General features: G+C 47.5%; 3 protein-coding genes and 1 non-coding gene across 10 annotated transcripts in view; all 4 read right to left on the bottom strand.

Moving 5' to 3' along the window:
• Positions 1-2,061: 2,061 nt before the first annotated feature.
• On the bottom strand, positions 2,062-2,168 carry LOC113831195. Its single transcript, XR_003481772.1, has one exon. It is a non-coding gene; the product is annotated as a U6 spliceosomal RNA (small nuclear RNA).
• An 8,133-nt stretch (positions 2,169-10,301) lies between these two features.
• Eif4e2 (eukaryotic translation initiation factor 4E family member 2) lies at positions 10,302-39,438 on the bottom strand. 4 transcript variants are annotated; one of them, XM_027397465.2, is made up of 8 exons: positions 39,302-39,438; positions 33,291-33,405; positions 31,096-31,230; positions 26,670-26,774; positions 24,791-24,943; positions 24,557-24,693; positions 18,277-18,355; positions 10,302-12,750 (listed from the first exon to the last, which is right to left on the bottom strand). In XM_027397465.2, exons 1-7 carry the CDS (start codon positions 39,319-39,321, stop codon positions 18,310-18,312), a joined length of 711 nt encoding a protein of 236 aa, XP_027253266.1. In that variant the 5' UTR covers positions 39,322-39,438; the 3' UTR covers positions 10,302-12,750; positions 18,277-18,309. The 4 variants fall into 4 exon arrangements, with proteins under 4 accessions (XP_027253266.1, XP_027253267.1, XP_027253264.1 ...); XM_027397466.2 differs by lacking the exon at positions 18,277-18,355; XM_027397463.2 differs by lacking the exons at positions 10,302-12,750; positions 18,277-18,355 and adding an exon at positions 22,723-22,985.
• A 2,033-nt stretch (positions 39,439-41,471) lies between these two features.
• Chrng (cholinergic receptor nicotinic gamma subunit) lies at positions 41,472-47,425 on the bottom strand. The gene is made up of 12 exons (XM_027396082.2): positions 47,371-47,425; positions 47,033-47,172; positions 46,901-46,945; positions 46,625-46,734; positions 45,872-46,027; positions 45,054-45,151; positions 44,081-44,281; positions 43,777-43,891; positions 43,425-43,539; positions 42,393-42,609; positions 42,091-42,224; positions 41,472-41,822 (listed from the first exon to the last, which is right to left on the bottom strand). Exons 1-12 carry the CDS (start codon positions 47,423-47,425, stop codon positions 41,649-41,651), a joined length of 1,560 nt encoding a protein of 519 aa, XP_027251883.1. The 3' UTR covers positions 41,472-41,648.
• A 6,954-nt stretch (positions 47,426-54,379) lies between these two features.
• Chrnd (cholinergic receptor nicotinic delta subunit) overlaps positions 54,380-60,948 on the bottom strand; it is a 7,366-nt gene continuing 797 nt past the window's right edge. For 2 of the 4 annotated variants that reach the window (XM_027396078.2, XM_027396079.2), the window contains exons 3-12: positions 60,927-60,948; positions 60,213-60,322; positions 59,889-60,044; positions 59,564-59,673; positions 57,667-57,867; positions 57,066-57,177; positions 56,869-56,983; positions 55,459-55,663; positions 55,253-55,371; positions 54,380-54,562 (exon numbers count right to left, since the gene is read on the bottom strand). The exon at positions 60,927-60,948 is cut by the window's right edge and continues 23 nt beyond it. In XM_027396078.2, coding sequence (XP_027251879.1) covers positions 54,380-54,562; positions 55,253-55,371; positions 55,459-55,663; positions 56,869-56,983; positions 57,066-57,177; positions 57,667-57,867; positions 59,564-59,673; positions 59,889-60,044; positions 60,213-60,322; positions 60,927-60,948 — 1,333 coding nt within the window. Of the gene's footprint in view, positions 54,563-55,252; positions 55,372-55,458; positions 55,664-56,868; positions 56,984-57,065; positions 57,178-57,666; positions 57,868-59,563; positions 59,674-59,888; positions 60,045-60,212; positions 60,323-60,926 lie in introns of those variants that run through there. The other 2 variants (XM_027396080.2, XM_027396081.2) reach the window with 2 other exon arrangements.

Raw genomic sequence — 60,948 nt, 5'->3', positions numbered from 1 at the left:
TCTAAACCATCTGATGCACCAGCCATTGTGGCTCAGGCCTATAACCCCTGCACTTGGGAGTCAGAAACCAGAGGATCAGGAGTTCGATTATTGTGGGATACTAGCATGTTTGAAGCTGGCCTGGGTTCAAAAGAAGTACTTTAGAAACCAGCAATTCCTTGCCTCTTTCCCAGCCCCTGGCAACAGATTTTCCATACTGTCTCTAGGAATTTGGCTCATCTAAGTTCCTCAAACGGGTCGACTCCAGTGGCAGCATCTGTCCTTTGAGTGTCTGGCTGGTTTCTCTGAGCTGAGGTCATCATGATTCTCTCTGCTGTAGCCTGAGTCAGGACTCCTTTTTTCCCTAAGGTTGGTAATAATGCCACCATGCATGCAGACCATGTTTTGTTGGTCCAGGCATCTATCTGCCCACAGAGTTTCTTCCTCCTGTTGGCTGCTGAGAAGGTGTTTTGCCACAGAGCGCTCTCTGTCTCTGCCCCTGTCCCTGTCTCTGTCTCTCTCTCTGTCTCTCTGTCTCTCTCTCTCTCTCTCTCTCTCTCTCTGTGTGTATGTGTGTGTGTGTGTGTGTGTGTGTGTGTGTACACACGCTCATGAGTTAAGCCACAACAATTGCCTGGAACAATGATGTGTCTCAGTAGAAGTTTATTAAGAGAAAATGACTATGCTATTAAAAGAAATTGTGTCATTCAGTAAAGCGTTGATTCAAAGCCTTGGGACAAACAGTCTATCAGAGAATGCAGCCCCCTCCCCCCACCCCCAGCCTCTTCTCAGAGGAAAATAAAATCTGTTTTCTGCCTCACAGCACCACCCAGGGCCAAATCTAGACAAACAGGACTGGGCATGGACAGACAGGCACAGGCAAGCTGCAGCAGGAACCGCCCGCCATCTGTTTAAATGAAAAGCCTAAGCCTGTAGTGGCCCATGGCTTTGGCTACGGGAGACTATCTCAAACACACATAAACTAAGAACCAGCCACAAGGACTACAGCAGAAGATGTACTGTGGTGAATACATGTGATACTAGCCTTGGTGTGGCTGTGCGTCTGTTCAAAGCTGCACACGGCATCTACTGTATAGGTAAGAATACCACCGCACACAGTATACCTCTGCCTATAGGTAAAGGGGTGGAGCGAAGACTGGGCCCTTGGGGTAGGGGTGAGCGCTTCCTTTAGAGAGCAGGAAGCCAATCAGCTGTGTCTCTTACTGAACCACATGAAGTTAATTGCTTATTTCGAATAATTAAGACAACAAAGAAGGGAATGGAGATGGCTTAGCAGTTAAGAGTGCTTTTGCAGAGGCCATGAGTTTGGTTCCCATCACCCACGTTAGGCAGCTCACAACTGCCTGTAATTCCAGCTCTGTGGGAATCCAATGTCTCTAGCGGCTGTGCTCTGTGTGTGTGTGTGTGTGTGTGTGTGTGTGTGTGTGTGTGTGTGTGTCAGAGAGAGAGAGAGAGAGAGAGAGAGAGAGAGAGAGAATGAGAACTCTGCTGAGCCACAGGGCAGGGCTTCCATGAGGGAAGCCAGGAAAAACACTGCATACATACCAAGGGGACCTGAGAGGACATAGAGACCCTTGAGCTGACAGGCTGACAAGAGTGAGCCTCCCACCCTTCTGTATAAGTAGAGCCACAACAGACAGACACACTTCTCTCTGCCTCTGGCTGTGCATGTCCAACTTGGTTCCTTCCTATCCCTGAGCAGCAGCTTCCCCTAGGTGGACATATTACAGCTGGTTCATTGCTTATTGCTCATGGTGAGCATGGGAGCCATTTTTAGTTTGGTCTTCGACTAGTGAGCTGCTGTGAGAATTGGTGTTTGTGACTTTGTGTGGACACATGCTTTGTTGTTAGTTACTGCCAGTAGGACAGCAAATGCTTTAAATATTATGCTTCAGTTTTAAGACGGCCCCACTTGCCCATGTATGACACTTTCAAAGAGAAGGTGTCCGAGCTGTCTGGGTTTGTGGCCTCATTGTGCTAGTCTATCGGTGTTGGGGATCAAACCCAGGGCTCTAATATGAGGTAAGAGATCTGAGCCCCACCCCTAGCCATTTTTTTTTTTTTAATACAGACTGTTCCACAGACGTTTGTGTTATCCTTGCACAGGAGCCATGCGAATCTTCTCTGTGTTGTTCTGATTTTAGTATATGTGCTGCCAAAGAAAGCGCCGCTTTTTCTGAGAGTAGCTTGCTATGTAACCAAAGCTGGCCTCAAATTCTCCTACACTAACGTGGGATTTCTCCTTGGCTCTCTGTCTGTCTGTCTATGATAAAGTCTCCAGAACACAGGATAGCCTTGAATTCACTATAGCTGAGGATGACCTTGAATTTCTGATACTCCTGCCTCTGCCTCCCGAGAGCTAGGGTTATAGGTGTGTCGTCCATGGCCAGTTTATGTGACGCTGGGGAATCAAAGCCAGGCCTTTGTTCATAGCAGGCAAGTACTCTACCAACTGAGCCACACCCCCAGCTTCATTGTGGTTTTAAATAGCTTTTCTCCAGTGGCCGACGATGCTGGTTGGTGCTTCATGGCTCAGTTAACCCTCCATTTATCTTCTGTGGTACCATGTTTGTCTGAGTTTGGGGCCCAGTTCTGGTTGCATGGTTTCCTACTGAGCTGTTAAAGTTCCTTATATATTCTGGGCACAAATCCTTTGGCAGACAAGTCTTGAGGGCATTTGCTCTTAGCCTGTAGCTTCCCTTTAGATTTATTCTTAGTAACTTCTGAGGCTTGTGTTTGTTTTCATGTCAATAAAAAACTCACGGAGGGTGAATCTAGGTTCACAGTTGTCACGAGCCCAGCTGACTGTGGGTTTCTCAGAATCTCCAATAGAACAAAGCTGAGATGATGTAGATGGTATGTTGTCACTACCAGCTGGTGTCACTGTGCCCCCATACTGATAGGGCCAGGCAGGTAAAGAGATGGAAAACTTACCAGCAGGCTGGTATCAGGCCAGACTGGCTCTCTTCTGGAAGGGATGCTGGATTGGGGAGCCAGCACTAACCTGGGAGAATATAGCACCCAGGAGGTCTCAGACAGGCCGTCCATGCTGGCTGCTGTGCAGAACCAGGACTCCATAGGCCATGCAGACTCTCCCCTGCCCCGGCTCTTGAATGTGAGCAAAGGCTTCCTGTTGGCAGTGCTTCAGTGGCTAGAACAGTCTTTGCCTAAGGGGATGTCAGCCTTAGCCCCGAGGTTGGGAGGAAACTGCTCCACCTGAGGGAGAGATGCTGAGGGGGCTGTGTCCACTGGTGAGTAGTCCACCCTTCACCAAGTTCTCTGCCTGCCTTCAGGGCCCACACCTTGGACTGGGCTTCAATCATTACTCCTTGTTCTCTAGGCAGCTGGAGCCCTCTTGCTATGAAGGGCTTATTACAAAGGTAGCTTGGGTAAGGCGTGGGGTGCACTGCCCCCTCTCAAGATCCAGGAGGACCAAAGGGTTGAGCTGTGGACTTCCTCAGGATTAGAAAAAACTTATAAGACTAGAAGATGGTGGATGTCAGATCCTCTAGAACTGCAGTTATGGATGTATGTAAGCTGCCATATGGGTGCTGGGAACTACACCTATGTCTGCTATAAGAACGTCAAATGCCATCTCTCCAGCCTTGACACTGTCCTTTTTTTTGGGGGGGGGTGTTCAAAGACAGGGCTTCTCTGTGTAGCCCTGGTTGTCCTGGAACTCACTCTGTAGACTAAGCTGGCCTTTATCTCCCAAGTGTTGGGATTAAAGGCATGGACCACCATCAGCCAGCTTGACATTGTTCTTTCCTGAGGTCCCTGAACACCTAACTGGCAGGAGCAGGTCCCCCAGATGGCTGGTGCCATCTCAGCTCCCCCATTTTCCTCCCATTGGAGCTGGAGCATCTCTGCTCACTGTGTCTGGCTGAGACTTAACAGTGGGACCCTGCAAGCAGCCGGTGACTCCTCAGGAACAAGACAGCAGCATAGGGGACTTGGCCCACCTTCTCCCTGGCCCCTTGGTGGCCTCTGGTTGCACACACAGACTCTTTCTAGAATTGGCATGTATGAAAAATAATTTAATTTAAAAACAGAAAACTATGCAGGAGTATAAAGAAAACCAATTATATCTAGATACAAAAATCACTACATGTAGTGCTGTCCCTAGTCTACCACTGTACATCGTCCAGTCCTGGAGGGAGGTGAAGAAGAAAAAGAAGAAGCCAAGTAGACTAGGCTGTCCAGGACCTCACTCTGTAGCCCAGGGTGTGCTGGGATTAAAGGCGTGAGTCACTATGCCCAGATGTATACATAATGCATATGAGTATGATGAAGATATAGCTCACTGGTAGGCTGCCTAGCACATAAGAGGCCCTAACACTGCAAGCTAAATGTGATGGTGCCTGTAATGCTAACATTAGGGGAGTAGAAGAAGTCTTCAAAATTCAAGATCGTCTTTGGCCACATAGTGAGTTTGGGGCTAGCCTAGGTTACATGAGATCCTGTTTCAAAAATAAAACAAAACTCTGCAAGTGGTGCCCCCATCCATTTAAGTCCCAATTCTGAGACTCTGAGAACTCCCCTGTATTCAACCTCTCCTGGCAAATGGTGGGTGGTTCTCCCTCTACCTTGTCAGCTCTGTGAGGGTTGAGAGGGGTAGTCAGTGTTTTGGGTCCTAGTCTCTTATTCCACAGAGAGTTGGGGGGATGGCATGTGTGCCATCACAATGACCATGGTGAGTACCAAAGATATATGTCTTCTGTTCTGCATGAATTCCTTTCTTTGAGAAGCAAACCTGGGCACTTCTCCCACCACCCACCTGAAGAGGAATCTTCAGATGTTTCAAGGCCACGTGAGCCATGTCACCACTGAAGAACTGCAGGAAGATACCTAAGGACCAGCCTTTGCTGTGTGTTATGTTGGGGCCCTGTTGAAAATGACTGTGGATCTCAGTCCCACCCACAGCTGAGAGTGTTTTCATCTTGGGAGTAGAAGCAGGTTTTGTATCAAGGGAAATGCATGGGCTAGAGATGGAGGGGGAGTGGAAAGTGGGAGGAGAAAGAGGCCCAAGTCTTCCTCTGGTTCTGAGTGTCTCATCTGTCCCTCATACTGGGGAAAAGTCGAAGGTGGCCTTAATCAATCCAACCTGGATCCCTGATCCCCATACAGTGCCCAGCACACTTGGGTACTGGAAAAAAATAACAAAGGAGAGCAGTCAAGAATAGTTGAAGTGAAAATCTGTGCTGGGTGGTCCTATAATTCCAGCACTTCAGAAACTGAGGCAAGGATTTTAAGTTTGAGACCAGCCTGAATTACCCAGTCTCAAAAAAGTGTATTTCACTTAATCTTAGCTCCCTTCATCACATATGTTTACAGAGGCTGATGGTATAGCTTAGTGGGTTCAATGCCAAATAAAAAACAAAGCAGAATGTATTTGCCAGAATGGACACTTATAACTTAAAAATAAGTGGGAGGTGGTGGTGATGGAGAGATGGCGGGTTAAGTGCTTTTCTAGAGAACCCACATCAGGCTCCTCACAACTGCCTGTGATCTCAGCTCTAGGGGATTCAATGCTCTCCCTGGCTTTCTCAGGTAGCTGAACACAGAAAGACACACAAGTAAAAAGAAATTTTTAAAAAATAGATAATCTCACTGGGCAGTGGTGGCACACACCTTTTGTCCCACTGCTTGGGAGATAGAGGCAGGCAGATCTCTGTGAGTTAGAGGACAGCTAGGGCTGTTATACAGGGAAACCCTGCCTTGAAAAACAAAAACAAACAAAGAGCTTCATGTATGAAAAGTCCAAGCAAAGCACTGCCCTACTCTCTTGCTAGTACTGTGATAATGAGATGTGTGAATGCATGCGTCATTGTGTGTCCTGCGTTTTTCCTAGGTACCCTGCAGTTCCAAATAAACAATATAAAACAAACAAAAAGTCCAGGGTGCTGGAGGGTCGTTTGTAATAAGTCATTTGCCTGGCATGAATAAAGCTCTGGGTTTGCCTCCTAGCACCTCAAAAAATGATTAAACTAATACCCTTTTTAAATTAATAAAGTCAAACTAATACCTTTCTAGAGTGGTGTCACACACCTGTCATCTCAACACTTGGAAGGTGGAAGCAGAATGGGAGTTCAAGGTCATCTTCTACCAGTTAGTGAGTTAGATGCGAGCAAGACCCATTCCCAAAAGAAAGGAGACCTGGAAAGGAAGGACCGAGGAAGAGGGGAATGGAAGGCCGAGGGAAGAGAAAATTTCCGAAAGGGCCTGCCTCTGTGAAAATGGAGCCATCTGGGCTCCCCTGCTTTGAAGTCCGAGGTCGTCAGCTCGGATGCAGGCTCATACGTTGCCCAGCGCTGTACCAGCCCTGTCTCTGGCCTTGATCGCAGAGGGTTAAGGTAAGGAATCCGCCTCATTCCTGGACAGCTAAGATCCATTGCAGATTTCACTACGCCTGGAGGGTCGCAGGAGGCTGCGCGAATCTTTCAGGCTTTCTGTTCAGATTTTCTCTAGAAGACCGGCCTGAGCAGACACAGATTTTTAAGATTGAAGATCCGCAGTCCTGAGGGAATTGGGATCCTGGAGCGCCCCCTAGTGGAGACAGTTGGGCTTGACCGCGGACCCGGTGGGGACGGGACCAAAACCAACCTGGACCGAGGAGGGTAGAGCAGACTTGTAACAAAGGGCTTCAAAGAGCACCAGCTGCACTTTGCTTTTTATGCCCCAGGAACGACTCACGTCGAAGGCGACGCCCTCCGCGCCACAGTTCCTGACCTGAAGAGAAACCGCGGAGAGCAGCTACTGAGCGATCTGTTCCCAGTGTGCTTCTCGCAGGCGGTGCAGGTGCACCTTATCTAAGACTTAACCAGGCGCTGTTTCTTTCCTGCGATTCAAGAACACACCAGGCCTCAGTTTACATCCTCAGGGGGAGATGATTTTATACTCACACAAAGTCATCAAGCACTGCGATAAATGGCTCGTATGAAGGAAATGGGCATCAAGAACACATCACAGGAGGACAGGGAGGGCTTTCTGGAGGAGGCGACGTTGGAATCGGCAAGGAGGCCTGGTGTGGTAAGTTTGGTAACAAGGTTACACTGCAGCGCTGGTCCATTGGCGGGGGTCACTAGCCACAGCTCACTGCATGTGTTTGTGAGTGAGTGCAAGAGAGTGGATGCAAGTGTAAGAGGTCAGGACAACTTTTGGTGGGAAGCGACGATGACAAGAGGGATTCTAGTTCCAATTTTTCACTAAGGAATGTTGAGTTGGAGATTCATTTAGAATGGAAATTTGGAAAATTCTAGCATCTTTGCCCTTGTTAAACCTATTTATAGCGTCTGTTCTTTAGACTAAAGGTCATTCTTCATGTCTTCCCTCCTCCTTTGTCAAGGAATTTTTATTGCATACCAAACATTGTGAAATTGATGGTTTTGGCTGGCGGACTATGCTGTGTGCCTTAAAGAGCGTCGGGGCTTTTATGGCAAGCAGACCCTTTACCTGGAAATTGTTCTGGTCTTTTGAAGACTGGTTTTCAAGCCTTTTCTTCCTGGCTAATGCCACCTCACTTTCAAGGTGTGGCCCCAGGAGCTGTCCTCCATCCCTGTGCACTGGAGACAAGTCAGACTTGGCCACCTGGAACTTGGGCACTTCCCTACTCTTGTGAACATCCACAGTGGAAACAGAGAACTAAACCCAAAAGTTGTCCTGACCTCTACACTGGCATACAGTCTCTTGTACTCGCAAACACATGCACAATAGATAAGACATTAAAATGTAACATTTAACCATTAGGAAAAAACAACAATTTCTCTGAGTAAGCAAAGAACATGGACTATTAAAAAAGGGGCACTTCAGCCGGGTGTTGGTGGCGCAAGCCTTCAATCCCAGTACTCGGGAGGCAGAGGCAGGTGGATCTCTGTGAGTTCGAGGCCAGCCTGGTCTACAGGGCGAGTTCCAGGATAGGCCCCAAAGCTACACAGATAAACCCTCCCTGTCTCGAACCCCCCCCCCCCAAAAAAAAGGGGTGGGGTTCAAGGTTTACAGAAATACTGAGTGAAATGTAGTTCTCAGAGTTGACATCATGGAGTTGTAATGGCATTCGAGGGGCCATGTTTTTTATGGTTAGTACTTTTCTCTTTATTGACAAGTATCTCATTATGTGGATCTATCAGTTTGTCTAATTTGGGAATTTTGTTTTGTTTTGCTTCAGGACAGTTTCACTATGTGATCAAAGTTATCCTTTCATTTGTGATCGTTCTGCCTCTGTCTTCTGAGTCCTGGGATTACAGGCATGTGCCACTATGACCAGTTTATTTTAAATAAGAAATAAAGACCTGCAGGTGGGAATGGTGGCTCATGCCTGGAATCATAGCCCTTGGGAGGCTGAAAAAGAAAGAGTCAAGGCCAGCCTGGGTTACATAGCAAGACCCTGTCTCAAATAAAAAACAAAGTCTGGGATGCTGTTTAGAGAGGGGAGACAAACCTTGTCGGGGAAAAGAGTGGAGTGCTGGTTCTGGGCCAGTCTGGTGAGCAGGGAAGCCAAGATAAGGGCAGTCCTGTGGGCAGCCAGAGTAGGCAAGGAATGTGAGCCCAAAGTCTAGGCTGTCTGGGAGAGATGATGGCGATGTCACAGGTGCTGGTGCTCCTGAGATCTGAGGCTGCTTCCTGTTGTCCTGTGCCTTTGAGACCTCCTGCTGGGCTTATAGGAGTCACACATCACTCCTTTCTACCTATTCCTGACAGAGGCAGTTAGGAAAAGCTGGCCACAGAGCTATCCTTTTATAAACACATGGCACAACTTTACCTGGAAACCAAGAACTGGAAACTTAGTATATTCTTAGCTAAACTGGCAGGCTGATTGGTTGTTGGGACTCAATTTACCAGCTGACACCATCTGTTTGATACCACTAGACTTCCAAGATGGCAAGTCTATCCTTTTTGTTTTTAAGATTTATTTACATATAGTGTTCTGCCTGGAATTGTGCGGATGCAGGCCAGAAGAGGGCACTAGATCTCATTGCTGATGGTTGTAAGCCACCATGTGGTTGCTGGGAATTGAACTCAGGACCTCTGGAAGAGCATGCGGTGCTCTTAACCTCTAAGCCATCTCTCCAGGCCCTGGCAAGTCCATTCTATAACCCTCAAATATAATAGCTGGGCGAGGCTTCAAAAGATATCTGGTCAGCGGGGCAGTGGTGGCACATACCTTTAATCCCAGCACTCGGGAGGCAGAGGCAGGCAGAACTCTTGAGTTCAAGGCCAGCCTGGTCTACAGAGTGAGTTCCAGGCCAGCTAGGGCTATACAGAGAAACCCTGCTTTCAATTCCCCTACCCCCAAAAGCCATCTGATCTACCCTTAAAATTGCTACTCAGGACCTTGGCAAATCCCCAATAGGTGATCTGTCCTCTGCTGTTGCTCCCAGGCCCAGCCAGCCTCTTCATTGACAGCTCAAAAGCTCAGGAAGGTTTATTGAGACCTAAAGCCCTCCTTCCTGTAAGGTGCTGCTTTCCTACAACACTGTATTTATAAGCCTTGCTCTGGTCCCTCCTCCAGGCCAAGTGCAGAGGCCTCAGGAGCACTTAGACCTTTTGGAGCAGTGAACAGCCCTGTGTTCAGCTGAAATGCTGCCCTACAGAAAATTCGTCCAAGTTTCCCTGCTTCCACTTATGAACAACCCCATTTCTATGGGATTCTATCATCTTCCAGGTTCTTTGAATTTCCTCTGTCTTCACTCCAATATTCCATATCCTCAGCTGAGGATAACTAAGAGCATTCTTTGGATGTTAAATATGTAAATTGAGGCTGGACACACCTTTAATCCCAGCACTAAAGAACCAGAGGCATGAGGTTTATGGTAAATTCAGGGTCAGCCTGTTCAATAAGGTGAGATCCTGCCCAATAAAACAGTAACAAAAATGTAAAAATGAATTATGTCAATCTGACATGGCTCAGTTGGGAGAATACTTGACTAGCATGCATAAAGCCCTGGGTTCAATCCCCAGCATTTTCCCCAGGAAATGATGGCACACGCCTGGAACTCCCAGCATTTGGAAGACAGAGACAGGGGACTCAGAAGTTCAAAGTCAACCTCTACTATACTGAGTTTGAGGACAGCTTAGGCTACATGGAACTGTCTCTCAAACAAAACAAAAAACCAAAAAGCAACCCAGACTATTTTCATACTAAATCTGTGTCAGTGTTGTCTGCATCCCACAGGCAAGTCCATCCCGCAGAGTTCTGGAATTCTGCAGTGCATTGCAAGTGGAGACCAGGGTAGAGCTTTTACCACCCACCCACCCACCAGCAGCATCCCCACTTCCCTCGTATGAACAAGTCCACAGCCTGCTCTTGCTGATCCTTTCCATTTATTACTGCAGTAGACAATCCTCTCCTCTCAAAGTGCAACACTACATCACTCTGTCACAGCCCCTGCTCCTTCCCCTCCAGCAAATACTTGGAAATTCATTCTTGTAGCACTGACAAGCCTTTCTCTGGATGAAAAAGTATTGCCACTGCCAGTGTCACAGGGAAATACATACACATAAACAGAAGGACAAAGAGAAATGCTCTCTTTTGGGAGGAGTGGGGCCATGAAGGCGGAAGGGAGAATAGCCAGAGCATGACTCTCCCTCCCCTAGCAGCAACCTACCATGCTGGGTCACGCTGGCTCCGGAGACCTCTACCTGTTTAGAGAACCGATGATACCCTAACCATAACCACGTGGTATCTCAGCATACCAGAGGCCCATGCAGTCAAAATAAGTGGAGAGACTTCTCCAGCTAGTTTGCAAAGAATGGGTGGCGTGGGTAAACCGATCATTCAGTTTCCCCTTCTAGCTGTTAGGCAGAGCACCTGAAGAATACTGGGGTGGAGATGCTGCCTGACGGTGAGAACCCCTCACTCTAGTGGGAGCAGGGCTGGCATACTTTGGATGGGAGGGAAAAAACCCAACTGTCAAATACTATAATGACCAAGAGTATAGGAAAAGATGAGCAGCTCTAGAAAACATAGGAGATTCAAATATTTGAACAAATGAGATTTAAAAACAAAGGCAAAACAGAATATCTAACCACTAGGCCTGACACAGGCCTCACTCATAAACACACTACACATGTATATGCGAACACACACACACACACACACACACACACACACACACACACACACACACGCGTGAACCAGAAAGATGCCCAAAGGAAGGCAAGTCCAAATGTCTGCTCTTTGGGATTTTTGAGGTGACCTGAGCACAGGCAAATGTGAAGGCCCCCTGCTTTAGCCAAGCCTCCAGAGGCAGCCTTTGCCTTCTTGGCAGTCAATGATGCTCTGGTCTTGCCTGAGCCCTTCACAACTACCCCAGAAGGCATTCTTCAGATTCCTGGCATTTCAATCGCAGCTGGACATCCTTCTCAGATGGCTTCACCCACAGCAGAAAGGCCTCCCCTCTTGGGCCATGCACTCTGCTCATTCAGGAAAAGGCGTCCCAAGACATCAGTGACAGCTTAGGAGCTGGAGAGCTGGAAGAGAGCAAGATGGATACAAGGAGATGCTGTTACATTCCGAATTCCCGAGACCCATGGCTGAGGACCGGGAGGCTTCGGGGATATGCTTTAAAGAGAGGCCTTAATTTAAGGTACTGCTGTCTCGGCTCACAAGAGCCCAGTACACAGAGCTACTTGAAGCTGCTGTAGCTGCCCGTTTCTTCCTTGATCTTGGGTGCTCTTTTGAACTCTGGCTTCAGGCTCCCAGAGTCAGATCACCCAGCTTCTCTGATGAGGACATGCCTGCAGGAGCCTTCTGGGCATCAGGGATCTGGACAATTTGTTTACATCCAGGCAATGAGGACCAAAAGTCTTTTCCAACCACAGCAGACAGACATAGCCATCAAATGAAACCATCCATTTCTTCAGATGCCTGTTTCAGCACTGTAGGATCTCCACAGAGTGTTAATGAAGCACTAACCAGCTGTCACTTCCTCCTCCACGAGGGACATGCAAGTCCCACAGACCATGCTCAGCACACAAGTCCCGCACCTATGGGAGGCTGGTTTCAGTCACTGCCCTCAACTCCAACCCCACATGTGGGATCTGCATTATAACCTAGTTTCTGATTGAACTGCATTCTTCTCCAGCTTCTCTTTACAGGATAGATACCTTAGGTTTTACCAGCAAAACCAGTGCTGCCTGGAATTTTAAGTGCCACAGTGCCTAGGAAGGAGAGTCCCACTGGAGGTGTAAGGCGCAAAGGACACAGAATCCTAGGCTGTCATCACATCCTAACACATGTTCAGGGTGGTGGGCTTGGGGGAGAAGAACACACAATAACTTAACAGCTGAGCTGCAAGAGGCATCCGGTTCTCTTCAACTCTAAGCAGAGGCTTCTCCTGGATGTGCAAGCATTCATAATACTGATAACGCTCAGCTCGGACCCAGCACAGGGCACATACATGTGGTCGGCAATCAAGTCCTTTGCACAGCAGGATGCCAAGTGGCATGTGGATAGCACACAGCAAGAAAACAGCTGAACTCCGTTAAAAAGTGTTTGTCTATTACAAAGTCACATCCCCATTTTTCTTCGTTATAAAGTCAGCAGTGCTGGAAGGTGTCTAGCAGAGTCCATCTTCCAGGAACAAGTGCAGAAGGAGAGCGCATGGCTCAGGTACACCCCTTCAGTGAGCAGACAGAAGGACTGCCTGAGCCTTGCATCCATGTCAGACAAACACACAAACAGAAAAGGATTATTGCCAGCTTGTGCACTTTCACAATGTGATTTTTGTATTTCGAAAGCTTGAATTGTCCCTGCAAGAGAAAATGAGAGAAAATAAAGGTATTCAATATATGGGCCATCTAGATATAAGCGCGCGCACGCACACACACACACACACACACACACACACACACACACACACACACACACACACACACACACACACACACACACGGGGGAGGGGGGGAGGACTTGACCAGCTCGCCACACCCAGCCCTTCTCTGCCAGTCTAAACTCAAACGGCAGCCTAAGCCTTCCAAGTCCCCCACAAAAACTTCAAGCCTGTTGCTTGGAAAAGCAAAAGGTTAGTAACTCCCCCAATGCTGGTGAAATATTAATGCATGCACATTCTCACAATGGGATACTGCACTTTAAAGAGAAAAGGGGAGAAGTGTTCTGCTACTATGGAAACATCTCCAAGATCAACTGACAATCTCTGGTACACAGCAGCTACCCTCGGTGGAGGTGGGAGAGAAGAAAGGCTGCATACATATTCACTTGCCTGGATATAATACTTTTAGAAACTCTGAAACACACAAAGTCACCTAAGGTAGGTCAACAGGGACCCAATGGCAAGTGGGCAGGTGAAACAGGGAGGAGAAAAACACAACCAGACCATGCAATAAACAAATCCAACCCCACCCACTGCAGCCCAGTTTAAAACAGAATTGCACCTCCACAAGGTGTACCCTGCTACCAGCAGAAAAGCTTTTCCTGAAAGAGGAACATGGGATGTGGACCCAGGATGTCTTATGTGCCTTCTACTAGGTGCAAGCAGCCTTGACCATTGTTCTCGTCTCACACTAGAAACCCAGCCATAGCTCAGCAGCTCCTATCACCTGAATCTCAAAATTCCATGGGTTTCCCTGACAGGGACTTTAAGGTCCAGTCAGCTGCTGCCCTAACCCAGGGCTTTGGATTTAAATGCACCAGAAACTCTGAAACAAACTCATTACTCAGGCTTCTCAAGTCAATTCCTCTTCCATTTTAAAGGGTCACTGTAGCACTGTGGCCTTAACTGATCTTTCTTAACAGTGCTCCATTTAGCTGGGCTATGACAACTGGTCCAGAGTGAGTGAACAAGAGGGAGTATGCTCAGGCAGCCACATAGCAGTTGCAAGCTGACAGTGACCAAGAGCCCCATAACCAAATATCAACTGTTCTGTACGCCAATAGATAGTTGAGCTGCTCTAGGGAACTGGGAAGAACTGACATGATTTCCAAAGTCCTCTGGCCTTTCTCTGACACATATGACCCTGTGGCTCATTTGTCAACTGTTTTCATCTAAGGAGTTGAACACAAGGCTAACTGACAACCGTCTTTGTAAATGGTATATAAACAGTTCAAAATGATAGATTCCTCTGAGTTGTCACACGAGACCAGCAAAAGATACTAAGGAATCTTAATGGTACCACAAAGGAAAGTAGAAGGAAGTGACACTCAAGGGTTCCTTCTGAACTCTTAGCTGGTGTGCTATGTCACTAAGCCTGCATTTCAGATGCCACCTCTTCAGATGCCATCTGCTGAAGTGACTCCACTTCTGTCTCAGTGCCACCTCTGTGCCCAGAGAAGGCTGGAAAGAAACGAGTCTGCTCTTGTGAGAAGGATGAAGAGAAAAGCAGTAGGAGGTGACCGGACTTTTCAACTTAGGAAGAGTAGCAGAAGTCTGTCTCCTGGATAAGGAGGTGGGCAGCCGAGACTCTGGATCCAGCGCAGCCATGGGTGCAGGAAGAGGGACTCAGGTAATACTCATCAGAGATGGCCTTCACTCTGTGCAGGCCACTGCAGAGCTCTGCTCCGCTCTCCTTCAACAGTCAGGTATTACTCTACTTACTTCCCATCAGGGGCCTCTTTCTAGTAAGAAAATCTAAGCAGCCCTACCACTGCAAAAGGTCCATCTGCAAGATGGAAAAGAAGATTAGAAGAGCCAGAGCCCAGAAGCCTCCTCCAGGATTAGCAGGAATACAAAGAGCAACCAAGGCAGGTGAGGCTCTGCCAAGACCGGCTGAAGCAGGTGGATGTGGCAAGGATCTATGGCTGGAGACCAGTGTTTTGTTTTTTTGTGAGAAGTTTTATTAAAAAGTAGAAAAGGAAGATTGGGGGGGGGGTGCAGAGAAAAGAGGTAAAGAGACACAGAAACAGAGAGAGGACAGAAGAGGGAGACAGGAAAAGTCCTGTCTGCCCCAGGAGAACAGCGGGAAAGAGAGGAGAAACCAGTTTTTCTAAAAGCAGTATGTTTAGAACATTTAGTGCCAAATTTAGTCTGAGGCGTGTTTTTCCCTAGACTAAGAATTACATTTAGCCAGGTCCTAGCTTATAGACCACAAAGTTAGGTGATGGGAATGAAGACAGGAGACAGGAAGTGGCCAAGGCTGTCAATGGTTTCTCCTGCTCTTGTCCTTTCCTTTATCTTTGTTTGCTGTGGGTACAGGGTCTCTCTATGCGATCCTTGCTGAACTGAACTTGCTATATAGACCTGGCTGGCCTTAAACTTGTGATCCTCCTGCCTCAGTCCTTGAATGCCATCATTCCTCTGTGTTTCTGTTCTTTTAAAATAACAAACCACCACAAAACAAAATCCCCCCAAAACCCAAACAAATCAAACCAACCAATCTCCCAAACAACGAAACACTAGTAATTAGCCCCCTAGCCATGTTGTGGTGGTGCATGGGTTTTGCTTAGGGGTACACCTGAGCATATAGGACATAGCCCTAGAGGAAACTGGTAGAATCCTTCTGAACTGTATGCTATGTTATCTCGATGAGATCTCAGAAACACCACAGATCCCCATCCAAACTGGTTCCTACCATATTCCTATTGTCAATACACTCAAATGACTTTCTAATTTCTTTGCTTCAAAACAGTCACTTTTTAACTCAAGTTCTAACTTTGGGAGCAATGGGCTAAGGCAGGGGTCAACTCCTCTGGACAAGGGGCACAGCAATGCCTCAGAAGCACGCCTTCCTCTGCAAGTGCCTGTATCTGCACCTGTGCCCAGGGGTAGCATCAAAGTGACTTTGGGTCCTCAGGAGGATGCTAGGCCCACCCAAGTCTCTGCTCTGCCAAGTGGCTTGGAAGAGGTACTAGCCTCATCACTGGCTATCTGCAGGCCACCCTGGTGGGTGGTTTTGCCTTCTCTCCCTGTCGATTCAGCACCACTGTAAAATCTTTCAAGGTTCAATGGGAGTGAAATTTAATCTCGTGTCTTACTAAACAGCTGCCCTGACCAACAATACACTCTTGTTCTGTCCATGCTAGTCCATCATCAGGTAACCAGGGTCCTCTCATCAACTCAGTGTACTTTTATTAAAAGCCATGGCTCCATAATGAAACTTAGAGAAAGTAGTCTTAGGATGTGTAATCACATAAAACAGCAAGTAATTTGTGAAAAAAAATATTAGAAATATAAGATGTATGCATATATGATTTCATCTTTGTTTTGAGCCAGGATTTCACATGGCACAGGTTGGCCTTTGCTTCGACCTTGCAAGTGTGATGGGTGTATGTATGAGTCACCATCTTCATGATTTTGGAGTGGGGGCAAGAATTATACTATGTGGCTCACCCTGGCCCTTTCAGTAATCTTTCTGCCATATTGGGACTGTAGGTGTGTACACATCATGATTCATTTATATAACATAGGGAAACAGCAAGCAAGAAAGGTACAGGACGCTAAGATGTCATGCGGCAGGTGTCTACATCTTAGAATACCACTCTCAGTAAAAGCAAGACCCAATCAGTAGAGGTGGAATATGAGTTCTTTTCAAGCTTGTTAAGGTATTGCAGTGGGCTTTTTGGATTTAAATTGGAATGTTCTTCACAGACTCCTAACTTCAAGGACACCCAAACCAACAAGTGCATAAAAAAGACCAGGGGCTACAAAGAGAGAATAGACAGTGCCAACTATACAAGGGTGTGACTTCTCCAAACTAGTCAAAGGCATTTTACTTGGAAGAATTTAAGTGTCTGCTAAGGAAGAAGTCATTTAAAGTTTCTAGTTTAAAGTCCCCATCCCCCCCCCCCCCACCAGGCTGGAGGCAAGGGAGGACACACAAGATTGCAACATAACCCAGGTAGGCCTAGAACTCACCATGTAGGTCTCAAACTCCTAGCAATCCTCCTGTCTTAGCTTTCTCATTGCTGACAGTATAGGTGTGAATCACTATGCTTGGCCAAAACTTAATTTATAACAAAATCAAATTATTAAGCTGAGGTAGGGAAAGGGAGCTCAGTGTGGTGGCTCAAACCTATAATCCAACCCCTCAGAAAGTGGAGGCAGGAAGATCAGGGATTCAGGTTATCTCAACTACACAGTGAGTTCAAGGCCAACCTGGGGTTGCATGAACCATCTCAAAACAAAAATAAAAACAAGAGCGGTGGGGAGAGAGCTTAGTGGGCAAAATGCTTGCTGTACAAACATAAGAACTCGAGTCTGAATTCCCAGAACCTATAAAAAGCCAGGCAGGATGGTACATGTCTGTAATCTCCATGCTCCTATAATGAAGGCAGAGTCAGGGCAAGCTCTTGTACCAGCTAGCTTGGGGTATGCAGTAGTAAATAACAAAGAGACCCTGCCTCAAGCAAGGTGGAAGTTAAGGCAGACAGCCAAGGTGTTGTGTACACACACACACACACACACACACACACACACACACACACACACACCCTACCCACCTCCTACTTAAAAAACAAAAAGGGAGGTGGGACGACCATCCATTTTCAGGGATCCTGTAACTGGTCATCCTAGGTCACAGTGGTCCCAGACTGCTTCTATTTCCTCAGTCACCTCTTCTAGCTCATCTGAGGGTGGCAGGTCTCCATTTCTGGAAAACCTTCCTGGGACAAGGGCTCCTGAAGCAACTACCACAGAGGCTCATAGTGCCTGATGTCTAGGAGGCTCTCATTGAGGAAAATACTCCTCTCCTTCAGCTAAACTTACCCAGTTCCCTCTGCTAGAGACAGACAAGGACTAGACACGCTCTTGGTGAACTGCAAATACTCAGGCAGGTGGATGCTAGAGTTGGCCCAGCCTTCCCTACTCTGGGGCCACCTGTCATGTCACCATGACCCATGACCTCCTACAGTCCTGAAATTCACCTGTCTGTTGAATTTCATCATGGAAACTAAATTTACAATGTAGTTTCCTCAAAACTGGCAAGCAATAGCAGCAAATGAGAGACATACCTCTCACCTACCCATAGGGGAACTGTCCTTTGGCCACAGAACATTTGCAGATGGCTTTAAAATGGCTACATCTGCACAAACAGGAAGATATGGTGCATATTTACTCTCATGGAATGTTAGCATCTGAAGTGATCTCAGATCTGTTGGTGCACAGAGCCAAATGGGAGAAGTGTGAGGTCTGGTCACCTATACAGGGTTCACCCTGAGACACAGGATCTAGGGAGGAAGAGTTTGGAACTCCATGTTTCCCTGAGGTGCAATGCTGGCAGAGGCAAGGCTGGAGGCAAATGGGAAGAGGGCATCCCCTTGGGGAGAGGGCTCCTATGGCTGAGAGGTATGTCATGGGGTTACAGAGAAGGTAGACAAGGCCCTACCCTGAGTGTGAGAGACAGAGGGGGAGCGTCCGATCAGCGGCCGCTGCTGTTCACCAGGCCATGAAACTCCTCCCAGGCCCTGGTAAACCAGAGACAAAAAAACAACAGCACATTCAGATCAAACGCTTTGAACAGAGAGTAGACACCATCACCCCACCTCCCATTTCGATGCCCTCCATGCTGACTGGAGACACAGGGAGCTGGGTAAAGAGTGGTGAGGCTCCCAGCAGGCTTTCTTCTCAGACGGGCAGGCAGCTGGCATTTTCAGCTTGCTTTACTTAGGAAGTCTAGCCTTCACTATTCCCTTGAGGACTTGCCAATGTTCCTTCAACAGGGGTAAAGGGAGGGCACTGAGGTCAGAGTTGAAGCTCAGCCATGCCCACAAACACTTGCATCTTGCAAAGGGCAACAGTTCTTGCCTTTGCTGCACTGGGTCCTGGGAACACGTAGTGGAAATCACCTTTCTTCATTGGGCCTGACCCCAAGGGTAAAGCCAAGGATCCACCAGCATTCTGGTGAAAGATGCAACCCAGTTATATGTCGTGGTCCCTGCTTTCACCTTCTAACCTTCCTCAACTTGAGATGCTGAATATATCAGATTCTATCTGCTTCTGAAAACACCCATGTAGGTCCTATCTTTAGATTTAAGATGTGTGGGTCATGGCAGAGTATCATTTCCAGTTAACAGAGTTCACTACAACTTCATGCCGATTAACACAACGTTGGACATGATCTAGAAATGTGGTTAGGAAGGAATTACAAGTGTGAGTGGAGGGAATGCACACACAGCTCACAGACAGTCGTCAGTGGCTGCTGCATGTGAGGAGGAGAAAATCTGATCCCCAGTGTTTTGGAATCTTACACCACCTTAACTTCTCTAGAATTTTTGTCCTGCCCACTTTTCAGTTGAAAGCAGTGATTATCCTAGGCACTATATATCAAACTTAACACCAGCCTAGAATTTGCTAGCCTCAAACTCAAGACATCTGTCTCTTTTGCCTTCCTAATGCTGGGATTAAAGGCTTGTACCATCAGGCCAGGCAATTAGTCTTCTCTTGGTTTAAGGTAGTAAAGTAACAGCACTGAGTGACAATACATCATGACTCTCACTACACATTTAGTATTTTAAGTACTAAAATATATTTCATTATTAGTCACTATAGGCAGTTTTTTATTTTATTTTATTTTATTTTATTTTTTAAAGGAATAGGCGACTGGGCAAGGAGGGACACAACTTTAATTTTAGTGCTTGGGAAACAGAGGAAGGTGGATCTCTTGTGAGTTTGAGGCCAGCCTGGTCTACATAGTAAATTCCAGGATGGCCAGGGCTATATTGTAACACCATGTCTCAAAAATAAGTAAAATTATTAATTAAGGATTAGGTAATGTCTGTCCCAGTTTCATCAACATTTTCCCTCTGCAAAATAGCAGAATTTATGTTTCTCCCCCCAGAATATTATCAAAGCTACTAGTTTATGACAACTGACTCAAAGAAAAACCTAAGACTGTTTAAGAAGTATGACAGAATTTGTCAGCTCCCAAGCTTTCTGGAGAGACAGTGATGAGTTGCACTCTAAATTCCTAAGTGATGTTGGAGACAGCTTCACTCTTCACTCTCAATGAGGACAAGTGAAAATTCAACACTTGAACAATGACCTGGGAATTTCTCTAACACCAAGATTTAAGTACTCTAAGTAACTTAGAGTTCAACAAGGAATCATATAGCAGGGTTGAAGTTCATCTCGTTTATCCTTTTGATTCAGAAGGGGCCTACTGCTACTACACCTCCTAACAATAGATCATGGGTGAAGATCTGGAAAAAACATGGACTCCAGAGAATAAACTGAACTCCTGTTCCCTAAGCTTAGACATGAAGACTGGGGAAATACAGCACTGGCCACAGACTTTGGTGTACTCGCTCTTATTCTCAAAGGCCAACCCAGTGTGAATTCCTAGTTACTTTCCCTCCCCTTGGCATCCCAAGTACATTAGGTAACATCAAACCTTCCTCCTTTAAAGAGGAAGTTATCCTAGAAATTGCCATGCTTCAAGCATCTAAAGACAGACAAACCAGAGATTAATAAAGCCCACTGAGAATTCTGAGCAGATCCCAGTGACAGCAGCAAAGAACCCTGTAAGGTCAACTGATCCCATCTCACTTACCAGAAAGCAAATTGTCAGAACAAGGGGACCTCATTTATGCTTCCCTATCCCTGCCCAAAGACTATAGGAATCAGTGCCTTGTTCTCAGCCAGTCCTCAACACCCAGAAAGGGGTTCAGCCACCTGCTAATCTGGGTACAGTGCACAGTGCAAGGTTAGGCAGCTATTAAGCTAAAGCAACCCAGTGTCACCAGGTTATGACTGAACTAGGATAGAGTGAGTGGGCTGGCCCTCTTCTGCACATGTTCAATGCTGAAACACAATGGCCAGGTGAAGTAAGTCTCTCTCCTCCCTTACTCTGCAGAGAAACCCTGCCAGTCTTCCCCAGCACTGCACTCCACTATAGGAAGAGGGCCCTTCTGCTATTCCAGACCACATGCAAAAGGAATCAGTGAGGCGACTCCAATAAGCCATGTTCTCACAAGACAGTACTGTGTTAACAACCTTTGTGACAGCAGTACCCTGGTGGCCCCAGAATTCTGGCTGTGTTATGAGTTTTCTCAAGTAGAGGATGCAGTGAGCCATTTGATGTAAGGACCCAAACCTATGAAAACTCAAAACTGCTTCACTAAGAGGAATCACAAGCTGGGCATGAGCTGGGCATGGTGGCACTAGTTCCAGCACTCTTATGTGAATTTGGGGGCCAGTGTGGACTACATGGCAAGTTCCAGAGCTGTGACCTGATACAAACATAAGTGAGTAAGCTCCATCCTTCTTAGTCAGCAGCACAAGGACCAAGCAAAGTAGCCTGTCTGTGGGGTGATGAATACTTCCTGGTTCACCCAGGGATGCTGCAGGAAACAGGCAGGGCAGGGTGACCAGGGGAGGCTGGAAAGACAAACAGACAATGGACAGTAGAAATTGGCTCAAACACAGCAAGCTGGAGGAATGCTTGAGTGAAGAAGCTGAGCAACTCCTAAAAGCATGCCCCTCACTCTCTTAGCAGACCTCATCTCCAGAGTACTTGGGAGACAACCATCACTGCTGGCCTTCTCAGTCTCAGCAGATGCTGTTCACTGGCTCAAGCAAAATCCACAATGACCAGACCAAGGCAGGAGCAGTGCTGGCATCTCACATGTGGCCAGGATCGGATGGGGTCTCAGCTCAGCCTTCTGCTAAGACTCTTAACTCTGGAAAGTGGCATCAAGTTTATTCACTGGTGCAGCTACAATGCACACACACCTCACAGTGAAAGATAAGGCAGAAGGCCCAAGAAAGCCAATGTTTGACAAGACATTGTTCAACAGACAACAGTCTTTCTGTACTCCAGCACATCTCTTTTACTAGATATTTCAGCCAATCTGGAGAATGTGGTAAAGCAACACTGGCATGAACATTCCCAGAACATGGAGTCTAAGGTCTCACAATTTGTGGACTCCTGGGCCATACGAAGACTAGAGTGAAGTCAGCCAGCTGGTATTACAGAGTGTGCTGCTGCCAGATTGGACAAGGCACTCTGGAAAACACAACCTTGTAGTTACCTCCCACTCAAGCAACCCAGAGTTCACAAAAATGCTTTTTAATTTTCAGTTTTGGGGGTAGCTAACAAAGCTTGCTGAAAGTCTCCATGCAGGTTAAGGGCCTGAAAGCCAAGCTGCACACACACATAAGCAAAGCCATAGTACTCACAAGGACAGTGTACATTCAGATGACAGAGGCGATGTCCCCCAAGATGAAGGCACCTCTCACCTTAGACCTGGCACAGTAACCCTGGGCTGGGAGAATGGAAGGGCTCTCATCAAGCAAGACTACTAAAGAGGAAGACAATCTACTCTGCAAGGAAAGGGAGGAGGCTGCCAAGCAGCTTTGGCACCAGAGAGAACACCCCATTAGCACAAAGCAAAAAAGTATTTATGTACAGCCACAGACAGACAGAAGCAGGGCTTTAGCTCCAAGCAAGAGATTTCTATGAACTAAAGGCAAATGGAAGTTAGCAAAGAAAAGTCAAGAATACCCCCTTTTCAACCTCAAGAGACTTTCAGGCTGGACCTGAACTCAGCCACCACTCTGGGCCAGCCATCAGTCTAACTGGATGGGAACTAGTACACTTGAGCACCAGGCAGTAGGGGCTTACTTTGAGAGCTAGATGTCACCTCATTATGTCAGACCGCAAGAGTCCAGGAATAAAGTACCATATAACTACACAATAGGCTTGTGGATATGAAGCTGCATTCCCTGAATGGCCCTGCATGGAGAAGTCTGTGTGCCATCCCTCGATAATGGTGACAGTCAATCCAAAGGCCACATCTTGATGCACCATAAAGAGCAAGAGCATGAGACAAGCTGGTTTAGCACCATTTATTTGTGATCTCAGCTGTTGTTGTAGCTGCTGCTGTCAGCCTGTTCTCAAAGCATAACATGCTCTTCCGTTCCTCTTGTCCAGGACAGAAGGGTCTTCCAGGTGGCACGCCAACAGAACAAGAGACTCCGATGACGCCAGCTTCAATGATGGTGCCATCCAGAGAGGGAGAGGGTCATGGCACATTCAATCGCGGCTTCCAGAGGTTTTGAAAAAGGAGCCTTTGGGGGCCCAGCCTGCCTGGCATTCTAGTGGAAGTGCAAAAGGTAGCTCATTGGGAGAGGAAAGAGAGTGGGGAGCAAGGGAAAGTGGCATCTGGGTCTTGAGGAGGGCGTTACAGCTGCAGGGCAGGAGTCCCGAGGCTCCTAGGTCCTGGAAGGACTTGCTCATGGGACTTTACAAGTCAAGATGAACTGCCTCCAGGTATCAGAGAGGGAGAACACTGGGGAGTGAATGAAAACTACCCCTTTCCTTTCCTAACCAGGGTAAACGGGAACCTAGCTAACAAGAATCCTAGGGAAAGATGTAGACCTTTAGAGCTTGGACTAAACCTAGCAGGAGGGCAGACACTACCTCTATCCTGAAGCAGAGAGTAAGACCGATCTACTCTAAGAAAAATAATGTTGATACAGGATTGCTGAGACAAGCAACCAGGGTCATAGATGGCAAATGAGTGCTGGTGGCTCCAGTGAGTCAGAGGCAGCCACCAATTCCCATGGCAGTACTCCCAGTTATTAACTGGCACCTAGCTGGTATAAGCAAACTCCACCTACAACATTATATGTGAATGCATGGGAAAGAGAGTCTCATATAGTCTGCCTGCTGATGAACACAACTACTGGCTCACTGTTAGTCTTGAATAGGAATGCCATGATGATGACATTGTACTAATGATGACAGCAATAATATTTGGTCCTGTAAGAGCTTTCTTGCTCTGAGGACCCTCAGTTACAAAGATTAAACCAGCTTTACCACAACCTTACTATTTATTCCTGTACTCCTGTCTTATAGCTGGAGAAACTGAAGCACAGCTGCAGAGACTTGCCAAAGGCACATACTGACTCAGGGCCACAGGAGACAATACACATAGAGAAACCTGACTCCTGGCTGGCTGGCTCTCCATCCACCTTTGAGACAATCTGGCAGCCACTCCCATAACCTATTCATAATGACCTGAGCTCATCTCTGTCACTGAAGGAGCAAGCCCTCACCAGGGATTCTCAACGTGGAAAGCACTCATTGTTTCTTTGTACTGTGACTCTACCTTCCCTCTGTTCTCCTCTCTCACAATCTACCCTGCTTCCTCTAGATTTCAACTCTATATATAGAAAGTGGAGTCACCATCTCTGATAAAAAGTCAATCTCCGAAGACAAAGAAGACAGACTAAAGCTAACAGGTTAAACAGACATGCAAAGGTGGGGTCAGGGTGGGCAGGGAAGAGGATTTTATTATTTAATGAAATTGTCTTTAAAAACAGCCATAAAAAAAAAAAAAAAAAAAAAAAAAAAAAACCACTGAAAGAGTTCTGTCTTTCATTTTAAAGCAGTGGTTAGCATAGGAAAGACAAGACAGCCTGTAAAAATGAAGCCAGCATAGGCAGGAAAACTGGGATCCTGCAGAAGGGCTCTCTGCTCCACAACACCTCACAGTAGGTCCTCACTAACAAGAACTTCAGCAAGTGGCCAAAGCCCTGGAGGGGCTGGTGTGTTCCTACTCCACAAGTCAGGGTCATGTATGCCCACATGCGTCTGGGCCCAACTATGGAGCTATTTCTGCTAAGCTCAGGGACCTGTCCCCCCCAACCCCCCCAACACGTACTTGATGCTGTCGGTGTGAGTTTTGTATTCCATAATGGTGTTGGGAGGTAGGTTAAGCACGCGCCGAAGAGTATCCCGGATTCGGGCTGTGGTTGCTTGGTCACTGGCGGTCTTATTCCATATAGAAATAATGTCCTCCTAAGGGAGGAACAGAATGAATTATCAAACCAACCAGAAGCATCAATGAGAGTAGCAGCGGCAACACAAGAAAGAACACTGGGCCGGGTAGACTTACCTGAAAGCGGACAGAGACCACAGCCCCGCAGATTTCCTCCCCAACCATGAATTGCTCCCCCAACATGGCCAGGATGAGATTCTCCCAACAGCGGGATGCTAAGCCTTTCCGAAGTCGAATGATCCACTTGCCACCATTTTTATTTGCATCATCCTATAGAAAGATAGAAAGTGAAATACTAGTCCACAGCGTCATCTTTGAATACCAAAGGAACACTTCTGAAGATCAGGGACTTCTGGTTACTTTCTAATTCAATGGTTATTTCAATGTTATTGAGAGGAGAAATAGAAGGAAAAAAAAAAAAGCAAAGACAAAAAGGCAGCATTCTTGATCTAAATCATTTTCATAAAAACACTAAATAGATTTTTCAAAAAATAATCTACTTTTATAAGAACTATTTTAGGAATCAAAATTATTTTAGGAAATAAAGTCACATTTCAAACACAGACATAATAAGCTGTCTCTAAGTAGCAAGTACATAGACAGAAGCTCAGATCTTTTCTTTATATTGCTTTGGAACCTGCTCTGGAACTCACTCTGGAGACCAGGTTGGCCTTGAACTCACAGAGATCCGCCTGCCTCTGCCTTTCAAGTGCTGGGATTAAAGGTGTGAGCCACTAACGCCCATCTTGAAGTTCAGATCTTAACTCAGACAACAAATTAATAACAGCCAGTCTAATGAGTACTACTGTAACAGTGCACACTCAATGGTGAGAGCATATGGCTAGAAACCTTAAGAGGAAATTCGTATGCTGGTCTTGACATGTAAAGCAGGTAAAGGATGCTGAGGACAACGGGAGGAACATGTCTACACAGAGTCAGGGATATGTGACCTAGGGAAGACAAGATTTTGATGTCTTTTAGGACATTTTTCCTCAGAAAAATGTTCTGGCACTGGAGTATGTGTTGCACAAAAGTGCATTTAAGTAACAGCTCTGCAAAGAGATCACAGAGCTTACCTCTGAGTCTCCTGTTATTCTTAAGTTTTTTTCTTACCTCTTTATTCTCTATCTACTAAGCAAATGCATTACATATACATGTACACACAGACATGAGTTCTATGGGAACAAGGACATCTAAAGGTTTTTACTCCTATAATAACACCATTTTAAGTGACAGCACCTATGATGGTTTGAGTAAGAATGGCCCCCATAGGCTTGGCTTATATATTTGAATTCATAGTCAGCAGGGAATAGCACTATTTGAATGGATTAGAAGGATTAAGAAGTGTGGCTTGTTAGGGTAAATGTGTTGCAGGGGTGGTGGGGGTGGGTGTTGGGGTTTCAAAAGCCCATGCCAAGCCCAGAATCTCTGCCTATGGCTCAGGATACTCAGCTACTGTTCCAGTGCCTGCCTGTATGGCACCATGCTCCCCACCAGGATAATGGACTAAACCTCTGAAATTGTAAGCAAGCCCCAATTAAATGCTTTTCCTTATAATAATTGGGTTGGTCCTGATGTCTCTTACAGGGATACAACAGTAACGAAAACAGCATCATCTTTAATGTCACCCTGCAGCTACACCCATGAATACATGCAATTGCATCAATGCCTTTTCCCAGAGGTAAAAGACTCCCAAGATTTATCAAATAGTGTTACAGCTTTGAGAGAAAACTTCAAAAATATTTTAATCTTGGTAGGGCTTAAATTTAAAAAAAGAAAGAGAAAAAAGAAAAACAAATCTGCTCTTAAAAAGCAGCCAGAGGCGCTGGGCGTTGGTGACTCACGCTTTTAATCCCAGCACTCAGAAGGCAGAGGCCAGCCTGGTCTCCAGAGCGAGTGCCAGGGTAGGCTCCAAAGCTATACAGAGAAACCCTGTCTCGAAAAAACAAAAAACAAACAAACAAACAAAAAAGCAGCCAGAGGCATCAGTCCTCACCTCCCACATAGGCTTAATTCCTTCTTTGAAGAGATGAAAGTCACTGTGGCCTGTCAGGTCCCCAGGACGTACCATGTGGCTGTAAAACTTCCAGAACTGCTCCACCTGCAGAAAGAAGAGCCAAGAGTACAAGAAATTTTTTCTTTGAATGCACACAAAGCTGTGTTATTTGGAAGAAACATGGGAGACACCCTACCTCAGCTATCTTCTTTGGGGACACATTTCATTTGGAACAGGGTAGAAAAAAGAGCATACTAGAAAAAAAGTCTTATATTTTATTTGGTTTGAGACAGGTTTCTTATATAAGTTCACACTACTATGTCTGGCAAATATAGTTTAGTCAAAGGAAAAAACAAAACAAAACCATAACAGACAACAATTCAAATACAAGGATAAACTCTGGAGAGCTGGCTCAGGGTCAAGTACACTGGTTGACCCTTCCAGAGGACCCAGATTCACTTCCTAGCACTCACATGGCAGCTCACAAGCACCTGTGATTCACAGTCCCAGGGGATTCAATGCCCTCTCCAGACTTTTTTGGGCACTGTAACATGTGGTTCAGAGACACCCATTCAGCCAGACACTAATACAGATAAAACTGGCCTTAGCCAGCAGCTTTAAGGTAGTAAAACAAGCCACACCAACAGATATCTCCTCCCACCATGCAGTATCAGCACCAGCTTTTGGCACAACTGAAACTGTCTGAGGTATGTCAGGCACCACAGGGCTGCACCTCCATATACTTATAGAGCCAAATCTAACTTTTTTCTTTTTATTTAAGCAGAGTCTCTCACTGTAGCCCAGTCTGGCCTAGGGCTGAGGTTTCTATCCCTCCTCTCAGCTGGAAAGTTTATGTTTCTCTTTGACTTACCTTAAATTTCTGAAAACTAAGTGTATTTTTCTTTCAAATGTATTTATACACTTGTAATTCCAGTATTCTGGAGCTAGGGGATTGAGATCACACAGATGGGAGGGAGATACATAGTAAGACACTGCCTCAAAAACAAAGGGCTGGATGGAAATCCAGACACTCAGTGGTTAAGAGGACTTGCTACTCTTCCCAAAGGACCTGAGTTCAGTTCCAAGCACCCACACTGAGTGGCTCACAATTGCCTGTAAATACAACACCAGGGGATCTGATGCCCTCTTTTTTTTTTGGTAAGATTTGTTTATTTATTATGTGTACAGTGTTCTGCCTGTGTGTATGCCTGCAGGCCAGAAGAGGGCACCAAATCTCATTACAGATGGTTGTGAGCCTCCATGTGGTTGTTGGGAATTGAACTCTGAACCTTTGGAAGAGCAGGCAGTGCTCTTAACCACTGATCCATATCTCCAGCCCGATGCCCTCTTTTGTAGACACTTAGCAGATGCTCTGTCTGCCTGCCTGCATATCTGTCTCTGTCTCTCTCTGACACACACACACACACACACACACACACACACACACACACACACACACACCACACACACACGTCTCTGTCTGTCTGTCTCTCTCTCTCACATGTCTCTCTCTCTCTCTCTCTCTCTCTTCTCTCTCTCTCTCTCTCTCTCTCTCTCTCTCTCTCTCACACACACACACACACACACACTCATCAGTTTGGTCCCTGTGACCTAGAGAGCACACCTGTAGGCATGAGCATAAGGAAGCACTTTAGGAAGTGGAGATATGGAACAGGAGCCAGCTACTGGTTAACTGTCAATACCACACTTGACAAACCTATGTAGCAGGAAACAAGTGCTGGCAGAGATTCAGGCCCCCGTGAAATCTAGACAGTAAGAGAACTGCCCTTCTATCACATGAAATAGTTGTTCTCTCTCCAGCTGCCTTCCAGAACAGAACATATGAAATGTCTTACACATTTCAAAGTCAAAAACTATAGGATTTTAATGCAACACCTCACCTCTGCAACTGCGAGGCCTATCTGTACATACAGTAATTTGGAATATTAAGCGGTCATACACAGTGAGCAGTAATCTAAACTTTTACCCACCATAACAACTGAAAAATCTAAGCTCATGAGAACCAAGGCTTACTGTGAACTAGGAATGGAAGAGTATGGTGTGGACAAAACATATTAATTCCGTAGGCAAGAATCATTTGATGGTTATGTCTCCAGATCTTACAGGCAAAATACACAAATTTGTATTCAAACCACAAGAGAGGTAAAATAAACAGCTTATTGTAGCATTAAGGGGCTGGAGAGAGATCTCAGAGCACACACTGCTCTTCCTAAGAAGCTGAGTTCGATCCCCAGCACTCACATCAAGAGGCTTATAACTGCCCATAGCATCAGATCCGGGGATCTGATACCTCTGGACCTTGGGGTGCATTCATGTAATGCCCCCATTAATTATTATAATTAAAATAATTAAAATAATAAAAATAGCACTAAACTTTCAAAGATGTCTGTTTGTAAAGAAGATTTTTAGTTATGTGTGTATCTGTGTGTCTGTGCACATGTGCATATATCCACAAGCTCAGATTCAAGAATTCCCGGGAGCTGGCATTACAGGAAGTTGTGAGCTACCTGACGTGGGTGCTGTGGGACCTCTGCAAGAGCAGCATTCTAGTGAGGGGCTGTGGCTTATGGGTGCCATTTCTCAGGAAGCTGAGGCAAGAGATTCACAAGTTCCAAGTCAGAATAAGGTCTAGCAACACCCTGTCTCAAAACACAAAATCACAACCTGTGCTGTCCTGGCTCTGTGCTAGGCAGACTCCCACTTTCCCAAATGTATGGGAAAAGGAGCTGCAATGGCTCTTAAAGGTCCTTTTTCAGCCTGAGTCAGTGATTAGTACTTTTGGCTTGAAGTGGAGCTTTTGAAAAGACATCCTTTGGGCTGGAGAGATGACTCCGTGGCTAAGAGTATTTGCTGTACTTCCAGACGACTGGAGTTTGATGCCCAGCAACCACAATGGGAGGCTCATATCAGCTGTAACTCCAGATGTAGGGAATCCAATGCCCTCTTCTGGCCTCTGAGGGTGCCTACAATCATGTGTGCACATATACACATATACATAAACAAAAGTAAAAATATAAACCTTTAGACCAAAGGTGGTGGCAGAAGCAGGAAGATCTTGGTGAGTTCAAGGCCAGCCTGGTCTATATAGTGACTAGAATTCTAGGCCAGTACAGTGAGACTCTGTCTCAGAAAGGAGGGGAGGGCTGGGGAGGGAAGGAGAGGAAAGGGAGAAACAAGAAAAGGAAGAAAAGAAACTCAAAAAACCAAAACACTAGAACTATTGCTTTAGATCTGAAAAAGGATTGATGTTATCATTACTTCTCTGGGAGGGATTTAGTATCACAGGGTATTTCTTTTCTTTTTTCTTTTTTTTAAGATTTTTCAATGCAACGGGGTTTCTCTGTGTAGGGCTGTCCTGGAAATCACTTTGTACACCTGGTTGGCCTCTGCCTCCTGAGTGCTGGGACTGAAGATGTACACTACCTCCGTCTAGCCACAGGCTATTTCTTAATGTTGTGGATTATGATGGCAGACTTTAGGCTCTATCACTTGTCCAGTGAATACTGACAGTGTTGATGGCAAACATCTGAATGCCACAAGGAAAAAAAGATAACATAAAATTCCCTTGTTTCCTTGGGGTAAACTCACATTTCTTTCTTTCTTTCTTTCTTTTTTTTTTTTTTTTAACATTTTTTCTGTATAGGAAAGAAAAATGCAAGACATAATCATAGTTATTCTGAAATAATTCAACAGAACTCTGAATGAAAATGTCTTCCTAACATAGTGGCTGCCACTGTACTTAGAAACTAGTCTAACATTCCCATACAGCAGATAATCCAAACTTCTCTGACGGCTTCTGTGTTAGAAATAAACTGGGTATGGTGGCTCACATTTGTAATCCCAGCACTTGAGATAGGACTGTGGCAAGCTCCAGGCCAGTTGGGTTACCCAGCAAGACCCATTCTTAGAAAACTGATTCTGCACACAGACTGAACATAGAGCACACAGGGGTGCAGGAAAATCTCTACTGAACAAGGTACACTTAGCTGTGTGTGTTAGCTGTATATAGTCAGGGTAAAGAGCCAGGAGGGAGGGTAAGGATGGGCTGTGGTGAGGAGGAGCCCGAGCACTCTGTATTGTCAGAATCTAATTTCATGAGGATGGACATCATATACGGTAAATCTGTCTCTCTTATGACACTCTCTATATAAGGACTCAATAAACATCTGTTAAAGTAAGAAACCTCAAACCAAAACTCTTTTTATTTTTGTATTATGCCTTTCTGATCAAAGCTACTTTTCCATACTTAGATTACCTAAATGTTACCTAAGAATTGAACAAATATGACCTTGAGGGAGTGCAAGCCATTCAAGAATGTTTAGCAGGTTACTAGGAAGGCAGACACAGGGACAGAAAGAAATGAAGGTATATGAGTGCTGTATATTCCACCAGACTAAGTACTCACAGAGGCAAAGGTGCCAATCTGCTTGATGTTCTGCTCATAGCTCTGTGAACTGGTAGGACGGCCGGGGGTTCTCCTAGAGTACCAAAAGGTGTAGTTGTACTGCAGGGGATGTTCTGCTGGTCCAGGGACAACAGCCTGGGGAGCATAGAAAGTTAAGTTAGTTCATGGCATTTGTTACATCGATGTGAGTCCTAACATTTATATTGTCTTTTTTATAAGATTTACTTTTTTTTTTATTTGTGTGCATACACGTGTACATGCTCATGTATGCATGTGGGTGCTTGCAAGGCCAGAAGAGGGCTTGTAACTATCCAGCATGGGTGCTGAGAACCAAACTCTGGTTTGTAACAACAGCAAGTGCTCTTAACTACTAAATCATCTCTTCAGCACCTTGTTTCTAAAATTATGATCATTATCATCATGTATAATGTGTGAAAGACAGAATGTGGGAGTATGCATGCCATGGTATGTGTGTGGAGGTCAGAGGACAACTTTCAGGGCTGGTTCTTCCCATCTCACTGTGAGATCCAGGGACTGAACTCAGATCATCAGGCTTGTGTCTGATGGGCCATTTCTCTGATCCTTAATAAATATTTCACAGCATCAAACCTACTAGACATGGTGGTACAAATCAGAGGCAGACAGATCTATGAGTTTGAGGCCACCTTGGTTGACAGATTGATTGAATTCCTGAACAGCCAGGGATACACAAAGAAACCCTGTCTTGAAAAAATGAACAAAAAAAGTATAGCTCCCTTCCCACCTCCACAACTGAAAATAATACCATAATTTCAATTACTTGCAATGTGCAGGAGTCTGCTCACATAGTACATTCTTCGGTGGTTAGATGACTCCACATTGCTGTAACACAACTTTCTGTCTTTCTTATAACACCATGGGCATTCATTATCTCAACATATGCCCACTCCAAGGTCTGTCTCTTCAACATTCATTACTAAAGATTGGCAGGTCACTTAAACCTGCTCCCTATCTGCAAGATGGAGATAACAATAACCATCTCAAAGGGTCACTGTGAAGAACAAATGAACTAGAAGCACAGAGTGCTTGGGCATTGCCTGACACACAGCAAGTGCTCAGTGAATATAAGCTCCTCAGGCCACAGGCTCTCTTGCCCTTGTGACACCCCCCACCCCCACCCCCGCCAAGTCACCAAACAGGGTTTCTCTGTGTAACAGCCCTGGCTATCTGGCTATCCTGGCATTCACCCTGTAGACCAGGTTGGCCTTCCTCTGCTGGAAATAAAGGTGTGTGCCACCACCGCCCAGCCTTTTTTTTGGTTTTTCAAAACAGGGTTTCTCTGTGTAGCCCTGGCTGTCCTGGAACTTGCCATGTAGACCGGGCTGGCCTCCAACTCAGAGATCTGCTGGTCTCTGCTTCCTGAGTGCTGGGATTAAAAGCATGCACCACCACCACTCATATCTTTGTGACTTCTTACTCTCTAGAAGTAAATGCTTATATCTGGCAGGCATTCAGGATTATCAGATAAAAAGGGCTGTAATACTGAAAAATTTGACCCACTTATCTTTCATTCCCTAAATTCTCTTTATCCCAAGCTACTTTTCAATGTGTACTACTGTTGACTGAAGAGTCTAAAATAGCAATGTGTAGGATTTAAAGAAATCCCAGTTAAGAACCTTGACTCCATCTCACATGAGGATACTGTAAAGCTATGCAGCATCCCAAGACCTCATGACAAGAGGAGGTTCTAAGTTCCAAAATGATCTCTGGTCATTCCACTATTTTTTAAAACTTGTAATTATAAATGAATACTAAGGATTTCTCTGTGATATTTCCATACACACATCCACCAAGCTTTGGTCACACCCAGTGACCCATGTACTCTTTTTTACCCTCTTCCTCCCTCTCTATACCTTCCCCCCTTTTTTTCAGTGCTAGGAATTGAACCCAAAGCCTTATACCCTCCAACGAAGTGGTACCCCTAGTCTCATACTCTTTTGGTGTTTCTGTATATATGTCCATGAGCGTGTGCATGAGAGCACGTGGAGGAAAGAAGTCTTTCCAGAACCTCAACCTTTTGTTTTTAGAACGAATTAGAGATTCCAAAAGAGTACCTGCCATCAAGTTAATCTGCTATCTTCAGATAAACAGATTCCATAAGACAACCAAGGCCTCAGCCAAAGATAACTACACCTGGATTATAACCCAAAACATACCTTCCTCTTGCCGCTGCTCTGGCTCTTGTCTCGTTCCGTTTTTTCCTTCTCACCATCTTTCTGTGTGCTGTTTTCTTCATTCTGATCATGGTCTCCACTGTCATCATCTTTTAAGCTAAGTGGAAAAGTAAAACAATGCCATTCCATGACTAAACTATTCTTGCTACCTAATAAAACTATAAGGTCACAGAACTACCATACCACGTAACTAGCCTGAAGTTGCTCAAACCACAGGCCTATGAGATTAATTGTGAAAAAGGCAAAAGGGAAATCAAACCAAAACTAAGTAATAGCTACTATTAAATTAGCTAACTTGTGACCTCCAGGCATCAGTCTTCCAGTTTCCCATCAGCAGCACAACAAAGCAGTTAAAAGGGTGGTTTTTGTTGTAAAAAATAAGCCAGTAATGAGACTTTCTGGACAAATAATTCCTTTGACATCTGAAAGTTAAAAAATTGCCCATCTATATATATATATATATTGCTACTCCCTCCCCTTCTCGCCTCTCCTAGCTGTCCTCCCTCTGTACCGTACGTCAACTTTCTTCTTCAGTCATCTAATTTGTTATCAATCTCTAAATGGGTCTAACACAAATCTCTCTTTTCCATCTACCCTCCACATTTTTCTAAATGTATATCTGTTATTTAACTTGTATTCTTAAGATTCTCAATTGTCAGCTTCCTTATTATCTATCCTCTAGAATAAAACAACACCAAGTGTTTTTCAGAAGACTTTTAGAAGTTGAGACCTGCCATACTCCTTCTCCTCCCCAGCATCTCTTCCCTCTAGAAACACCTAGCCACCAACCTAAGATGCCATTCCTCCTTGCCTGTTTCTTTCTCAAGTCAGAGGTTTTCTAAAGATTTATGTGCTCTCTTGTCTCATAAGCAGAGTCTAATGTGAAACCATCTAAGACCCACCAGATGTAGACAAAAACAGGTTAGTGCACAAAGAGTGCCATTTGCTCAATCGGGTAAGGCTCAGTGGGTAAGGGCGCTTACAGCCAAGCCTGCAGACCTGAGCTCAATCCCCATAACCTACATAGTGGAATGAGAACTCCTAACTAGGCTGTCCTCTGACCTCTATACACATACTTAAAAAAAAAAAAGGAGAAAGAATAGAATTTATAGCTGGGTGGTAGTGGCACATCGTTGAAGAGTCAGCAGATCTCTGTGTTCAAGGCCAGCCTGGCCTACAAAGTGAGTTCCAGACAGGAAACCCTGTCTCAAAAACAAAAACACCACACCCACACACCCAGCCACACCCACAGAGAATGGCTCTCACCCTAGAACTAGACGATAGGTTTTCCCTGGTATCATCTTTTGGGCTGTGTGACAGAATGTACACATAAACAGAAGCAGGCATTTTCAAGACAGGTACCAGAAACACCTTTTATAACTCAGACACACAAACATGGTGTAGAGCATTGTGCATTTACAAAGTGGTGGATTTTTTTTGGGGGGGGAGGTTGGTTGTTTTATTATTTTTTTTTAATGTACAAATTTTTAATGCCTGACACATAAATGCACCTATAAACAGTAGGATGGATGAGCTAGTCATGTGTTAGGGTGCCTGCTCTGTCCATGTGGCAGACATATTGTAGGAGACACTCAAGTGGCCATTCCCTGTGATACAGACCTCCCTATCCCAACACTGGTCAAGACCCAACTAAGTAACACACAAAAGCAAAGGGCAGTCCAGGCTGCCTAATAACCTATGGCCCAGAACCTCTCTACACTGCTTTCATCAGGGAGAGCAAAGACCCAGGATTCAGAAGCTGGAACAACTATAGGGTCCATGAAAGAATCAAGACTCAGCAAAAGAAGGGACAGTCAGTTCAGAGAAAGAAAATGGAGAACAGAACTGATGAGCATAGCTGACAGGAGGTGTGGTGATGCTGCCATCTGTCTGGCTTATCGGAGTTATCATTAGTGCTTATAAAACTTCCTTCTCACCAGGAGGTGGTGTCGCATGCCTTTAATGCCAGCACACGGAAGGCAGAGGCAGGTGGATCTCTGTGAGTTCAAGACTAGCCTGGTCTACAAGATCTAGTTCCAGGACAGCCTCCACAGCCACAGAGAAACCCTGTCTCGAAAAAGAAACAAACAAATAAACAAACAAACAAACAAACAAAAACCTCCCTTCCCCTTGATTAAACTTGTATTGTTTAGCTCCCTTTTCAAAATGGGCCTGACCTGGACACAAGCCCCAAGGATTAAAAATGACCAACATTTACCAAATATCTTAGTAGCTACCAGAGTGCCTATCCCTAAAGAACTGTGGAGATAAGGTACACAAAGCCTTAGCTTAGTGCAAAGGCCCTTTTTGTTTTCACTTCCCAAAGTATCTCCTGCCTGTTCCCAATGAACCTTTTCCACTCCTGCTGTGTCCACCTAAGTACAGTTCCCCAATCTTTGCCCTCTCCTACCATGTTCAGCATGTAGCCATTCTCTAGCCCTGGTTTACTGCTCCTAAGGATTCACTTTCTCTTGGAAACCTTCCCTACTCTCTCCCAGTATAGGGTGAACCAAACTCCCCTCTTCTGCTCTTAACAGTACAAACATCTATATTTGTACTAGCTGTACTGTCAAGGCCTATGTTTTTGTCTTCTGATCAAGAACATCTCATGGATTTTTCTATTGCTTCAGCCCCAACTACTCTCCTGTGGGCATACATGCCTTCTGTTTTCTTTTCAGCTCCTAATCCCTACTATAGCCTCTGAGGTCCCTTTATTAGGTTTTAGTTGAAGGATAGTCATTTAGGATCTCCCATTTTTACCAGCCCCAAGAAAGATGTTATGGTCCTTTCCTTTTAGTGGTTCTCCTTCAGTCACTACTAGAAAACAAAAACAATTAAGGCAGGAAAAAAAAAAGAAAAAAAAAAAAAGAAATGCTATTATCAGTCTGAAGCCATCTTGGACTCCTATCTAATCCAGCAAACAGGAACCTTAATGGACTTTGTATCCTCTTTTGTGTTCTGGTCTTTGTTTTAGTTTTGGTGATGATGGTAGCAGGACCCAGCACCTCCTTCATGGGAGGCAAGGGTTCTACAAATGAATGACAGAAGCAGAATGACAGAAGCAGCTCCAGTGCTTTTCTTTCTTTCTCTCTATGAAGTCATGGCTGTCCTCGAACTCACTATGTATACCAGGCTATCCCAGAACTCACAGAGATACACCTGCCTCTGCCTCTGAGTGCTGGGCTCAAGGGTGTACACCACTGTGCCCTGACTGCTTTTATTTCTTGAAGAAGTCATGTAAATAACCTGCTCTCTGCACCTACACCTAAGGCAAAAGTTTTACAACCTAATTTTCAGAAGCTGCTCTCCCAGGCTTGCAGCTGGATTTGAGCCAAGGTAAAGTCACACTGAAAGAGCAGCACTCCAGACTCAAGCTGCCTGATTTATGTCCAGTCTAAGTGACACTTGGGTTAGCTCTCCAAGCTTCTGTCCAGGTATTTCCCAACACCTTCTGAAGTGGGCTAATTCTGTACAGGTAGGAACTTGATCTAATTCTCCACTGGATCTCTAGCATCAGACACAAACATAAAACAAACACGGTTAATTAATGGATCTCCAAAATCAAAATGATATCAAATTGGGTGGTTTAGAAACACTTATGAATGGGCCAAAAGCTTACGACAGAAAAGGACCATATAAAACTGACCAGACCAATCCTGGCCTCCAAAAATGCAGGATCTGGAAACCAAGTTTACCACAGTTGGTGCTGTAGTTCTTGAGAGACCATCTTAGGGTTTTATATGTTAATAACAAGAAAGGCAACTAGACCTAGCAAATTTGCACCCTTTAAAGCCATTACCAGCTTTGGTTACATTGGACAGAAGCAGAGCCCATATATTAAAGGTCAGAGCTCCTTATTAATCTGTGCCCATACTACAGCACTCACTGGAGACTGCACTTTGAGAATGACGCTAAAAAGTTTCAGGGAGATGTGATGAAGAGTGCAGACTCCAAATATGGAACAACAGTCTACAAACTGCAGGCTTTTCACATGAAACTGTGAAATGACAAAATCAACACTAGGGGCAAGGGTATGATCTTTAATTGCTAATTTCAAATGAAACTACTCTTATTTTTTTTTCCTGCAGGCATTAAAAAGACCCTACTCTTTACAACAGCCAATAGTTACAAGTAATTAAAACCACCCCCAAAAAATGTTGATAAAGACACTCATGAACAAAGTTAAGTGCAAACCTGAGCTGGCCCTTTAGGCTATCTTGCACTGGTTACTTAGCCTTGAAGAGCCTCATTTCCCTTAACTGTAAGAAAAGATATAAAGATCTCTTTTGCAGAGTTATAAAGAAAATAGTGGGAAACAGAGGGCAATATAATAGAAAAGCAGAAGGGGGGAACCAACTAGAAGGGAATCAGAGGAAAGGGACCCTGGGGGAGTACAGTAGAGGAAAGAATGAGAATGAAGTAATGATACATAAGTATGAAGGTGTCATAACAGAACCTGTTAACTTTATGCTAACCTAAAAAAGAAGTACCTAGAGATGCCTGTGGGTAGCTGGGCAGGTTAGAATGGCCACATAGGCTCACATATTTGAATGCTTTTTGGAGATAACAAGTCGGAAGAGTTGTCTTGGTCATGGTGTCTCTTCACAGCAACAGAATAGTGTCTATGACAGTGGTCATTATAACTACCTTTATTCGAGACAGATGACCTAAAAACTATCTTCTTGGGATTCAGTTTGATTTGTTCAAATAAGGAGAGGAAGGGTGGAAGGGCTGCCGATGCGGGGCTGGGTACTGCAGGGCTTAGGATGGGAGGCCAAAGGGGTTGCTATCCTGCTGCTGTGCTCAGCAAAGCAGCCGAGATGGAGGACATCTGCTTTTCTCAAGAAGCAGAGTTCACTCGGCCATCAAGAAAACCTGTCACGAGCCACCTTTACTGCTGGAATCCCAGTACTTCCTGGGTATACACATCAGAAAAACCGCAGCTTCACCACCTATTGGTGGTTCCATTCTACCTTCACACCTCCTTATGGGCATTTTAGAAAAGTCCCTCTCAGCATTGTAGAGTGTGTTCTGATCCTTCCAGGAGGGTTCTAACCACTAGGGAGGTTAGAGCAATAGTTCATACTGGAGAGCTTTTGTACTGGCAAACATTTGGTGGGCCTAAAACTAAAAAATGTAGTCTTTGAAATGAAAGAGGAAGGTGCACTACAAAAAGGAGCACTACTGAAAGATACAATTGTTTAAGTGCTGTTAAACGAAACGAAAATTACTTTTAAATGCAAAAAGATATACTGGTTAAAAGGGAATGCCCGCCCCCCCAAACACTTCAATATTTCTTGTCTGTACTTCCTAAATGTTCGATTCGGGAATTAGGGATGGGAGTGGGTACTTGAAAAGAATGCAGGAGTGGGCAGTCTCTAAGAGTTGGAAAACAGGAACTGAGGTGGGTGGGTGGGTAGGTGGGTGGGTGGCTGGGGGATGGGAAGGAAGCAGGAAGAATCTCGGATGAAAAGCATTCCGTACTCAAGAGGCCACAGTATTCAGCGCGGCTGCCCCATTACCTCATCGCAGCTGCCCAACGCTACGACACGGGCTCTGTTACCGTCCCCGCTTGCAGAAGACAAAACCGAGGTTCAGAAGGGGCAGGTGACCTTCCCAGGACGCAGAGCGGGTGCGGGAGGGAAGCCGCTTCAGAAAGAAGGGAGCAAGGCTGCGGAAACACCCGAAGCGCCGAGGTCCCGCCCCTCCACGCCGCCGGCAGCCCGCACCCACCAGGGCGGGGCGTCCGAAAATCTCCTTCCGGGCGGTGCGGCCTCCCCTCCCCCGGCCCGCGCCACGCCGGGGTCCAGCGGCTCAGGGGTCCCGGCGACCTCGGCCACGCTCTCCCGGCCCCGTCGGGCGCGGGCGCAGGGAGGCTCGGCCGCGGCGGCCGGGAGCGAGCGGCTCGGCTGAGTGCGCGCCCGGCCCCGGCGGGAGCGGTCCCGGGGGACGGTTGGGGGAAGGGGCCCCGGGGGCGGCCACGCGCCACTCACGCGTCGAACTTGTTGTTCATCCTCTCGCCGCCGCTGTCGCCACTGCCTCACGGAGTGACTTCCGCTCTGCCCGGTCCCTGAGTCAAGAGCCCGGCTACTTCCGGTTGTCGAGCCGCTCAGCGGAACGTTGGCGCGCAGGCCGGGCGCGGGACTTCTTTCCCTGACGGGCGACCCAGTCCCTGCGCCAGTCGCGGTCCGGCTTGCCCAAGGCCTGCTTGCTCTCCGTCGCCTTCGTGAGGCATTGAGCGCTGTGGTAGCCGGCCATCTGCTTTAACCTCCCCGTGGGTTCCAGGGGAAATGGCAGCATAGTAAATGGTACCAAGTGTTCATTTCTGAGAGCTGATCCTTTGTTCTTGATGTTTGTGGAGGACGAGAAACCACTCCAAACAAATTGGGAAGTGGAGGCAGGAAGATCCAGACCAGGCTGACCAACAGAGAGTTTGAGGCAGCTTGGGATACATGAGACTCTCCCCGCTACGGTGACACACTTAAATTTACCGAGACCCCAGAGGGTTTGGCTTTGCCCCCACACTCCTAACGACGGTCCCAAACACATCACAGCAGTAAAAAAAAAATTCCCTAGTTGGTAATGGATCTCCAAATCCACCGGCTGTGCATTTCTGATCCATTTGCTGCTGAACACGTCCCATTGTTAGAAGTGGAGAGGCAGAAATTGATTATGCCTGTGTGTTTACAGGCCAGGAAACGGTCTCCCTGGACTGGCCCACGGTTGTCCCCTGGTCACTCAGCAAGGTCATGTTTTGTTTTTTGTGTTTTTTTTTTTTTTCTCCCAAATTAGACCTCAAGGGACCATCCTATTTTCCTGATAACATTGTATAAGGGAAGCTGAGGAAGCTCTCCTGTCAGGCCCAGCCCAGCCCAGCCCTAGCCCTCCCCCTCCAAGTGCCCTGGCCTTTGAGAAGAGAGGCAAAAAAAGGTGCGTTTGCAGAGTTGGACTGATCTGAGATCTCTGAGATCCGATCAGAGATGGGAATTTGGACCCTAAAGGAGTGTTCTAGAGAGTTCCTCTTTTTCTGGACTTGCTCATGTGAAACGTGGATCAGGTGAGAATTTCCAACAATGGAAAAAGATGATAAATCTTTTGTGATCAATTGGGGGGGTATTACAGCAAATGAATGGGAAGTTACCTCTGAAGATATGTATTTTGAGGCTGTGGTATAGGGAGCTGAAATGTACTGTTTTAGTTCTGGGCCTCAAAAAATCCAAAATTCCACACTTATATTCCACACCCCTAGCTCCTACTACTTTTTTTTTTAAAGTTTATTTTCATTTTATGTGTATGTGTGTTTTGCCTGCACATACGTCTATGCACCATGCCCATGTGTGTTTTGCAGAAGCCAGAAGAGGGTGTTGGATCCCCTAGAACTGGAGTTAGGTTATGAGCTGCCATGTGGGTGCTGGAAATGGAACCCAGATCCCTTGGGAAAATATCCAGTGTTCTTAACCACTGAGTTATCTCCACCCCCCACCCCCACCCCACCCCTTTTTTTTTTTTTGGTTTTTCGAGACAGGGTTTCTTTGTGTAACTTTGGAGCCTATCCTGGCACTCCCTCTAGAGACCAGGCTGGCCTTGAACTCACAGAAATCCACCTGCCTCTGCCTCCCGAGTGCTGGGATTAAAGGCGTGTGCCACTACCTCCCCCAGCATTGGTTTTCTTCTTTTAAGAGAGTTCCCACATCTCCTACCAACTTTCTTCCAGAGAAAATCCACAAAAGGGGAGATAATTGGAGCTGGAGAGATGGCCCAGTGGTTAAGAACACTTGCTTTTGTAGAGGACATGAATTCAGTTCTCAGCATCCATTGTCTGGTTGCTCACTACCACCTATAACTCCCAATTCCAGGGTGCTGGCCACCAACAGGCACCCTCACTCATGTGCATACAGCCCACTCCCTCTCAGCACACACATATAATATCTAGTTAAAAATAACAATACACATCTTACCAGAAGGCAGAAGGAAATGTTTTCAGGCCTCAAAGGCTAAGACCTTACCCAGCCAAGGACATTATGAAAAGCAGAGCCCTTAGGGCTTCAAAGTGACTTGGAGTCAGCAATGACCTGCTGAAGTGACAGGGATGTAGGAGGTGGAAGACTGGTGTCTTCAGGAGCCATCCATTGCCACAGGGATGCTGGTCCCAAAGTCATGAACGACCATACCCATTACCAACCACTCCAGAGTGCCCCCTCTGCTCTTTATTTCTTTCTCTCTTCCTAGGGATGTTTGAGTGTCCCCACGGAGGACACTCAAAATCCCAACACAGACTACAGCTCTGCAGACAGCATGGCCCATGTAGCTGACTCCAGGGCCCAGGAGTGATGGGTTGGCTCAGTCTGGCAAAGGCAGGTAGGGGCGGGGGTCTCCAGGGAATGGCAGGTCAGGCACCTGATTATAGTGGGCCATGAGGAAGATGCCAGCAGTGCCACAGACGAAGAGGGAGAGCACAGCTAGGAAACAGACACGGTCCAGCACTCGGCCCACCAGGAACCACTCCTCATTCCCCTGAGGGCAGCAACACATAGCAGCGGGGTAGAGGCGTGACCAGGGGCAGCGTTTAGCCTGGCTCCCTCTTCCACTGTTAGGTCCACAGCTGGCCCCCATTCTCTGTTCTTCTCAACCTTAAGTACCAACCTGTCTCCTTTCCTGGCCTCTGCCCCAGTGGTCACTCCTCCCACTTCCCAGCTCTGCCTTTTCCACCTCCAAACCTAAGCTGGTCATCCCATTTGTCCTGTCCCCATATTACACTAGAGTGTTTGCCCACCGTGCTTACACTGTCAAAGTGACTCTGCTGGTGCCGGGCACGGGCCATGAGGTTACAGGCATCCACACAAGCCTGGATGGCTGGGGAGGCTTGCTTCAGGCTGCCACAGAACTCCAGCGTCTGCCTCATTTGTGGACCATTTTCTGATGGGGAAATGGTCAGCAGAAGAGAGTCAGCAGGGACCTGGGTTCTCTCTGGAGACCCGGCCCCTCTCTCCAACTTGAACACTTGCCCAGCACTTATCTGCCACGTCCAGCTCCATCTGCATTTACTGGACAGGACTGTCCCCAGAGGCGCCCCTTGGCCCTCACCTAGCTTCTCCAGTGCTGCCTTCATCAGTCCATTGCGGTGCCTCTGTCTGAAGAGGAGTTCACTGCGAGGGAGGTAGAGGCCCCCTTCCTCCCGAGTTGTGACGGGCCACTCTGAGGAGGAGCCATTCTGGAGCGGCAACCGGGCACCGTGGACAGCAGCAGGGGCCAGTGGCCGCACGTGCATCCGTAACAGCTGGGGCAGGAGCCTCAGGAACACCTGTAGAGGGGTTGCTCTGGTAGGCACTGCTTGGGCAGCCAGGCCAAGCTTGGAAACACAGGTAGGGGGTGAGCAATGAAGGCAGTGCCTTGGGGCAGCAACTGGACCCTGGTACAGCTTGACTACTTTCTCCTGGACACAGAACCTGAGCTCTCAGCCTTTGTGACCTTCAGAATCACCAGGGCACTTTTTTTTTTCAGACTCTTAGCCTCTGCCCCCTGCTAGAATACACTAGGCTACTGGGATATACCTAGGCAATCTACTTTTTTTTTTTTTTTTTTTTTTTTTTTTTTTTTTTTTTTGGTTTTTCCAGACAGGGTTTCTCTGTGGCTTTGGAGCCTATCCTGGAACTAGCTCTTGTAGACCAGGCTGGTCTCGAACTCACATAGATCCACCTGCTTCTGCCTCCCGAGTGCTGGGATTAAAGGCGTGCGCCTCCACCGCCCAGCTGGCAATCCATTTTTATAACACGATTCTCAGCTGTCTGCTACAGGTGGGTTGCAGAGCACACAGACAGCTGGGACAGAATCCTCCTCTGCTTTCTGGGAACTGGGTAATATTGGCTAAGCTGCTTAACTTCTGGGGGTCTCTGTTTCCCTACCTGTTTAGTGGAGACAACACACCAATATCCTCTTAAGGGATTTTGTGAATGTTAAAGAAGTTGGCACTGACATTATCATTGCCCACTTTAGGCCTGAAGGTGTGTATGGCATAGATTTGCTGCTGAATTAAAGAGGAGGGACAGGAATGGGGGGGGAGTCACATGTGATTGGGAAGGACAGACGGATGCCCAAGTGGACAGGGAAATGCCTTGCCTTGCGGACCCCCCGGGCCATGGAGTGTGTGTGGGGGGACCGCAAGGACACATTGAGCACGACCACAGAGTTCACGACGATGAGGATGGTCACCACCATGAGGAAGGTCAGGTACCTGTCCAGGGTCAGGCAAGCAGGAGGCGGGGTGTCCCTTAGGCACCTCAAACCCAGGTGCCACCCACCCTGCTTCCCTCAGGGCCCCTGGTGGAAGGTCATGACAAACCCCTCAGGAAGGGAAGGGGGGTAAAGGGAATATATAGCCCACTGGTAGAACACTTGCTTAGCAAGGCCGTGGGTTCCACCCCTGCATGGGTGGTGAGGGGCTGTAAGCAGGTGTGAGGACTGGCCTTACTTGCTGATGAGCGGCACTGCCTGGGAGGTCTCAGGCACCTTCTTGGCCACGAGGAAAAGGAAGACGGTCTGGGCCAGGAGCACGTTGATGGCCACTGTGCACTTCTGACCGCCCGCTGCCCATAACCAAGATGCTCTCAGAGCGTGTCCCCCTCCCTCCCTCCCCCCAACACCCTGAGGAACTCCCTTACCCTTCAGGGAGCCCGCTATCCTTGTCCTAGGATTGTGGTGCCACCCTGTGCCATGACCAGGCCTGGCCTCCCCTCATGAGCCTATTGCTGCTGCCCTCCCACAGGCCCAGGTACCCTTGGCAGGCAGGAAGTAGATGAGGATGGCGACAGAGGAAATGAGCACACAGGGGGCGATGATGTTGATGACATAGAAAAGGGGCTTGCGCTGGATGAGCAGGTAGAAAACCACCTTTTGGTGGCCTGCCTCATCTGCTGGTGCCACAGAGTCCAGTAGCATCTTGGCTGGTCGATGTCGGATGGCCCATTCCCCATTCTCTGTGGAGAGCACAGGGGATGTGACCTGGGTAAATGTATGACCTGAACAACCAAGTCACAGGGGCAGCGTTACCTTATTAAACACCAGTACACAGGGATACAGGTGAAATGGGAAATTTAATATTGATTTCCCCTCCCAAAATTAGTTATTGTAGGAAAAGCCAGAACTTCATTGGATCCTTTTTTGCATGTATATGTGGTGTGTGTGTGTGTGTGTGTGTGTGTGTGTGTATGTGCAATGTGTGGATGAATATATATATATATATATATATATATACATATATATATATAATTTGTATGTATATATACATGGAAGTCAGAGGTTGACATCAGGTGTCTTCCTCAATTACTCTTTACCTTTTATACTGAGTCAAGGTCAGTCACTTGAACCCAGAACCTTGCTCTGGGAATCCAGAGCTTTCTGCTTACCTTGTGCTGGGATTACAGGTAGGCTGCCACTTCTACCCAGTATTTATGTGGGTTCTGGGGACCTGAATTCTGGTCTTCATATCTGTGCAGTAAGTGCTTTACCCCACAGAGTCATCTTCCCAGATCTGCCCTTTTTTTTTTTTTTAAAGTGGTCTCACTATGTAGCCTAGGCTAGCCTCAGACTTTAATCCTCTGGAGGGCTGGGATCACTTACATGTACCACCATACCTGGCTTTCTGTTGGGGTCTTTTGAAAACCATATTCTATGATACACTGCAGTTTTCATCTTGGGGTGTGTGGGAGGCATGACAGTGGTCTGGCAGGGGTTCTCAGATGGGGTTACCTGTGAAAGCCTCGGGGTCAATGAAGATCCACTCGAAGGCTTGTCCATCTTCCTGGCTCAGCTGCAAGTTGATCTCACTGGTGCTGTAAGTCTGGGACCTGTGGGTGAGGAGTAGAAAGAGGGTACAGTGAAGCAAGGGAGACTTGCTCATAATGTCACAGACACGGTCACCGCAGGGCAGCTGTGGGCACTGGGCTTTGGCATATGCAGTATCACAGTCTTGAGTTCTCCATCAAGCCCCAGTGGTCACATGCAGGGGAACACAGGCTCTTTGGTGCTCAGTGCTACTACCTGGCCAAAGGGTTCAGGGACACTCTGTCCCTTCTGCCACCAAAGACCATAGGGTATAAATACAAGCCTACCATAAGAGGACCCTTGGGGTCCTGTCAACTTCTGAAAAATCCCTTGGAGTCCTGCCAAGTCCTCCCAAGACCCCCATTCACTGATTATGGATGAGAGAACTGAGACCCAGAGGTCCCAGGTGTGGCTCAGGTCACATGTTGGCTTTGGCCAGGCTTCTCTTTTCCAGGACAGCCTGCCTGTCTATGGTTCTATGTGTGTGCAGGCATGCCGATGTCTTCTTATCCACATCCTCCAGACGCTAGTGTCTCCCCCGGGACAGAGGCAGGAGACTGGAGCAATGGAGGAGGCGGGTGAGAGGACCTAGCAGGAGGACACATTCAGTGTCACCACCTGAACAAGTACAGATGATGGATCCAGGCCACCGGGCCTTGAGATGCCTCTGATGCTGGCCCCCCACCTCTACCCACTTCCCCCATAGCTCCCTTGAAGCTCCCCGATTCCATCAACGGTCTCACTGGAAGATGAGTGAGCAGTTCTGCCAGTCGAAGGGGAAGTAGGTGACCGAGATGGAGCAGGAGGAGCGGAAGATGGCAGGTGGCAGCCAGTAGATACAACCGTCAGGGGACACGAGCACATTGCAGTAGAGGGCCACCTCGAAGACACCGTCCACACTGTATGTACAGGCCAGTGTGTAGAGCTGAGGGCAGAGATCCCACAGCCCCACACTAGCTCTCTGCCTTGCAGGGATGGGATCTAAGGGCACCAGTCCCCAAGACTGTCACATTCCTGATGGGGCCTCTTCTAATATCACTCATGCACCACCCCAGCCACCTCCTGGTCATCTCTGCTCTGAGTACAGAGGGCTGGGAGAGACAATGCCCTCACAACCACCTTGTAATCTCTACTTCTCTTTCTCAGTGTTAGTAACTACAACAATGGCAAATTAGTTAACACTATCAAGCTCTTGCAGAGTCCCTCACCCTGAATGAACCACTTTTATGTCTGTTGTGATGACCTCTCATCATTTCTCTGGTTGTTAAAATTGGCTCCTGGTTGCAAGGATGGGAAAAGCCCATCCATTACAAGCTAACACATTACAGGAATCCAGGATTAGGGTCAAGTCTGGTGCCCTGGACCAGTATCTATGCTTGGGGTCCCACCCTCAGCCTGGCACCTTGCAGCACCCTGCTTTCCTTTCTCTTTCTCCAACTTTCCTCATCCCGTTGGACCCTAGTATCCTTCATTCCCTGCCCAAGCCCCCTCCTCACTTGTTCTCCAGCACAATATCTGGCCGCCAGACCATGGTGGATGGCACCCTCAGTATCCACAGGCCTTCATAGTCTTGTGGGTCCCAGCGCAGGCGATAGTCACACCATTGCTATAGATGAAGAGGCAGTTGCCAGGCCTTTGCCCTGGGCTACACAGGGGAATGGCAGGCCAGCCTAGAGGGCCCAAGAGGTTGGGCCCAGAGCAGGGGGCAGGGCAGGAAGGTGGGAACAACAACAACTGAAATAAGCAGAAAGATACAGCAGGTGGCTTCTTACCATTTCTATCCAGACATTGGTTGTGAGGGCCTCCTCTCGCTCATTCTGGGGTACAGAAGAGAGGGCTAAATCCCCTATACCTTCCCTCCCCAAGGATCCTGGTGTCCATCACTTCCCCCTCCTGCAACTCACCAGGGAGATGAGGTTGGTCAGGGTAAGCTTCAGGCTGACATTAACAATATCTGAGTCACGCTCAGCGGGTCGCAGATGGGGGTTGTAGTTTCGCATCAGGTCAGCAAGCAGGCGCTCCTCTTGGTTGAGGCTCTGGGCCCCTGCAACAGACAGGGAGACTCATTCCAGAGGTGTGGGAGGCACAGAGGGACAAGGTGGAGACTTGGGGTGCCGGAGCTAGGGAGAGCACAGATAACCCCCAGAAGCTCCATCACTGTAGCCTTGCACTCCTGATTTGTTCCTTCCACCCCCACCCCACCCCACCCCCACCCTAGGTCTCAAATCCCCTTGTGTCACACCCAGGCAGATAGCCAGCAGCAGCAGGAGGAGCTGAGGTCCCTGGCCTCCATGCATGGTGCCTCTGCTCTGCTCAGCGATGGGTGGGACAGTACCTCTCCAGGTCTGGGGGGTGGGGTAGGGTGGGCTGGGGTGTCATGTGTCAGCCTACATTCCCATCCCAGCCATCCCTGCCAGCTCTAGCTGGCCCCACCAGCTGTCTGACCACAGCATTGTCAGCTGTTGTAGGATATGTAGAATCTGGGCTCAGATTACCTGGGCCAGCCAGGGGAAGAGGGATGGTCCCAACAGAGACAGGACACTCTCAAAACTGTCTCAATGGAGACAGCCCACTCTCAAACTGAGTGGCTTCAGTTGTGTGCCTATTTTTCCAGCTGGGAGACTCAGCAAATGGCCAAGGACAGATGGATGTAGCAGGGGAGATGGTGGCTGATTGGTCATTCTGTCTCAGGGAGGTGTGAAGGTGTTGGGAGGTGTGATTTATGCATGGGCTTCCCTATGACTTAACTTGGTATCTCTGCTCTTTCCCAGTAGCCCAGTGCCTCTGTGGGTCACTCACTTGGCCCGCGGGACCAAGACACAGGAATGAAACACCTGCAGAGTGTCGAGCTTTTCACAGTGTCATCTCCTGTTTTCCTTTACAAGTGTGTCTGACTGCATCTTGGGAGGCATGTAACCCGTAGGCCACAGATTGGGGAAGAAAGCTGCATGTGTAGAAGACTATGGCATTGACAACAAGGGCACCCTGGCAGCTTCTCCCATGCCCTGAGATGGGGGGCACAGACCCAGCAAGCTTTGGGATTAGGAGTGCTGAGAGGGATCTGGAATGTGGGGGGTTCTTGTGACTAGGCCACCTGTGAACAGTGGGGCTGCAGTTCATAAAATTGTCAGACAGGTAATGGCAAGTCCTATGCGAGGCTGGGGAGTCCCAGGGGTGTGTCAAGCTTCTTGGGAGACTCGTGAGTCACTGGTGCAGGCAGTCCAGATTTAGGATGTGTTCCCCAGAGCCAAAGGAAGGGAACCATGGGGAAAAGGACTGGGGAGTAAGCCCCATCTACTTTTATGCTTATTGCCACCAAAGCGTGGGGTTGAGACTGATCTAGGAGCAGGGACTTGCTGCTGGTTGTGTCAAGACTTGGGCCGCCCGTCATGTGGTCAGTTATTCCAAGCAGTCCGGTCACCGAGTATTGGTATTTGACCCCTAAGTGCTACCACATGGGAGCTGCCCTAGGCAGGGTAGGGCACTGGACACCTCTGAATGCCTAGGGGACTATGTCCCCTGCTCCACCGGATGTCTCTGACGTTGCAGTATGCTTTAGAAATGAGAAGTCAGGCTCAGAACTCAGCCCCCTGAAGGGCCTCAAGTGCTTCATGTCCCACCAGGACTCCATGGGTGGGGGCAGGGAGTTGTGGTGGCTCCTGTCTTCTTCCCCTGTCTTCTTCCATTATCTCTCCAACTGACTCCTCCTCCACTGAGTCACTTTGAGGGTGGTTTGTCCTTGGTGCCAGATCTGCTCTGGGTACCTGTTTCCTCTGAAAGCTCCTGTTTTCCTGCAAAGATTCATTCATTAAACACCCGGGAGACACTTTTCTGGAAGGTCCAAAGCCAGAGGTTCCTGTCTACCGCAGAAGCCTCTGGTCCTCTCATCTGCTATCTGGTGTCCCCCAAATGCACTTCCTTCATTCTCTTTTTGGACATCAGTGTCCCTGACTCAACTTCCACCTGGCCCACCTTTGCCAAAGATGAGGAAAGTCTCTATAGTCAGGAAGCAGTGTGAGCAGGGGTCACCTGCCATTCCTTTAGCTCCGCCCACCCTTTCCTTGACACAAGTGTCTGGAAGAGAAAAGGGAGAGTGTAAGATTACTTTCCCCACCCCAGCATGTATTGTGATGCCTTCCTACCTGTGAAGACTGTCACTTTTTTTTTTTTCTTTGAGACAGGGTTTCTCTGTATTGCTTTGGAGGTTGTCCTGGAACTTGCTCTGTAGACCAGGCTGGCCTTGAACTCACAGAGATCCACCTGCCTCTGCCTCCTGAGTGCTGGGATTAAAGTGTGTGCCACCAATGCCCAGCTGTCACACACACATTATATATATATATATATATATATATATATATATATATGTATATTTATATATTTAAATTAGAAACAATCTTGTTTTACTTATCAATCCCAGTTCCCTTTCCCTCCCATCCTCCAATTTCCCCCACCAACCCCCCCCATTCCACCCCCATCCACTCCCCAAGGAGAGTGAGGCCTCCCATGGGGGATAATCATAGTCTGTCATATCATTTGGAGCAGGGCCTAGGCCCTCCCCAGTGTGTCTAGGCTGAGAGAGTATCCCTCCATAGGGAACGGGCTCCCAAAGTCCACTTGTGCTCTAGGGATAAATACTGGTTCCACTGCCAGAGGCCCCATAGATTGCCCAGGCCTCCTAACTGACACCCACATTCAGGGGGCCTGGTTTGGTTCCCAAGCTGTCAGACTGGGCCATCAAAGATGATCACTTCTGCTTGTTCCTCCTCCCCTTTGTGCTCTGGGAGAGAGAGATCTGAGAGCTGGCTTGTCATTCTCTGCAGGGCAAGTCACTTAGGAGGAGTGGAATCTCCTAGGAGAGTCTGGTATGGAGAGGGAAAAGCTAACTAAGAGTGTGAGTCTCTTTTTATTCTAGCTGCTTCTTTCTTGCCACCACCTGTTAGAAAGGCTGGAAGCTCTAACTAGTGACACCTCCTCCTTAGTACCCATGGGGAGTCAGTTCTTTTTTTTAAGATTTTATTTATTTATTTATTATGTATACAACATTCTGCTTCCATGTATATCTGCACACCAGAAGAGGACACCAGATCTCATAACAGATGGTTGTGAGCCACCATGTGGTTGCTGGGAATTGAACTCAGGACCTCTGGAAGAGCAGTCAGTGCTCTTAACCTCTGAGCCATCTCTCCAGTCCCGGGGAGTCAGTTCTTAATCAGTGTTCTTAATGCTGTTCAAATGGTTGTCGTGCTTTATCAATCAATGGATAATAACAAGAAAAAGTCTTGGCACAATCCAGGCACACATTTTACCCCCACACATTCTCAGTCTGTGACTGGCTCAATTTCCAGATTCTGAACTTAAAGATATGACTTACATCTCATGGATCAAATCATTACATGACTACATTGGTTCACAGAGGGGCCTGGTTTGTTGTTTGCATGTTTGTTTATTGTTGACTTGGCACAAGCCTGCATTGTCTGGAAGAGGAACCCTAATTGAGAAAATGCCTCCATCCAGATTGCCTGTATGCAAGTATGTAGAGCCTTTTCTTGATTATGGTGTAGACAAGAGTGAGCCCAACTCACGGAAGGCAATGCCACCCCTGGGTAGATGGCTCTGAATTGTATAAGAAAGCAATCTATGAACAAAAACAGCCCAGTAAGTAGTGTTCCTCCATGGCCTCTGCTTCAGTTCCTAACTCCAGGTTCCTGCCTTGAGTTCCTGGCCTGACTTCCCTCTATGATGAACTACTGAAATTAACTCTTTCCTCTCCAAGCTGCTTTAGGTCATGGTGTTTGATTGCAGCAACAGAAACCCTAACTACGAAAAGATGCTCCAGGGGTTCATGGGAAGGTTTTTTTTTGGGGGGGGGGATTAAGACAGGGTTTCTCTGTGGCTTTGGAGGCTGTTCTGGAACTCACTCTGTAGACCAGGCTGGTCTCAAAGTCACAGAGGTCTGGCTGCCTCTGCCTCCTGAGTGCTGGGATTAAAGGCATGTGCCACCACTGCCTGGCCAGGAAGTTTTGTTTTTAAAGTTTATATTATTATTGTGTGATTATGTGTATGAGGGACCATGGCGCACGTGAGTGTGTGTGTGTGTGTGTGTGTGTGTGTGTGTGTGTGTGTGTGTGTAACATCCAAAGCAAACATGTCAAAGATCCACCTGCTTCTGTCTCCCAAATGCTGGCTTTTATTAAAGGGGTGCATTGCCACCCCTGGCCTAGAGAGCACCATTTTAGAATGTGTTCTCCCTTCTACGTTTATGTGGGTTTGGGGGGAATCAAACTTGGATCATCAGGATTTTGTGGCAAAAGCTTTTGCTCACTGAGCTATCTCACTTGCCTCCACCATTTTTTCAAAGCCCACATTTTTTTGTAATTAATTAATTAACTTTTGGAGACACAGTCTTGTTAGCCCAGGCTGGCCTCAAGCCATCTATGTAGTTAAGAAACAAGTTGAGCTTCTGAGCCTCATGCCTCTGCCTTCCCAACTACCAGGGTTACCAGTCTGGGTTTGACACAGTACTGCTGGAGACCAAATCCAAGGCTCTGTGCGTACTTAGACAATTGCTCCACCACCTGAACTGGTGGGGAAGGTTTGCTTCACGATAAAGGGGAGTGACAAATGGAGGCTCTTCTCCTGCCAGAACACAGATGTCAGGTACGGAACTGTGGCAGCCAGTTCCCAACCTGAGACAGCAAACATGAGTAATAAGGCCAGTGGGATATGGGAGTCAGTCTAGGTGGGTAGTCAAGAATTTGGGTCTCTAGTTGCTTTTTTTTTTTTTTTTCTTTTTTTCACAACTGATCCAGAGCAACCATTGCTGCCTCTAAGTTCTTACTATTCGAGGCAAAGGACACCTGCTTGCTTAAGCTGTGGCTATGGCTCATTGCATTTTGTCCTTGAAGTCTAGTTGGCTCATAACCGATGTGCCATCCATTGAGAAGAGTGTCAGCTCTACTGCACTGCGGAGTACAGGTTACCCTACTCCTCCTGGGAAGCTGTTTTATGACTGTGACATCCCGGGCCACAAGGAGATGGGGTTCCAAATTAACCATGGAGGACCAGTCCTGATGGCACCCCAGGATGCTGATGAAAGACACAAAAGGAACCCTCTGTTGGGTGTGGCATTTAGGGGTTGTCACTTCTGGAGAATCCAGTCTCAGCTGGAATGAGGTCCCTTCTAGTTGTTGGACCTGCTGCCAGCAGCGCCACCATGTGGCAGGATTCCAGCAGTGCCACTGAATGGCAGAGAAAAGCAGCCAGCAAGGGCAGATGAGGAGGGCTGGGTAATTCTGGGGAGGCCTGGACTCCTGCTTGTCTGGTATGTGTTGGGTCAAGCTGCTTTTCCTGAACTTCACCTTGAGCTTGTAGACAGTTCACTCTGGGTCAGTCTGGGGTTGAAATGGGTTTTCCTTTTCCAGTCACATCTCAAGATGTAAAACCTCACCTGCCACTGCCAGAACCAAATGGCATCATCATTTCACTCTGAGGAAACAGATTGATCTGTGATGACCTGACACATGTACAACAAGAGGTGAATAACTGAGCCACAGTCACCTATCTTGGCTCTTCTATGCCACAGTGCTAGGCTAGGATGCAGGAGTCCTGGGCACAAAGCCCTCTGACCCATGTCCTGCAACTCAAGCCCACAAATGAGGATCTGGACAAGAAATGACCCTTAGAGTTCCCTAAGTTTCTAGAGCACGGGTACTTTTATAGCAACAAGAAAATTCAGTGTTAACAACAGCTTGTGAATGGGGCTTACTTCATTCATTGAAGCTAAGGGCTGGGTTGCAGCTAAATGATGGGAATGCTTGCCTTGCATGCGCAGGCCTGTGGGTTCCATCCCAAGCATTATAAGAAAAAAGGTAAACCTGAGGCTGTGCCAGGAATGGTAGGTCACTGAAGATCATACTGTGAGTGAAACAAATTACCACAAACTCTGTGCCTCCAAACACTTTTATTATCCCTCACAGTTCTGAGGGTCCAGAACCCAGAAGGGGCTGAGCCCTTATCTGGAGATCCTACCGTGTTCTACCACAAAGACCCCTTTCCAGTTTACCCCCCCCCCATGTGGCTGCTGTTAGGTGGACTTTTCCCTAGAGCCTCAGTACTGTAGCTGGCTTCCTACAGAGAGTGGAAGAGTGAGAGGGGAGACTACTGGACTACTGTGTCTTTTTTTTTTTTTTTTGTGAGCCAGGGTCTTACTATATAGCCCTGGCTGGTCTCAGACTTACAGAGATCACCCATCTCTGTCTTCTAAATGCTCAGTTTAAAGGCACATACCACCATGCCCAGCAAGAGCAGCACTGTCTTAGAAGCTATTCTTTGACAGAACATATCATCACTTCTACCTCATTCTATTCTTTACTCTGAACTGCCAGGTACAGTGTCAGGGACTCCTCAAGATGTGAATCAAGAGGTGGGCTTTGCAGGTTGTGCTAAGGCCTAGTCTCTTTGTGTCCATGACTGACAGGACTTGGGATAGGTCTGAATGCAGCTTCCTTTAGGATAGGGTTGACAGCTGTAGTCAATAAGACAACTGGGTACACATTGGAATTTGAAATTCAGATAAATCTTTATCACAAGTGTGTCTTGAATATTGTAAGGCAACCCTGGTTTGGGGAACTTGGGGATGAGGAGAAAGGGACTCGGTGTAGAGGTACCTTAGAGGGGCTGAAGCCTGGTGCTCTAGAATATTCATGACTCAGGCCAATGAGGCCTTAATTGATGCCAAACATGGCCCTTCCACAGAAGTCCCCAGCTTCTCAGAAGGACCCAGATAGAATGACCAAGGCATCAAGGACCTCACCATAGAAAGCCTTCTTCCCCTGGGGAATGGAGAGGGAGGACCCCCTCTTGGGCCCCAGGTGGGCACTGGAAGCCTGAGTTTGAGGGGCAGGTAGGGAAGGAAGACAAGGAAACAGGAAACTCAGTTCTGACAACCCTGGAAGGGAGCAGACAGAGAAGAGGCTCAGGCTCTTCCCAAGAAGCTAATCCCATTGTCACCTCCCTGGCCCCTGAGCAAGTCCCTTGCCTCTCTCCCATTCCTGGGGCCTCCCTCCTGCCATGTCCCTCTCAGCGCATCTTAAGTTCCCCCTCCTTTATTTGGAAAGGAATTGCTCCTGGGAGGGAGCCTCTCCCCTTGTCCTCAGCCCAGCCACACAGCATCAGCTAGGCCCAAGCCTAAGGCCAGGAACTAATTGCTCTTCTCAGACTACTGTCTTCCTGGCTGTCTGCTCATGCCTGCTCTAGATGAAGCGCCTGTCCTTCTCATTATAGGAGAAGGGGTCCCCGGGGAAAGGCTGGGCTGGGGGCTGGTTGTAGACACCCTGCAAGAAGATCCAGGCTGTGCCCACCACCATCACGGGTGTCACCACAAACAGGCAGAGACGGTCCACTGTGCGGGCCACCTGGTTCCAGTTGTCCTTCTCCTACAAGGAGGGGCAAGACACATGGGCGTGAGGGAGGTCCTCAGACTGCAGGCCCATACCCCTAATTAGTGCACAGAAATAGAGGCATAATAGACTTGGCTTCTATGTGTCTGTGGGGCCACCTCAGGCTTGCATCAGATAGGGTGGGTCAGGATAGTCCAAGACATTCAAGGCTGCCTCCAGCCGTGTGTGAGCAGGAGTATGTAATGGAGAACTGTTAAGAGATTGCTTAAGAGTAAACAACCCAGTATGGCTGCCATTAAAGGTCTGGTGCTGGGCCAGGGGTGTAGCTCTGTGGCATATAGCGCTTTCCCAGCATTCATAAGGCTCTGAGTCAATCCGTAGTACCACAAAAGTAACACAATAATAAAACAAACCTAATAAAACATCTGACATTGTCTGGAGCATCTGAGCAGAAAGAAGGGACCCAAGAAATACTTGAAATGTGTCCTGGTGGGGTAGGATTGTGTGTCTGTTTGGGCCCCTGAGCTTACGCCTGGCCCAGTGGCTGTGAGGTGTCACAAAGGAATTCTGCCTTCCTGGGAAAACATACAGCCAGGGATCCTTACCCACCATGCATCTCTTCATCTAAATGGGCATATGAGGTATGAAGTATATGAGGGAAGACAGAATTCTCTTGATCATATACTTCTTGGACATCTGATTCCATGGTGAGCCCAAGTCACTCACCTCATTGTAACTGTTTTGGTCCCTCATATGGTTGACGATGAAGTTTGCTCCATCCATAGCTGGCTTCAGCTCACTGAAAAGCTCCTGTTGGGCCTGCTCAGAGCTTGCTGGGGGCCTGCCTGTGGACATTGGTCAGGAGCAGGAGTGATACCCATCCATGCCCTCTTCCCACACAGGGGCCAGGCTCTAAGGCTAACAGAACTCACGGGCCGTGGTGAGGCGGCGGGCCAGCCCGTGCCGCTCTGACTGCTTCTCAAACATGAGGTCACTTCGGGACTTAAGGGAGAAATACTCCTCAGCCTTGGAGATGTATCCCAGGGAGCTGCTCCTCCGGATGAGAGTCCCGGGGCCAGGGTTTTCCTCTGCTGGACGGGACATGTGCAGGATCTTGGGCAGGGTCTTCAGGAAGAACTTTACAGTCAAGGGAACAAAAGGCAGGTCATTCTCAAATGGGTGGGGGGACTTTTACACTTTTACACATTCTAATGTCCCTGGTTGCCACAGATAGCTCCCAGGCTGACCCCATCATCTGTTTCCGGGATCCCCCACTGGTTGGTATGTAGGATGTTTTCAGCTTTCCCTCATTACTCATTTGAGCAGAGCTCAAAGTCACTGAAAAGAAATCTTAAAAACAAAGAAACTGAAGATGGGGGTGCATACCTTTAATCCCAGCATTCAGAAGGCTGAGGCAGGAGAATTGAGAGTCTGAGCATACAATTTATTACCAAGCCACACCCCAACCTCCTCCTTTTCTTTCCTCTCCTCTCTTCCTCCTCTCCCTCCTCCTCCTTTTCTTTATTAGAGTCAGGGTCTCATGTACCCCAGGTTAGCCTAGAACTCACAAGGTAGCTGAGCATGACTTTGAACTTTGGATCCTCCCACGAGGATTATAGGCCTGTGCCATCAGGCTGGGTTCACTTTCAGTGTTGGGCCTCGTGCATGCTAGGCAAGCATTCTACCAATTGAGCTATATACCCAAGCCCTCCTCCTTTTTTATGATCTGTATAGTAAGACCCCATCTCAAATAAATAGAAGTCCAAATGTTGAGCTCTCCCTTCAGGCAATTAAAGACTAAAGCCATTGAAGTGCTACAGAACCATCACCCTGAAGGCTTGTTCCAGAAGAGCCTGCTGGCCTGCAGTTGCTGAGAACAGATAGCCTTGTCCCAAGCACTATGTCCTCTGTGTCCTCACCAAAAAATATTGCTTCTTAATTTTGTTTTAATTTTAAAATTACATTTATTTATGTGCATCCTCTCTCTCTCTCTCTCTCTCTCTCTCTCTCTCTCTGTGTGTGTGTGTGTGTGTGTGAGTGTGTGTGTGTGTGTGTGTGTGTGTGTGTGTGTGTGTGTGTGTGCAGATGTCCCCCTGTGCAGGAATTGACCCTCCCCTTATTCTACATGGGTCCTGGGTATCAAATTCAGGTGGCCAAACTTGGTGGCAAGTGCTCCAACCCACTGAGCCATCTAACCGGCCCCTTATTGTTTAAAGTTTAGTGGGGCTGAGGATTGGATCCAGGTCCTCATTCTGCACAATGGGACCAGGGCTTCTGTGGCTGGGACTTCTCACTGTTCCTCCTGGCCAGTACTTGGTTTCCAGCTTTGGTCACTCACTCACCTTCTTGACTCCCTCGGACAGAACATGGGTGCTGGGTGTTCGGAAGTGTATGTTGAGCACGATGACACAGATCATCACAACCATGGTGACCAGCACCATGCCGAAGAGCAGGAATCTGAGGGTACACACCATGCCTGTAGCTGAGGACTCAGGGCAGAGGCATGGACAGGACTGGCTGTGGGCGGGGCTATACTCACTTGCCTACCAGGGGGATGGCCATGGATGTGGCAGGCAGCCTCTTGGAGATAAGCAGCAGGAAGACAGATTGGGCCAGGAGCACTGAGATGGCCACTGATGTCTTCTCTCCACCTGGAGAGTAAGGCCTAGCTGGAAGCTCACACCCCGAGTCCACAAGGTCTGCCCCACAGCAGGGTCCTGCTACCCTTGTTCACAATACCATAAGCATCTTAGGGTACAGCATCTTGTGTCAAAATTTAAATCCTGGCTCCACGGCTTATTAGCTGTGAGATCTGGACAAGTACCCTCACCTCAGATCCCTATTTCTCAAAGCATTGCAAGCACGGCACTGGGTAAGCGATCACCACTCACTATTATGTTTGCCCAGAGCCTGCCACTTGGAAAGCTCCCAGGCAGGCATTCTGGCAGAACCCCAACATGCAGTCCCTAAGCCAAAGACCAGCCAGGCCTGCCTGCCATTCCTGCCTGAGTTCCTATACACAATGTTATCCAGGGCCATTGCTCCTCTCACCACAAAGAGAAGGGCAAGGCTGGAACACCTGTGCTAGGCAGCCTTGGAAGAGGCTGCCAGGGAGACAGAAAGTGGGGTTTAAGGCTCACAGTCGCCTGGCAGGTAGAAGACCAGGTTGATCATGAAGGAGATGAGCACACAGGGTACCAGGATGTTGATGATGTAGAAGAGAGGCTTGCGTCGGATGATGAGGTAGAAGGTGATGTCTTGGTGGTTGGTGCTGTCCATCGGGACGCTGGGGTCCACATTGACCTTGGCGGCCCGGTGGACTATCTCCCATTCCCCATTCTCTGAGGGAGGTATAGGGACAGCTCAGGATCAAGCTGGAGAAGGGAACCCATGGGCCCAAGGACTTTTGGGATAGAATGAAGGGCTAGGGTGGAGCAAAGCAGGCTAGGGTGCTATCTGAGGGAGTTGAGGTATGGAGGAGTCTTGGGTGCTGTGGGGTATATCTCTGGGGGTTGGGCTAGCAAGTTTAGTCTCTGAGGAAGAAGTTTTCCTTTGTGACTTTTTATGGAGGGTTCTTTTATGTTTTGTTGTTTGTTTGTTTCCTCTATCTCTTTGGAAAAAAAAAACCCAGCAGCTGAAATCATACTGGGTTCAAATAAGTAATGTATTTTTGCTTAAAAGCTATCATAAGGGGCTAGAGAGACAGCTCAGCAGTGAAGAGCACTGGCTGTTCTTCCAGAAGGCCTGGGTTCAATGCCCAGCACCCACATGGTGACTCACAACCGTCTGTAACTGTTAGAGTCCCATGGGATCAGATGCCCTCTTCTGGTGGGCAGATGTACACGCACACATAAAATAGATTCATAAATATTGTTTTTAAAGCTACAAGTCAAAAATAGGTGTGTGACAATTAAAGATAGCGTTTTAAAAAATCACTGTCAGGAGCCAATGAGATGGCTCCATGAGTCAGAAGGTGTTTGTCAAGCTCGATCACTTGAGTTAAATCTCTGGGACCCCCATGAAGGAGAGAACTGACTCATGCAAATTGTCCTCTGATCTTGACTCATGTGGCTATGGCATGTATGTCCACGTGTGATCGTGTGTACAAGCACACACACACACACACACACACACACACACAACACACGGTAAACAAAATGTAGTCCTTAAACTGAAACAAATGAATGTTCTCTGTCCTAGAGTTTGCAGTTCAGGCTGGTATCATGGTATCACTATGTAGTCAAGGCTGCCTTTGAACTCATAATCCTCCTACCTCAGACTCTGAAGTGCTGGGATCACAGGTATACACCACCACACTGCCTTTTTTCCCCTTTTGTTTTGCTAGGTTTTTGTTTGTTTGTTTGTTTGTTTGTTTGTTTACAGCCCTGGCTGGCCTGAAACTCCCTGTCTAGACTAGACTGGCTTTGAAATGGGAGCAGTTCTGTTTCTGCTTCCCAAGAGCTGGGCTTACAGGTGTGTGTCACCATGCCCTTTTGAGTCTGTCTCCTAAGCTCCAAAGCTCCAATGACATTTCTTGACCATTCTTCCCCGGCCTAGACCTTAGGGAGGATAAAACTCTTGTCCAGGGTGTCCCAGTCATGAAACCAGAAGACCCGGGTTCTTCTGCTGGACAGGGCTGAGCAAGAAGCCCCACAGAGCTGAGCTAGTGACAGATGCAGTCAGTGGCAGCCTCCACGCATTCATGGGACCTCCAGCCACATCCCCAGGCTCTCCAGGTGCAGGAAGGTTGGATCACCCTGTACCAGTCACATCCATCCTCAGAGACCCTGGCATACTCACAAGTATCCCCTGTGTGTGTTGAGGGTAGTAGTGACAAGAGGATCTCTGTTCCCTTCAGCTCTGCTTTTGGAGTTTCTTTGGGTCAGTAAATGTGGGTGTGTAGGCTGTGTTTGCATGTCTATCCGTACCTTTACATATGCTGGTGTCCCAGCTGTGAGTGTGTGAGGTGCTGGTGTGACTGTGCACATCCACAATGTATGTGTCTTCAGGGCCAGTCCACCACGGTTTCTGAAGTACCTGTGAAACCCTCAGGGTCAATGATAATCCACTCGATGGGGTAGGAACGGCCATCTTCCTCCACCTGCATCAGGCTAAGGCTGATCTCCTTGGCTGTATACTTGAGCGAACTGGAGAGAGCAGCAGACAAAGGGTGGGCATGAGCCTCTGGATGGGGCTTCTGGGGCAGGAGGTGGTGATGGAGGGGGAAGGGCTAGTTAGGGAACCATGGCCCGAGGGGATTCTGGTCATCACGGGACCAAGGCCTCTGCCTGAGATCGTTTCATTCACCACCTCCTGGCCCTGGCAGGGTGCTTTGGACTGAGAGACATTCAGGTGGACGCACCTGAATTTGAGGGAGCAGTTCTGCCAGTCGAAAGGGAAGTAGGTGACCGAGATAGGGCAGGAGGAACGGTAGATGGTGGGTGGCAGCCAGGTCACAGTGCCCGAATTATAAACAAGTACATTGCAGGCGAAAGAAACCTTGAAGGAGCCATCATTGCTGTGGGATGGGGACCATGATCACTGTGTGTCCTGGGCAGCCAGGAACTGGCAGGACTAGAGGAGGCAGGAGAGGAAGGGCAGGCAGGCGGGTTTGGAGGTGTAGGCTAAGGGGCATGAGGAAGGGAAGCAGGACGAGGGAGGGCAGTCTGGGAGGGCTCCTCTCAACTTGTTCTCCAGCACAATCTCCGGTAGCCACACCATGTCGGAGGGCAAGCGCAGGACAGTGATGTTCCCAAAGTCATTAGCATCCCATTGTAGCCGGCTGTCTACCCAGGCCTAGAAGTCCAAAAGGCTCATCAGAGTTGTGCTCTGCCATTGTCCACCCTTCCCAGTGGTCCTCGCTTCTCTAGGGAAGATGGAACAAAGCCTGGGAGTTGGGACAAAAGAAATTTGGGGGAGATAGGGTAAAGAGTGAGACTCAGATCTGTCATGGACAGTTGTATAGGGTTTGTATCACACTGCTAAGGAGCAGTTTCCATCCTGGGCAAGCTTGTTTTGATGTTATGTACCTCTACCACTTCTAATGCAAACAGGGGCCGATGTGGTGGCACACGCCTTTAATCCCAGTGATGGAGAGGCAGATGCAAACAAATCTCTGTGAGTTTGAAGCTAGCCTGGTCTACACCGTAAGTTCTAGGGAAATAGGGCCAGAGAACCCTGTCTCAAAACAACAACAAAGCAAATCAGGACAGAGTGGCAGTTTTAGCACAGAGGAAACCCTAGTCTTCTTGGCCATGTCCTTGGAGCTAGCGAGGCCCCAGTGGAAAAGGGCAGCTGGGCTTTGTGTCATCAAACTCTCCCAAAGGCGTGCTGGCAGGGGCTCATGGATCCCTAGCAGAAGTGAGCACAAGGGACAGGAACCTTCAGCAGGTGTCCTTACGTGATCTATCCACACGTTGGTG

Source organism: Cricetulus griseus, chromosome 2, assembly GCF_003668045.3.
Source record: "Cricetulus griseus strain 17A/GY chromosome 2, alternate assembly CriGri-PICRH-1.0, whole genome shotgun sequence".
NCBI lineage: Eukaryota > Metazoa > Chordata > Mammalia > Rodentia > Cricetidae > Cricetulus > Cricetulus griseus.
Note: the sequence above shows the minus strand (reverse complement) of the source record. Positions and strands in the feature narration are given on the sequence as shown.

Excerpts from the sequence above, each read along its gene's own strand:
- Eif4e2 (XM_027397463.2), bottom strand. The coding sequence starts at position 39,321 with ATGAACAACAAGTTCGACGC. Across the intron at positions 31,231-33,290 it reads AGAGCAGCGGCAAGAGGAAG|GCTGTTGTCCCTGGACCAGC; the intron begins GTATGTTTTGGG and ends TATGCTCCCCAG. Across the intron at positions 22,986-24,556 it reads ACTCACACCGACAGCATCAA|AATGCCAGGCAGGCTGGGCC; the intron begins GTACGTGTTGGG and ends CACTTCCACTAG.
- Chrng (XM_027396082.2), bottom strand. The coding sequence starts at position 47,425 with ATGCATGGAGGCCAGGGACCTCAGCTCCTCCTGCTGCTGCTGGCTATC. Across the intron at positions 45,152-45,871 it reads AACTGCTCACTCATCTTCCA|GTCCCAGACTTACAGCACCA; the intron begins GTGAGACCGTTG and ends CCTCACCCACAG. Across the intron at positions 43,540-43,776 it reads GCAGTGCCGCTCATCAGCAA|GTACCTGACCTTCCTCATGG; the intron begins GTAAGGCCAGTC and ends GACCCTGGACAG.